The sequence below is a fragment of the Thamnophis elegans genome, chromosome 1, assembly GCF_009769535.1.
Source record: "Thamnophis elegans isolate rThaEle1 chromosome 1, rThaEle1.pri, whole genome shotgun sequence".
Taxonomy (NCBI): Eukaryota; Metazoa; Chordata; class Lepidosauria; order Squamata; family Colubridae; genus Thamnophis; species Thamnophis elegans.
Window position 1 is genome coordinate 146,775,260 of NC_045541.1, and position 72,089 is coordinate 146,847,348.

Here is a 72,089-nt window from a genome sequence, read left to right on the forward strand (position 1 = left end):
ATTATTTGATGTTAATAGTGGTAAAGTTGTAATATCTGAATTTTATTTTCATATTTTCAAGTGTTTCATTGTTAAATGGTAACAGGTCATGTGACTACCTTTTGCAACCTACTGATAAGCAAAGTCAATGGGGAAGCTAAGGTCACTCAACAACCATGATACTAACTTACAACTGCAGTAATTCATTTAACAACTGTGCCAAGACATTTTGGCTCAACTATAGTGATAAGTCAAGAACTGTACGTATTTCCATTTTAATTGTGATTTGAGATTGTGCTGTAAATCAGAATAAACCTTGATTAATTGAATATAGAGAATGATCTTTAATCTCGTCTAACTTAATTCTGAGCTGATCTATTTGATGGGTACATGATGTGGTTTGGGACCATTGCCCATTTGGTTCCATTGCAACCACTCATTTTTGTGCCAGGAGGATCAACAGGATACCAACTCACCCAGGACCTCCCTTGCCATCTTTCCCCATTCCTCCACCATCAGTTTCTGGTTTTGTGTCATTTATAGCTGCATGGCATAGATAATTTTAAAGCAAAGTCATTTTTAGACAGGTTTTCTAACGTTCTTGTTTTATGGGTTTTGGAGAGGGGTTCTGGCAAGAGCGAGGGAGTATTTACAGGCTTTGGTGGTTAGTAATTCTTGGAATAAAGCTTTTGGCAAATTCACAGAATTTTCACACAAAATATTTGTTGGAATGTTACCACTTCAAATGAAGTTCTTGTGTAAGTGTTTTTACCTAGTGCAAGTTCAAGTTGTGAATTGGTTTTACACACAACATCCAAGACTGCAGCCAAGACATACAGAGCTCAACTCCCTGAAATATTTTATGTATTTATTCTGGAACTGTAAGAGAGCTTGGAGCCAAGTCTTTTGACCAGCAATATTTACAATGGTATTCACTATTCTATCCTCTGATTTCTAGACAGGGGGTTTACATTGTGTTCCTAGAATTTTGTAATGAAATGGTATCAGCAATAACTTTGAACTGGTATTATCTAGATGCTGTTTTTCAATATCCTAAGCATGGTAGCTATTGACATAATTCATCACAGGAAAATACAATGTCTTGTATGTGAGAGTGCATTTAGAAATGATATACTGTCTTTTTCAGACTATAAGACGCACCGGTGTATAAGATGCACTAAGATCTCGAAGAGGTAAGTAAGAAAAAAAAGGTTTTTGTCCTCCAGGCCCTCAGGAGCACTCTGCTGGCTTCAGCAGGGCTGGGGGAAGGAAAAAACACCCAATTTTTGCGAACAATGGGTGGAAAACGGACCGTTTTTCACAAAAACGGGCATTTTTTCCTTACCCCAGCCCTGCTGAAGCCAGAAGAGTGCTCCTTGAGGCCTGGAGGACAAAAACTTTTTTTCTTACTTACCTCTTCGAAATCTTAGTGTATCTTATACACCGGTGCGTCTTATAGTCCGAAAAATATGGTATGCAGAGACTGCAGAGTGTTTCTGGGGGCTGGGGGAAGGCAAAAAGGTCTCTATTTTTTTTTACAAAAAATGGCCCATTTTTCACAAAAATTGGATGCGGGGATGGGGCTTTGGGAGGCCAAAAATGGCTGTATTCAGTGTATAAAATGCATTAATATTGCCACGCTCTTTTGGGAGGGAGGAAGGTGTGTCTTATACTCCAAAAAATACAGTACCCAATTCTCTAGCAGATAACTTGTAAAGCATATGGCTACCAGTTAAAATTGTGGCTTGAAATTGGGAAATTCTCAATAGCTTGAAAACATCTTATTCCATATTTAGAGCTGCACAAAATCCCACTCCCTTTTCCATTAGTTTGCCCAGGCAATTGTCTATTGAGTAAAAATTGCTGGTTTTCCTTTTGCCATAAATAGCATCTCGAGTCTAATCTCTGCCAAGCAACAGGTCACTTAATTAACTTGCTAATGAGGACCAGTTGCAGGTCTCCCACTGCTAATTGCACAAGAAATCAGCAATATGTATTAAGTCATAAAAGGAAGAATATGCATTCATTTGTTTTCTTACCTACAGATTCAGTTAGCTAGTGGAACAAGGCAGAAGGAGTGATATAACCAATTTCGTTGTATTTAAGTACAATGACAATAAAGATTATACTTATAAAGTGATGTGTGTGAGAGAGAGAGTGAATGAGTAAACATGTTCATGTAGATATGAAACTTGAAATGCACATCTAAATAAGGTTGTAATGGTCAGCAACTTGTGGAATCCACAGAATCAAATATGTTTGCAAACACGAAGTAAATCACACTTTGAAGTACTACTGGACTTCTGGGAGAGGTATGGTGAGCTGAATCTCTGTGAAAGCAGAGCTGAAAATCATGGCAAAGACCAAAGAACCGATGAATACACTGGTCCTTTAGATCATCTCTGGACAAAGATAAAATGGGATATCCTCAGGGGTGAAATTCAGCAAGCTCTGACAGGATCTGGAGAACCAGTAGCAGAAATTTTGAGTAGTTTGACAATTACCACCTCCGGCTGGCCCCAGATTGGTGTGGGGATGGAGATTTTGCAGTATCCTTCCCCTGCCAAACCCATGAAGCCACACCCACAGAACCAGTAGTAAAGGAATTTGAATTTCACCACTGGATATCCTCCACATGTGCTCCTCTGGAAGGCTGCTTCTTGCAAGACCATAAGACAGTGATCTTCTGTCTATTTGAGCACCAAGAGACAAAAGAATCAGCTATCAGTTCACAACTGCAGCAGAGCCTATTAAAAGACACTGAGTTTCCAAGCTCCCTTTCTAGTCACATTTGGAAATTGCCAATAATCATCTTAGACTTTGAAAAGTCACTGTATATGTTTAGTTTCAACTCAGAACAAAAGAAAAAATATTTATAAGCTAAAAAAAATAAAATATTTGTAATAAATAGCAAAAAATTAGGTAAGATTTTAATGTAAGAAACCTATACATAAACTAAAGGTCTAGTTGAATTTGGAATATTAGCTTTTATTATATGATTTTGGAATTAAAAATAAATACCTTCTTTTGGGAAACTGGCTTATTTTGGCCATCTCAAGTTCATAACACAGATAAATGACTTTATGATTTTAGAAACTGAATACTGCAAGGGACTAAGGATTCTAAGTAGAAGAGGAAAAATTCAAACATGTACACAAAGGCACAAAATCTCATAGCACTGGAAATATTAAAGAAGATCTTTGAAGAATGGAGCTAAAAATTAGAACTATAATATCAACTCTGTTAGTAATGCCCAAATTATATTAATGAGAAACTGGCAGATGCAGAGCAAATTTTGTCTGACAAGACAGAGAAAGTATAAAAAGTATAATTACAAATGACACAACAAGAAAATGATGAAGAAACTGGCTGATTTTTTAAAAATTAAAATGGGAATACAAATGACAAATTAAGTGAATGACCTGGAAAATGTTTTCTTATTGGATCCACATAAGAATTTTAGTAACCCCTTGAAGAATTCTGTGCAATGTGATAAAGAAGAATGGAAGAGAAATAAAATCCTATGACAACATTCAAATGAAATAAAGATTGAGAATGTTAGAAGCAAAAAGAAGGAATATAAAGTTGGCTTATTTGATCAAGGGTTAAAATAAGACTTTCTTTCTTTCCTTTTTTTGCAATGTTCTGGCAATCCTTTGCTGACACCAGTTTATATGGGAAGGAAAAAGGGATGAATTTGCAACTTTTTAGGGGACAAAGAGTTACGAATTTGTCTATACTTGTTGCAATGAAGGTTAGAAGAAACTTCTTTACATATTTCTTTTTCTTTATTAAATTATTTTATTTTTTCTTGCACTTTTTATTCTTTCTTTCCATTCTCTTTTCTTTCTTTCTTTTTCTTTATTTTTAATTTGTATTAGTTTTTACTATTGTGATAAAAATCCTTAATTAAACAAGTATATATTCAAACCGCAAAATATTATTCTGTGCATCCCTGTGAAATAAAGTATGATGGAAATGTCCAAAAGAAATCTTTGTACTAATCATACTCTGGTTGTACAATGCTTAAAACAAAGTATATTTGGCAATTTATTAATATCCTTTTGATTTATTTATTTTTTTGCTGGAGAAGAGTTTTATGTTTGTACATGTCTTTTACAATTTATGATTTGTTGCATTGATTATTCTGTCATATGGTTTTATAACACTATTATAAAAGCTGGAAGGCAAGGCGAAGATGCTATAATTTATTTTCAAATTTATTGCATTTTAGCATTAATCTGCCCAGGGAATATTATTGAGTGACCAACAATGCATAAAATTACAAAAGAAATGGAGACAATTGTATCTCTGTGGATCATATATTTCTTGGAAAATTCATTGTGATTTCATTCATACAGCCAGTTTCTACTTCTCTCACAATTAGTTGAAAACCTGCACCTAAACAATTATTGGTAAAACAAATCTGAGAAAGGAATTTTCAAATAAAACAACAAATATTGTCAATGATATAAAACTACTTGAAAGTATAGTATATTGTAGTTTAGAATGTAGAAAATATAATATAGTATTTTTTTCTTTTTTAAAAAAGCTTACAGTATGGGAAATTATATTTAAAAGCTAGGATAATAGAGATTTTTTTAAAAAACAACCACAATACTGACAAAATTTACACTTTAAGCCTAAGGTGGATGGAGTCCCTTGTTATGTGTTTTTGCATTGAGAGACTGACTCCATCTCCTTTTTTATTATGTTTTTAATCCTTGTTATAGAATGAGCCACCCAGAGTCAGTTTTGAACTGGCAATATCTTAACTGAATAAACTAGTGAAATCAATATTGGAAAAAAAATGGTGTTCAAAACTCTGCTTGTTAGGAAAAGTTGTGAATAAGAAATGGATGCATTTCCCTTGTGTAGACTTTTTCTTTCTTTTCTCCTGGAAAAAAAAAGCATTGTGGTCAATAAAATGGATTGGATTCTTACAACTGGTGGATTTGTATCTCCCTGCATACCCCTAGGAAGCAAAGGTATGGTTTTCTTTCATAATCATTTCCATTTTCAGAACACCTTGATCTGATTAATTACTAACAAGTAGATAAAATGGTATTTCTTTTTTAACAGCTATGGTGATTTTTGTATTGGAGCGGGACAACCATCTACAACTCTTTTAATTTTGTTCTGTCCATGCTCCTTATTGAGACTACTCAGTTGGTGACTGGGAAAAAGTTTTCATGAGCTTCTGACTCAGAGAACTACAAAGGCAGTAGGGGATTCTCAAAACTGCAGTGATGGCAAACCTTTTCGGCATTGAGTGCCCAAACCGGCACATGCATGCATGTGCCGAGCCCTGGAAACTCGAAGACCAGCTGGCCAGTGTGATGCGCAAATTGGCCATCTTGTCTTCGGGTTTCCAGTGAGCACGTGTGTGCCGACCAGTTGGTCTTTGGATTTCTGGGGCTCCAGCACACGACTAGATCATCTGGGTGGCGCGCATGCACACATCAGAAACCAGAAGAGCAACTGGTGATAGTGCATGTGCCCACAGAGAGGGCTCTGCGTGCCACCTCTAGCATACATGCCATAGGTTCGTCATCATGGACCTAATGGCTGTCTCCCATTTAGAAATGAACAACAGTACTTTTAATACCTCTGCATCCCAGGGGATCATCTTTTGGACTGAGGAGAAGGAAGATTATATAAAGCTCAGGAATAAGGACAGTAACATTTCAGAGATTATTGTAAGAACAGAGAGTTAAACATTAAAAGGCTGATGGTCTTTAAGGAGAGTAAAGTATTCTATAGTTGGGAGGGCTGTAACTGCAAAGTTCTTCTTTGCCTAATCCTATTAGCCATAGGATTGCACTGATAATACAACATTTTTTGTCTCACAATTCTCCTGAGCAGATCTATATTGAGGGCATGCCATGGCCTGCAGAAGACTGGGGAATTCTCCTACCGCCTGTTCTGCTGGGATACCATCCAGGGTCTTATTAATTAAATATATACCAGAAAGAATATTTTCCTAGCCTTATTGGAGCTGTTATTTGGAAATAAATCCCCTCTTTAGCATCTGCATTTGCTATTAAAAGACATTTTTATTGTAGATTTCACAATTTTTTGTGCTTTGCATACTCATGCAAAAATTAAAAGGAAGAAAAAGTCTGTTCCCGGATGTTTGCCTCACGCTAGAATAAAAACTAAGAAAAGTACAAAGTAATAAATTGTGCTATTTCAAAAACAAGCCCAAGAAAATACTACCTCGCTCCAGCAGCTTATATAAACCAATCAGCAGTGTGGCTGAGATGAGAGGACAAAGAACTGGATACCTTTTGGACTGGCCAGTAATAAAACATCAGCAAAACAATACCAAAACATTACATTGAGTCTGTACCTCAACCCACAACATGACAAAATAAACCGAGAACAAAATCAACAAACTAAAAATCATATCTATAATCTTGCTTTTTCTTGGAAAGATGGGACTAAAGCCCATATTGTAGGAATTAAATTAAAATTGTTCTGAGAAAGCAATTCAGAAAGAGTTCAGAAAGAAAAAGATGCTTGTCACAAGGACATATAAAATGCCAATAATCTTTCAGTATGGACTTTTAAATATTCATCCAAGGCTTCTAGATCACTTTAGATCAGCTTTCTCTAGTTTGAGGTTGTCCAGCTGCTTTGAGAACACAACTTCCAGAATTTCCAAATTGGGGAAGGCTATCTTAGAGAAGAAGAAATATATGTAATACCTCTCAAACAAACAAACAAAAAAAGATTCCATGTACAAAACCTGACTAAAACCTAGAAAGTTCTCAATCCAGCACCTAAATCTTAAAATGTAGGAACAATTATTGGACTTCTCTTATCAGAGGAATTGGAAGCACCAGAATGCACTTAAAGCTTGTAAGATCTAAATGGAAAGAAATATATTAATGCAGGTTATTAGGTTGCATTTGGGTAAACAGGACATTTAAAATAAATTATCTTCATTGTGACCATATATACATTGGGCATTGAATGTAAAGTAAGGCACTACTGTACTTCCTCTGCTTGTAGGGTTATTTTTTATGTCTTCCTTGAGATGCATTGTTAAGCATGATTAAAATATTTTATAAGATAACATGTACATCATCAGTGAATTATATCTCCTTTTGGCCCTGAAACATCAAATCAGGGGTGGGTTCTGGCAAAGACTACTGCAGGTTCACTCAGGGATGCGCCGCGCGCACACATACACAATAACACCTAAAATCACTCTGTGCATGTGCAGAAGCAAAAAACAAGGTGGCGGCATCTATGGCACCGCCAGGAGAAATGGTTTGAGAGTGTGGCAGGCCTGGGTCGGTGCCAGTTCCAATGACCCAGGCCACCAAGCTACTACCGGTTCGGCCGAACCGGTAGGAACCCACCATTGGATCAAATGCCTCTTCAGTTCTTACCTGGCTTCGTCTAGAGCTAAGAAATTGATGACCCTTCTGGAAAAAATATAGTCAAACTTTGGCTGCGCATTTTCATTATGGGATAGTGCATGCTTATATTTTTCGGCTTTGCTTTTAGGAGTAAACCAAACATCTATATCATACTGTTTGCTGGAATGCTGTACTTCATAAGTTGGCACAGTCATGACAAACCCTTTGTCAGCCTCTACTCTGCATGCTTGCTATCGACTGCCATAGAAATGGGGAGGGTGGGGGCTCATGGTATTTGGGGGGAAAATAGGTGCTGAAGAAGATATTGCTGAAGGAGTTTTGTTCTCACCATCTTCTGCGCATGCTGATGGCCCATGTTTGGGTTTGGTCAAGGTCAACTGTCTCTGCATACCAGCTGAATGAGGCCACTTGAAGATGTACCCCACATGACACCTTTGGGATCTGGAGATTGGACATTGGGTTGGGGTAACTGGGAGGAGGGCTTTGGGTAAATGTTTGATATGTACAGGTTCACACTTTTTTCCTTCAGATCTTGCTTCACTTTCGTTGTATTTATTTCATGTCCAGTAAAAGTACCTTTTCTCTAATTATTTGGAGTTGGGGTTGTTTTGTCTTGGATTTTGAAGGAGGCACGCCTCACACTCTTGCTGTAAAATAGGCCTAATATTGAGTCATGTTAGGATCACGTTTTTTCCCTCATTAGATGGAAGACTGAGCAATCAATGTTTTTTCTCTATTACCGAAATGAAATGATGAGGAGAATGATTCATTCATTGTCCATTTGCCTGTTGTGGAAATGTACATGGGCGTGTGCTACTAGAAAAAAGGAACGTTGTAAATTATCTTCTTGAACTTCACACGCGTCAAGTATCTTAGTGTTTTTCTTGCCATGTTCAGGAAGGCTTTCAGAGAAACTGACTACAAGTTATCAGAAACACATAGCAATTAGGTCCTAAAAGGCATTTAGCCTGAACACACCATAGTTAAAATTATTTTAATGATTTGGCACAGACTCAGCAGATAGCTATTTGGCTGTAAGCGCAAAAAGGCCTCACATTTTTAAATTTTAATCAATTAAAATTCTTTCTTATTTATGGGAAGTTATTATTTTCATTGGTTGTTATGACAAAATACATGTTTTACCAGGAACCTAAAATGTCTTTCTAGATCTCAGGGAGGTCATAAATGAGAATTGTAATGGAATTTGCACACACAAGCTAAGTACTATGGTTTCACACTGGTTTGTATCCTCTATCAACTCCAGAGCACAGCCTGCTTGATAGACCCTTTCAGCATCTACTTGCTTCCAGTGTTTCTCACCATCACTTTCTTCAGCAGGAGAAAAATGACAACCATCCTTCCTCTGTTTTCTTTCCTTTCATGTAACGTAACCAAGCAGGGAAATGCACACTATAATCAAAATTATTTCAGAATGAGAGAGCTGATTTCAGTAAGAATGTTATGCTGTATTATAAATATCAAGGCTCAAGTACTAAGCCAGAAATGAAGGCCAGGAAGCCAAAAAAAAAAAAAGAGGAAAATTGACATCTGCAGGTTTTATTTTAATGGTTGTTCCCCTAGCCAGGAGCATACAGAGAGCAATCGTGTAGAAAAAAAAATTAACACACATAGTTAAAAAATTAACTATGACAATACAATTCATTTTTTTAATAAAATAAAACTCAATACTCTAATTCATACCTAATTTCCATTAGTTGCAAATTTTATTTTTATTTATTTATTTATTGATTGATTGATAGCCAATGGGTAACAGACACCTTGCTTATCTCTCTGCATAAAAAGACAACATAAGGAAGACAAAATAAAGTTGGTTCTTCCTCCTTTCAAAGGTCACTTGAAAGAGGAAAGCCTTCTCACTCCTGATTGGTCACTCAAGATTTTATTTTTTAAAATTCTTTGATGGTCTTTATCCGCTATTTAGGGATGCGGTAGTTCCGTGGCTAAGGCACTGAACTTGTTGATCAGAAAGGTGGGCAGTGTGGCAGTTTGAATCCCTAGCACCACGTAACGGAGTGAGCTCCATCCTTCCGAGGTGGGTAAAATGAGGACCCAGATTGTTGGGGGCAATATGCTGACTCTCTGTAAACCGCTTAGAGAGGCCTGAAAGGCCTATGAAGCGGTATATAAGTCTACTGCTATTGCTATTGCTATTGCTATTACTTCTCCCAGCTTCTGCCAACCTAGCAGTTCAAAAGCACATAAAAATGCAAGTAGAAAAATAGGAACAAACTTTGCTGAGAATGTAACAGCGTGTGCCTTCGACATCTAGTCATGCCAGCCACATGACCACGGAGACGTCTTGGACAGCTCTGGCTCTTCGGCTTTGAAACAGAGATGAGCACCACCCCCTAGAGTCAGGAACGACTAGAACATATGTGTGAGGGGAATCCCTACCTTTACCTTATCCACTACCTAGTTTGACAGGTTTGAGAGACAAATTAAGTTTAGATTGTTCTGTTTTGTTTGAAGCTCCTGAAAGTAGATATTTTCTCTTTCATCATAAGAGTACATGTGGGTTTTTTGTTGTTGTTGTTGTTGTTTGAAGGACAAGATTACAAAACTTCCCAGTTCGAGGCTCTTGGAACAGATAAGGAGTCCTCTTGCTCCCTATCTAAAAATAATTTTTGTCCTTGGGTAATAGAGTTGCCCTCTTGAAATTACTTAGAGTGAACCCATTTGTTCATAAATGAACATTGGGAAAGAGTTTGCAGACTCACAGAGGAAGAATTTATGTTTGTTGTTTTTGTTTTATTAAGTGTCGTTTGACATGGTGGGATGTGTTACAGAAATGGTAGGAGAATGGGGAACAACATTTGGCCTAGGACCAAATGCTAAAAATACAGGCAGTCCCCAGGTTATACAAGGGTTTTCTTCCAGGGACCATTACATAAGCCAATTTATATGTAAATTGGATTATACACCACACTCACATTGAAAATAGCAACAATCATGTTTTGCTCCTTTGCATAACCGCAGAATTCTGTAACTTGGGCTTTCTACCCAACTTCTGCAGCCCTGTTCCTTCTGCCTATAAGAAGGGACAAGAGCAGATAATGTGGGAATATTTCAAGGAAGAAGGGTAGGTTTGTGATTCCACTCCTTTTGTTTCAGGGAGCTGCAATGTAGCCAAGAAAATCTAAGTGACTGGGAGTGGGATCTCTAAATTGGGGCACATTGATGCTTCCTATAATGTAGTATTTTTGGCCTGTTTAAGGAAGAAATTGAATTGAAATCTGTTTAAGGTCTTTACAGGGAAAGAAAGAAATGCAGTGATCTGGCTAGCCTAGTGGTTATAGACTTAATATAGCAATAGTTGTGGCAAGAATAAACATTCATATGAGCGCATAAGTATGGTTCTAATTTCGCTGAATATGAATTTAGTAATTCAGGAAAGGAAGTTTCTTTCCAGCCTTGAATCTTCATATCAATCTCCATATCTTACATGTTATGGCTAATAGATAATGATGGAACCCAAAATGCTCAGGATGTAGAAGTAAAGGAGAACACTGAAATCCAATTTATATGATAAACCATCAACTGATTTGTTCAGCATGAGGAAACAAAGCAAGGGTCTATTTGACTATTTTCTGGTGAAATGCAGTAGTCCAAGTAACCCAAAATGGGTAAAACAATTGCAAACAAGTGCAGATTAGTATACAAGCTATTGTATATACAAGTGATTGCTGTGTAGCACAATGGAACCAGCATAGAGAATCTTTAGAACGTAACAAGTTATCTAGGTAAACCTGTCCAAAATGTTGGACAAAATATGGTTGGTAAATCATATAAAGAGTGACAGGGTATTAACTACTTCCAAATGTGTCACTATATATTCAAACTTTAGTGTCAAATATATGTGCCCCTCTTTCATAGAAGTGTTATATATGTATGTATGTATGTATGTATGTATGTATGTATGTATGTATGCATGCATGCATGCATGCATGCATATATTTATATATTTATTTAAAGTAATGTATAAGGCCACACAATCTGATTAGTAAACATAAAAAATAACTAAAAACAAACAAATAGAACTAAAATTCAAAAGCATTAATATATAAGCAGGGAATCACATTCCTTCTCCATAGAACAAATTTCACTCCTGTCCCCAAAGCCAAAGGAAACTCCTAATTTGTATTTGTTTCTGAAGGCTTCCAGAATCAAAGATAATTGTATTTTAGATTAAGATAAATCCAGAGAACAGGCACTGCAATGGAAAGCTTTCCTCTAAATTCCCTTCAGAAGGCATTGTTGCAAGGAAACAACCCACATTCTGCTCACCTTATTAGAGTGTGAGGGGCAGATGAGTTCCGAGCTGGTAAAATATGGGCTTTCTGCAGCTATCGTAATTGCTCAGAAATGAAGAAAAGAGGATTATTATAGTTTGCAGGAGTTCAGGCCTCTCTATGACAGTCTGAGTAGCACTCAGGCACCCAAATGGATATGTTGCTCTTATTACCTGATAAATAGAATCTGAACATAGGAGAGAAGGCAGCAGTTACTTATGAGAACATATTGCCTCTGAGGAAATTATAAGATAAATTAAAAAAAAACCTGCTGCTGAGTTGGAAAAAGTTTTCAAAAAAGGACTTGATGAAATAATAAAGAACTTTGGGGGAAATGGAGGTGTCCTAGCTGCAAATTGGATTTATATAATGTTGGCTATTAAAAATTTGGGGTAAGTTTTAAGAAAGAGGGATGATGGTTGGTACATCTTAAGCAGTACTGCACTGCTGAAAAATTGTTATTTCTGGCACAGTTTGGGCAAGACTCTTGAAGCAATCTTGAGGGTGAGGATCCAAAAATGGGGGCCACTGTACAATAGATATCTACCAGGTATATGTAGATTCCTTGGAAAACTGAAGACAAAAGAATAAACTGACTGGCTGATAAGAAGACGGATAGCTTACATAGACAATGTCAGTCAACATGATTACCTCATTTTTACCTCAAACAAGGAAATAAGAACACAGAAGTCAATTAGTATTTAGCTGACACTAATCTATGCCAATGACAAGGTGACCTTTGTCAGGAGCAGGACAATGTACATGTCAATTTAAAAATGGCTTTTTTACTCTGGGTCATTTCCTACATTTATAATCCATGAGACAAGAGGCGAGAACAGAGACTGGAGCATGGCTATCTAATTGTAAATGATTATTGCAAAGAAATAGCCATTCAGAATCACCTCAAACTGAGAAATGGGAAGCATATAAATTTGGTAAATTAATAAATAAAATTAAAATTGCTACTTAGAACCAGGGGTGGGATCCTACTGGTTTAACAACCGGTTCCCCTTTTTTAGATTCTCAAAAGACTCTAAAGTTTTCCCATGCGTACCATTTGCCTAGCCCTTTTAAGCTATGGCTTCCCTAACATCAAAACATTCTTCATTCCCTATGGTTAGTATTATAGCAGCTGTAATCACTCACTGTTTTCTGCGACTCAGGCAGGTAACTCTGGTCAGCTGTATTCTTTTGATCTATTCATTTGTTTTTTTGAAATTAAAACTAAGGGCAACAAAGCAAAATTAAATAAAGCTTATTGTTTAACGACATTCTTTCTCTGGCAACTCATCTAAAAGAAAAATCTGAAAGTACCAAATAAATCAAGTGATAATTTCCACAAATACTCCAGTGTTTAATTCATGGTCTATGGATTTGGCTGAGATAATTATCCCTGCCTGGGTTGCTATTTTTCTACTTTTATTGTTGTTTACTTGGGATGTATTTACAAAAAGACACTAGTTCTTGGTAAAAGGCTCCATCTGTTTTAAGCAGCTTCCAGAAATCTTATATCATCTGTCCTGTTTTCGCTTTATTTCAGGAGCTCTATCTGTATTCCCTTTAGAATAAGTGGATTTTAATGGTTGCCATGGATTTGAGGATAGGTGACCCAGACAACAGCCTCATGTTCCAGATCTTAGGGTCATGGCTGGGCTTTCTATTCAGATGTTTATTCAAAAGTTGATTAAACAATGTAAACAGTTATATATGGTACTAGCTGAATACCCGTGCTCCACTACGAAACTATGTGATTGGGCTTGATAAATTGACACAACTTGAAAATTAATGAGTAGTTATGATCAACCTTTCCTCTCCCCTTCTCTCCCTCAGGCTTGCCCCACAGAATCCTCCCCTGTCCTAGCCCCTTCTCTCCCTCACGCTTGCCCCATAGAGGCCTCTCCTATCTTATCTCCTTCTCTCCCTCAGGCGCCTCTTCAAACTCCCAGCCCGCAGGCTGGATGAGTCACGCACTAACCATGCCCAAGTGGCAGTTGGAACAGAGTTGTTTTCAGGTTGGGAGGGGAAGTAGAATGTATAATTCCTTAGCATCAGAGTGTGTTAATAATACTATAAGAAATAGTAATGATCTGATGGTCATTTTGAAAAATCCTTTCTTAGTGAGCACCTAGAAGCTAAGCGGAACATACGTGCCACATTTCAAGTTTGTAGCTTTACGGTTCTGGAGATTTTGTGATCGTGGCATGAGCGGTTTTCACACAAATATATATGTGTGTGTATGTATGTATGAATGTGCATTTATAGATCATAGCAAGCAAATTCATTGTTCTTCATACAGAGAGAGTCATGTGTGTGCATTGGATGAAAGTTGTGCAATGTGCTATAAAAGGGAGGCATTTCCACACAATTAATGGTTCTCTTTCCTTCTGTTGTACTTTTCTGTCCTTGTTCTCCAGACTTTTTCCTGAAACTTCAGTGAATGAGGAGGAAGAAGTCATCTAAATGGGTAAAGGAAAAGCAAGCAAGCTGATCTTTAACCAACACTCCACCCAAGTTTCTTTGTAATTTCTTTCATACTGATAGTGTAAGGGCAACAAAGACACCTCCTCTCAGCATTTTTGAAGACAGGGAGGGGGTTACAGCCCCAAGGGTTCAGGTAACCCAGAAAACATTTCAGAAATCAGTAGTTTCCTTCTACTAGTAAGCCCCCGGTTGTTTAGCATCAGAATATGTGCTACAATGCTGCTTACGTTGCCCTGAAGCAGGTGGTGTTCCAAACATTAATTGGTTCAGTTTCTTTATCCTCAGGAAATTCCCACATATTGTTCAGGAATTAAACAAATGAGTGAAAGGATATGTATTTTAATACAATTCTGTTAGTTGCCTTGTTGTCCAGAAGCAATAAGGACTTCTTCCAGTCACACAAAAGTCTCTACTCATGCAGTAAAGTTTACATCCAGTTTCCTTATGTTATACCCATATCTATATATATATTGTTGTTCTTATCCCTCTTTTATTTGACTATATATCATAACATTTTCCCTCTAATAATCAAAACTTTAATTGTATCTAACTTAGTTCTTTTTATCATTATTAATAACCTTTATGTATAATCCAAAGGGATTGCTAATCTTCCTTACATGGGTACCATTCAATATTCATATCCAATTATACTATATTAGAAGAGCCAAGGTGGCGCAGTGGTTAAATGCAGCACTGCAGGCTACTGCTAGATCAGCAGTTCAGCGGTTCAAATCTCACCGGCTCAGGGTTGACTCAGCCTTCCATCCTTCCGAGGTGGGTAAAATGAGGACCCAGATTGTTGGGGGCAATATGCTGACTCTCTGTAAACCGCTTAGAGAGGCCTGAAAGGCCTATGAAGCGGTATATAAGTCTACTGCTATTGCTATTGCTATTGCTATACTCATCATAACACTACACATTGTATACATTAGTAACATTATCAGTTATTTATTTAAGCTATATCTATTGTCAATAAATTTCACTAAGTTTAACTAGTTTTAAATTATATTCTTCCATCTATCAACCTATATCATTCCAATAGCAAAACAGTCTCATGTCTTCTGCCATTTGTGGTGCCAGTCCTCCAATCATCTTCTTGGTCAGCTTTGTATAGACTCCTCTTAGCAACTCCTTGCTTATAAGATCTTTTATATAATCTTGATGCCCTCTTTCTGTTTCCTTAATCAGCTTATCTTTGATTGTCAGCACTGTTATCAATGCTTTTGCCAATATAATTTCTCTCTTTAAATCCATAAATTGTTTGGTTTTTTCTTCTTCTGTATCTTGCCCTCTGGAATAAATTTCCTCTCTATTTAATTCCTCTTTCAGTATTCCATTCTTTCCATTTTCAGAGACAAACCAATCACCATAAATATCAGCAGGTATAATCTCTTTTATTCATTTTCCACTTCAATTTTTTGAGTTTTAACCACCCTGTTTTGCATTTGATAGACATCCTCAATTTCTTTATCATATTTTGTTGTTATATGCTCTAAATTTTCCAGTTTTTTCTCTATTCTTTCATATGTGTTTGATAATTTCTGTATTTCTGAAAGTATCTTTTGCAAATTTGAGACTTCTGTTTTCTTTTGAAATTGTGCAATTCTAACAAACACAGCTGCTCAGCTTGGAAGGTTAATAAAATTAAAGCATAGATTCACAAAGAACGTTTGTTTTCACTTTTCTCTGATTTAAAATATACTTCAAAGGGACAACTGTGTGCCTCCCTTCTTATCACTCTCTGTAGCCAAGCAGTGAAACCTTGTAGTGCCAAATCAAAACAATCAGTAGAGAAAAAAAAGTGTTCCATTTTCAATACACAAACTCCAATCAACAAACCCTCCCAGCCTCCGAGCGGCAGTAATACTGTTGAAAATCTAATTTCCCTTTGTATCTTTTTTGTATTTCAAGTTAGAAAAAAGAGTCCAATCTTTAAATGAATTAGAAAAATACCCATTGCAATGAAAGAAGGAAACTTTAGTCCATAGGTTACAGAGAACAATAAAAGAAAAAATAGAAGAAGAAAACTTAATCCATCTGTTTCAAAAGGCTTGAATAAATTCCATCCATGAAGATAGCATTTAAAAAGTAAGATAACCACTGTCCAAAACTGTTCCAAGTTTAATTCCGCTGCTTGATTCTTCTGTTCTCCAATTTAGATTAATTTTAAATTTTTATAGGCAGTCTCTTTTTAAAACAGTAAAAGTTCCTCACCAGCTGGAAACACTTTCTCTTTCTGTATCCTTCCATTTTGGAGCCTCCCCAACTTTGTCAGACTTGGCTGGATTTTTTGTCACCTGCTTGAAGAACTTCTCTTGCTTCTTTCAGGGATTTTGCAATATCCCTGAGGTCAGCAAGACGTATTCTTCCTGTTCACCATCTCTTCGGGACGGTTTACATCCGATTGGACCACCCAGCGGCAAAAGTATTGGCTGCGGTCTCAGAGCATCGAGACCACACGTCCATATCGTTGCTACGTTGGCTCCTCCTCCTCCCAGTTCTTTACTTTTGTGGTTGTCAGGCATGCCTCCTTCAAAATCCAAGAAAGGAAACTCCCAACTCCATTGATTTAGAGAAAAGGTACTTTTACTGGATATGAAGTAAAAACAGCGAAAGTGAAGTAAGATCTGAGACAAAAAGGCGAGAACTTGTACATATCCAATTTTTACCCAAATCCCTCTCACCAGTTACCCCAGCCTAAATGTCCAATATTTAACCCCCAAAGGTTTCATATGGGGTGCATCTTCAGGTGGCCTCATCTGGCTGGAATGTAGATGGTTGGCCTTGACCAAATCCAAACATGAGTCTTCAGCAAGCGCAGAAGATGGTGAGAACAAAACTCCCTCTTTTGAGATGTCTCCACCAGCACAATTCCCCTCCCAAATACCATAACCCCCTCCCTCGCCGTTACTATGGCAGCTGATAGCAAGCCTGTGATATAGAGGCTGACTGTGGCCTTTTATGATATTCAGTTCCTTTGCATTATAGGAGAGAGTATTTGTTCCTCCAGACTCATGAAGATGTGTGAACTAAATCAAGTAACTTGTTAACATATCTGGCGTCTTAAACATCTCACATTTAAAACTCTCATGGAGGCAGATTTTTTAAAATGTAGACTGCTAACTTTTCATTTGAACAATCTTCACACTGAAAGTATTTCCCCAAAGATAACTTAAGCACTATAAGCAAAGGATGTTTGCAAAAGGCCACACAATGTGAAAGCTGGGTTTAGAAAGAAACTAGATGTTCCTGGATTCCAATGCTGTATTAGACTGCAAGAAATTATTGTTTCTGTAGTGGTTAAGTCTCCAAACAGCAAAGCCAAAACAATCAAGAGTATATTGGCATTGGTGCCTCTAGATAGATTTAGTGTATTTATTTTACATCATAATCAGTGATGGACAGACATCACAACTTAGAAGCCACATACATGGGGCTTTATCCCACAAAACATTGACTAAGTCTACGGAAGTGAAGCAAAGAAAATGCACACAGCAATCTGAAATTTTTTAAAAACCACAGTTTTACAAACATGGTATATCAGATTTATTCCTAAAATAAGTATCACTGAGGTTGTTTTGTTAAGGCCTGGAAGACGATGTGAGGAAAATTACTGGAAGATTTTACTCAGTACATCATCACTGCATATCTCAGTGTTATTTATTTTATCCTCAACTTTATCATATTCTACTTTCAATGGTAAAGTTCCACAGTTGATTTAGGACTAATATAAGACTAAAAATAGAACATTTCCAGTCATCAATGAGGGGAAATCCAGCTAAAAGCAGTGTCTGCTTAAGTCAAAGATTTATTTTAATAGCGAAAAAATCATTATCTGAGTGTCAAATGAATAATGATTTCATCTCCAGCCAAAACAATATTCTTTCTCTTTCCCCAATTCAAATGCATGAAGGGTATTCCAAAAGCAACTTACCTCAACTTACCTCAAGCAAAAAAGCCTTTTTTCCCACACACAATTCACCTGAATTTGCGGTATCAGTCAAGAGAGTATACCTGGAGATGACCTCATTGCACAGGCAGATTGACACAGATCTTCTATAATAGAATCCCAAAGCACAGCAAGTCTTTGATGTTTTCCATACTCTCTTTTTGTATTTTTGTATCATATTTCTTATTAAGTGATGAGAATGTATGTATTGACTATACTGCCAACTCTCCCAGTTATCTGAGATACTCAATTTTTCAATAGACTATACTTGTGCTGGTGCCTCAGCAGTTAGCTGCTTGATTGGCAGTGACGGTAAAACAGCAGGACACATGTCACCTGTGATTCCAGACATAGTGAACAAAAATTTGTTTACTTATTTGTTGGATTAATATCCCTCTTTTTCTACAGGCGCTCAAAGCAGCGTTCATAATGCTCCTTCCTATTTTTCCCAACAATGGCAAACGTGTAAAATTGTTTGGGCCAAGAAACAATGACCAGTCTAAAGTCACTTATTGAGCTTCCATGACCAAGCATGGAGTAGAACCTCAGTCTCCCTCAGTCTCCAAGTGAAGTGTTAATACCACTTTATAATGCCTTGGAAAGACCACACTTAGAATACTGCATCCAGTTTTGATCGCCACAATGTAAGAAAGATGTTGAGACTATAGAAAGAATTCAGAGAAGAGCAACAAAGATGATTAGGGGACGGGGGGGCTAAACATATAAAGAATGGTTGCTGGAATTGGGTATGGCTAGTTTAATGAAAAGAATGACTAGATTGCAGTGTTCCAATATCTCAGGAGCTGCCACAAGGAAGAGGGAGTCAAGCTATTCTCCAAAGCACCTGAGGGCAGGACAAGAAGTAACAGATAGAAACTAATCAAGGAGAGAAGCAACCTAGAACTAAAGAGAAATTTCCTGACAGTTAGAACAATTAATCAGTGGAACCACTTGCCTCCTGAAGCTGTAAATGCTCCAACACTAGAAGTTTTTAAGAAGAGATTGGATAACTATTTCTCTGAAATGATATAGGGTTTCCTGCCTAAGCGGGGGTTGGACTAGAAGATCTCCAAGGTCCCTTCCAACTCTATTATTCTATTCTATTCTATTCCATTCCATTTCATCCAAGAGAATTCCCAGCTCTTGGTCTAACATCTCAACGACTAAATTGTATTGGTAATCAGTCAATCAATTTATCTATCTATCCATCTCCCTCCCTACCCCATCCAATCATATCCAATTCTTGGAGACTGTCTGGGCAAGTACCTTCAGTTTTCTTGCAAGGGATTTTCAGGAGTAGCTTGCCGTTGCCTCCTTCGTAGGTCTGAGAGAAAGTGACTGGACCAAGGTTATCTAACTGTCTCTGTTCTTAAAGTAACACAAATTAACCATTAATTAGTGGCTGCTAATTGTCTGATCTTCTAGGACTTTGCCAAAATAATCTAGTTGAAAATCTATAGTTTAACAATAAATTGTCCAAAGGAGCATTTTTTTTATCAGTTCGAATCTTGCCATAATTAGCTTATGGGATAACTCTAAATATTAATACATTAAGGAGAAAGAAATTCTGTCACTGACATTTTCCTCATCGCCTACTTAAAATCATGTAGATTTTCGTTATCTGGGAGTCAATGTAGCCTGCTATTCATATGGATTTCTTTCTTTTTCACATCAACTTCTTCTCTACAGTGTCTTCAGGAAAGAACCAGCCCTGTAATTCTGTAATCCTAAATCATTTAGGCAATTTATTCAGCGGATTTCCTTCTGGGCACTTTCTCAGCCACATACATGGAGAACCATAGGGATGTAAAGGGTGAATTGGGGTCAGCAAGCAATCCCATGATTGTAAGAATGTGAAGAAAAAATAAGTTAATAGGTCATAACTGTAACCAAATATGTAAAAAGAACATCTGTGGTAAAATGAGGCAGGAACTTAAAAGCATACTCACTGTAAATCTATGCAAGGAAGTTGCACTTGCTCTAGCTGGGATTGTTCATATCACTTGGATCCAATTACAGTTCTTTGAATAAATCACTTGAAGTGCAGAAAGAAGGTTCTGGACATATACTGGGCAGGCACAGAAGTTTCTTCTAGGACTGGATATGTTGATGTGGAGTTGGTCTCCAAAGCAAAACAGAACATCTACTTCTTTAGAATAGGGAAACCCTGTTGAATAGGTCCCCTGGAATTCAGTTTGATCTCTGATTTCATTTATATAGGAATTTTGAAACATGATTTCAGTCATATATCAGATAATCCCAGTAATGTAGATGAAATATATGCCAGTTTTGTTGTATTTGTGGCAAATCCTACAAACAAGGCAAAAAAATCAGTTCTTAGCCTTCATTGTCTAGCCCAGTGGTAGTCAACCTGGTCCCTACTGCCCAGTAGCGGGTGTTCTGTCTCTCATGGTGGGCGGTAGGGGTTTTGTCCAATACTGAAGCACTTTCCTTTTTTAAAATTTAATTGACTTTTTTTTAAAAAGGTCATAGCATTATTTAAAAACATTTTCATTAGGTTTTCATAAAATCACCATTACTGTGGAACTGGTGGGTGGTTAGAAAATTTTACTACTAACAGAGATACAAAAGTGGGCGATAGGTATAAAAAGGTTGACTACCCCTGGTCTAGCCCATGCTTTTAAGTTAAAAGTACATGCTGTTTTGATTCATTAATTTGTTATAAAGAATTATGGTTTATGTTGACAAAAATACTGGAAAATGGAAGAAAAAAAGGTAAGCATTTTGAGAAACCATGAACTTTCTCAGGTGGTCGAGACATTTGCTTGCTGTTTATTTAATACCACAAAGTACCTGCAGATTTTACTTTTAAGGGGCAAAACTCAGAATTAAATTGCCCATGATAAATATCCACCCACACAAACCATTGGACCACATTGGATTTCTTAGGCAACCTCCTATAAATCCTTACTTTCCAGTGCATTAGTTCCAATTAATTTTAAGCCACCCAGAGTTATCCTGAGGTAAAATGGGCAGCCAATAAATTTTACAAATAAATAAATAAAATCATGGATGTCTTTAACTATCCCATAACACATTGATAGCTCAAAGCTTGGCAGGAGTAAATAGTAAGAGATATCAGTTATTCACTGTGAAACCAGTTAAATCACAATAGAGATAAGGCATTCAACTGCAGCGAATTAGAAATAATCTGGAACCAAATAGTCTAGCTATAAATTCTCCCATTTCTATAATTCCAAATCAAATCTTGGGGCACTGAAATGTACTCATCTCCAAATATACTATGGTCTGCTGTACTAATTGGAGTGTGGTAGTAGAGTTGTATCATCCTTTACTACTAAGAATGATGAGAAGGATTGGACGTATAAAGAGCTTTTTCCTCATACAGCATATTAGGAATATAGAGTTTACTGGACCTTTTTATTGGGATTATTAGGGTTTAATTTAATTATTTAATTTAAAGCCATTTCTTCGGCATTTTGAGTAAAGTTCCTTTATTCAAGATGTCTCACTGTTGGTGTCTAATAGGAGAAGTTTAATCATAAATATAATCTGGTTGTTTAATCTGATCTAGAGAAAGCTGATGCTAAAGATGCCCAGATCAGTTGGTAATCCTCATTTTATAAACATTCATTTAGTGGCCATTCAAAATTACAATAGCACTAAAAAAAGGTGACTTAAAGCCCTCCTCTTCCATGGCCTTAATTTATTGGCCATTCACCTTCCTTTGTTTTCCTTTTTGTTAGTGTTAAATTCCCCCCATTTATTTGGCAGACATAAACACTGTGTCTCAGCAGATGTCTTTAGTTTCAGTATATGAAATACACACACATGTATGCATACATTGCACTGTTGGTTTTTTATTCACTCTTTCCAAGTCCTTTCTTTTCACTCTAAAATTATGACTAGTTTGAGCAATATCCCCTTTTCCTTCATCTCGTTTCAATGTCTCTTTAGCAGTCTTGTTAAGCAGAAACTGTCCTGACTTTACCTTAGAGTTTCTCTCCCTAAACATTCAGTTCCAACATACTGTTTACATGAAATGCATTCCCAGCATTGGGCCAGTCTTTACTAACTCTTTCCATCTGCCTCAATATCATTCCTTCTCTCCAATGTATTGCTATGTGGGTACATGTATCAAAATAGCTAGGACCTCAGTGAGTAATAGCCACAAGTTCTACTGTTTTTCTATTTATTCAGCTGGTCATCTTCTTGTAGGACAGCTTTTTTCAACACTGGAGAAATAGGGTTATATAAGTGTGAAATAAAAATGTTTTATTTTTATTTTATTTGCAAAAATTCAAGCGTGATCCAGAAGGACCTTCTTCTACAGATATGCTCCATTTAACTCAAGCTAAGGCCATGCTTTATGTTGTGGTTCTTCAGAGGGTGGAAGAAGTTTAATCATAGACAAGAAACCTGTTTTGTCATGGTGTTAAAGGTAGAAGAATTCTGTAACCATTCCTGAGCATCTGAATCTAACCTAACCATTGATTAATGAAAGAGCTTTTATAACTGTAACATAAATATATTAGAGAGACAGGCAAAGTCTAACACTTAATGAACTATATCCTACTAGGAGAAAAATGAAAGAGGATGTACTTTGGGCTTGCATACTGTGGAAAGACATGACCTGAGATCCACAACCTCTTAGAGGAAAAGCAGAGTGACAAAGAAGAGACCCAGACCTAATCTTTAAGTATCTATAGTCACTGACCCTCATGATCACTATGGCCTAAGGTGCTGAAGTACTGAATTTGCCCTGTCAACATTGTGGATGGGAAACAGCACTTGTGGATAAAGAGCAGGCAAAGTAGAAGGTGATTGCCATGTCTCTGTCATTGGTATTTTAATCATCCTTAATGAGGCCTTATGTTGTATAACGGGTGTCTAACATGATTTCATTGAGGGTCGCATCAGAATTGTTTTTGACCTCGGGGGGGGGGGGGGCATGGCCAGAAGGGCCTTGGCCAGCATGACATCACTTTTGTTGGGGAGAGCCTGTGGTGGCCCGAGCACTCTGCCAGTGAAAACAGGCTCCCGAGCTCCATTTTCAGGTACGACGGCCTCCTACTCTGCCAGTGAAACAGAGTTCAGGAGAGCCACTTGCGGCCCTACTCAGCTCTGTTTACACTGGCAGAAGCACCACAGACCATTCCTTCACTGTTTCTAGGGCAGCCGGGTGGGCCAGTTCTAAGCACCCTTGTGTGCCAGTCTGGCCCTGGGTCTTGAGTTTGACACCCCTATTGTATAAGAAGACAAGACAGCAAAAGAGTGGGGGCTGCTGATCAGCCATATAATAGCTCTCAAGAAGTTTCAGATGTTAGTTATTGTCAGAACTCTGGATGGCCACTCTTGCCGCCTTCTGTTCAGCAGCAAAACAAGGTCCAGTAAGTCAAACTATGATTTGAGTCCCATTAAATAAACAGGCAAGAGAGAACATTTGATATTTATTGTGAAGGTCATAAATGAGCAACAGAAAATATTTTGATGGAAGTGGAGCATTTGCCAAGACAAAGATTGAGGCAAATAAATAAGATTTAGAGTATTTTCTAAGTTTATACATCTAACAAAAATGCAACAACAAAATAAGTAGAACAATTAGAGAAAACTTTAGCATGAAAAAAAAATGTTTGCTAGTCTCTCTTCTTTCACAGTATAAATAACAAAGGATGGCCAAATCTCCAATACCTCTGTGAAGCATCTTCTAAGCTAGTCAGATTTTCCACAGTAAAATATTTCCAAATTTTGGGTAAGACATCTGCCTAATGTAACTATCATCCGTAGCTGTTATTGGGATATTCTCTGCCTAACACTTTACAAAATAAAAGCATAATACATACAGTTTGATAATACATTCATAGCTTCCAAATGGGAATTAATTTTAAGTGGTAACACGGTGGCTCAGTGGCTAAGACGCTGAGCTTGTCAATCAGAAAGATTGGCAGTTTGGTGATTCGAATCGCTAGCACTGCATAATGGAGTGAGCTCCCATTTCTTGTCCCAGCTTCTGCCAACCTAGCAGTGCAAAAGCATGTAAAAATGCAAGTAGAAAAATAGGAACCACCTTTGGTGGGGAGATAACAGCATTCTGTGTGCCTTCAACATTTAGTCATGCTGGCCACATGACCATGGAGACATCTTCGGACACTGCTGGCTCTTTGGCTTTGAAACACAGATGAACACCACCCCCTAGAGTCAGGAATGACTAGCACATATGTACGAGGGCAACCTTTACCTTTACCTTTAATAAAAGGCATTACTCATGCAAAGCAACAAATATATATTTTATACCCCAGCAAAAAGTAGTAATATCAGAAGAAAAAAGAACTGTATTAATAAGGACTCCAATTTGAAAAATTCACATCATTATATATTGGGAGCAGGTCAGGATCACTAATGCATGTTCAATAGAGCTGAGGGATGAATAGCAACCTTTCAACCATCTAAGGAATCATCTATGTCAGTGTTTCTCAACTTCAACAGCTTTAAAATCTGTGGACTTCATCCTCCAGAATTCTCCATTTTCTGGGTATAAAATTCTGGTAATTGAAATCCACAGATTTTGAGGTAATATTACCTTCCAAACTAATGAGTCCATTCTTCATTGGAGCTGCCTCATGGTAGACTAAAATATTATTTTCTAACTAGTGACTTAACTAAGTCACTAGTTTATGTGGCCTCACAAATAATCCCTTAACTACAGAATGTCCATTTATCGAAAGCCAAAACCCTCAGGGCATAAACTCAAGAAGAAATCTGGGAAGAATCCTGAAGTTTACAGACCATTTTTTGCACATTATTTGTTCTAATGCAATCATTACTATGCATTTTTATTTGTTGCATTTTTTATTTTTTTTTAAAGGTTGGTTTATAGGCCAGAAATCAAATCACAGGCTTTCAATTACTGTAAAAATGATGTATATTGGTTCTTCCTAACTTGGCATCTTTAAAAAATGTTGGACTGCCAGTCCCAGAATTCTAAATCACTATGGCTAAAATACAAATACAGACAATCTAGAGATTTTGGGAAATGTTACCTAATCTCCTAAGGAAGGCTGTTTTATACAGCAGTCCAAGAAAATGAGCACATTCAGCACTTTCCTCCCACAAATGTTTAAGTTCTTACATCTATAGCAAAGAGATTATGAATGATATGTTCTCTCTCCCCCCCCTCTCTCTTTTAGATAGGAATGAAATGTCTTAATCTTGAAAATGTACAACATTGGAAATGAAATCCAAAGATGTGAAAAATGAGCTCAGTTATTACCATAATAACAGAGCTGGAAATCAATGTTAATTACATATTTCCACAACTGAGCTCTCTATTTACTTCTCTGATTTGTGTATGCTTTAGATTTTTTGAAAAAAATAAAACACTGATCAGATTATCTCTGAATATACAGCATAACCCAAGAGGTTAGACTACATGAAAGACTTACAGCAAATGCCAAGCCAAATACCCTTGACTTGGAAAACAGTTGACTGCAAAATATGGGGGCCAATATTAAGGCATCACTATCAATATTTATAGTGTGGCCCCTCATTGTTAATGTAGCTATAAATCCCAATCATTTCAAAGGTTCTAAGTCTGTTGAAATAGCTACCCTTAGTTACTCCCACCTGCTTCCCTTAAAAGTGATTCTACAGGCCCCTTAATGCACACAATGTATGCCAAATCTCTTTTGGCTTGGCTGTGACAAAACATGATTGGAATGGAGGATTTGTGTTTGGAGGTTTGCTTTATTTTGCCTTCTGCCTAAACTCAAAACTCTTTAGTAGATTTATCAAACAACTTTATCAACCAGCCCAACTTTATGTTTCTAATCTGTTTTTAGTCAACAATACCCCTGGGTGTTTTGTTTTTAAAAAAAACTGACTTCATTCCCCCCCCCCCTTCATAAGAAGTGATGGCTCAGCTCAGCATGATGGCTCAGAGGTTAAGACACTGGGCTTGTTGCCTGGAAAGTGTTGCCTGATGGGGTGAGCCCTATCTTCACCTAACTCCTGCCTACCTAGCAGTTTGAAAGCATGCAAATGAAAATAGATAAATAAGTACCATTTTGGTGGGGATTAAACAATGCTCCATGACATCATGTTGGCCACATGACCACAGAAATGTCTTCAGACAGCTCTGGCTCAATGGCCTTGAAATGTAGATGATCCCCACTTTATGTAGTTGGCAACGACTAGCAGACTAAAATCTGCAGCCTTTCCTTTCCTTTCCTCTCCCCTCCCCTCTCCTTTTTTCCCTTTCCTTCTTTTCTTCCCTCTCCGCTCCCCTCTCCTCTCCCTCCCCTTTTCTCTTTTCCTTTCCTCTCCCCTCCCCTGACCTTTACTTTTTTCTTTTTCTTTTCCTTTCTTTTCCTTTCTTTTCCTTTCTTTTCCTTTCTTTTCCTTTCTTTTCCTTTCTTTTCCTTTCTTTTCCTTTCTTTTCCTTTCTTTTCCTTTCTTTTCCTTTCCTTTCCTTTCCTTGAAGTGGACACTTCCTCATCCAGGCACCCAGCTTTTGATTCCTTTCCTGAACCTCTCCACACAGATGAATCACAACATAACCTACAGCCACAGGTCTGGCTTTTGACCGTAGACCTGGCAGTTTCCCCCTCTTTTCAGTCATTTCATAGAACAACCAGACAAATGTGCACCGTATGTGCTTTAAATGGGGTATGGGGCTACCAGTTTATTCTGTGAATTATGGGCTTTTTTTTATTAGTCCAGGCATTGGTTAGGGACAGGACATTTGAGTGAGTGATAGGTTTTGCATTCACTACTGTGATTGATTCATAGTATTCCATAATTGCCATTGGTGAAGATGATTATTCCTGAAGCGCAACAGTGAAATCAGTTATATGGACAACTTCAAAACAATTTACTTGGCTTGTGAGATGCAAACAGAGCAGTATGGATCTATTTTCTATTGAACACCTCTGGTAAAAGAAAATCTAATTTGTTTTACTATCAGGAATGTTTTCCTGCTGTCCAGCCAAAAACTTTTCTGTTAAAACAATGAATTTTAGGAGATCCGGGGGGAGGAGCCTGTCGCCGAGGAGGGCTCAACCGAGCTCCTCTCAGAGATCTGGTCTGTATATCTAAATAAGATCATAGATATCACCCCTTTTTGGCATAAAGGGGCAGGGAGTAGCTCTGTGTGCTAGGGTCTATTCGTAATTCACAGCCTTTCTCTTTTTTTTTGGCTGTGGACAGAGATTAGATCCAGCGTGAGCGGAGCTTTTATCTCCAGCCAGTTCTTCTCAGCTGCCCTTTTTTGGCAGCCCTAGACAGGCGACCCCCCCCCCCCAGGACAAAGCAAAGTTGTTTGAAGCTAAGATTAATACGGGCGGGTCCCACCCCTGTGAGATTTATGCTTTTATTACTATCGTAAATACCAGCACCATTTGTCTTAGAGGCTTCTTTGTTTAAACGGACTTCAAAATGGCGATTTCTCTCCGTTGGTGACTGATAGGGGATGTACGTAGCCGGTTTTACCTTCCTGCAGACCGCTCCTTAACAAAATAATTTTTTTTTGTTTTTTTGGAAACAGAGGGGAGCGAAAGCGCTGTTTATTTGTTTATTTATAATGGCACCCAGGTCAAAATCGAAGCGTCTCTCTACAAATGTGCCTAAAGAATCTGTGAATGAACTTAAAGAATTTACACTGGCATCGCAGCCCTTGTCTCCTACGCCCTCTACTGGAGAATTCTTAACACAGGATTTTTTTTTTCAAATGTTTAATGATTTTAAACAAGAAATTAAGGAATTTGTATTGGAGCTATATGGTGATTTAAAGTCTAAAATTGACCAAATGAAGGCGAATACGTTTGCAGCCGTGTCTGCCCTGTCAGATTATACCGCTGAAATAGAGAATAAATTAGAAAGTTTGGAAGAGGCTAATTCTAATTTGACTACTAATATTCAAATATTACAACAAAAAATTAGAGACACTCAAGAACAGCTCGTTATGATAAACTTTAATAAGAAGGCATTCGCAATAAGAGTCAGAGGATTCCGCGAAAAGGAGCGAGAGAATCTGAAACAGACCTTTGTTGAAGCCCTCAGCCATGCGGTGGGAAGCCCGGGACTTAACTTTGATTGGCAGATTCGGAAAATTTATCGCCAGAATTCGTTGGTAGCGGAACAGCGACAGCTCCCGAGGGACATAATTATATATTTCTCCACAAAAGAATCCAGAAACGCGATCATGCAAAAATTTTACAATAATAGTTTGAGAGTTGATGGCCAGAACTTGATTGTCTTCAAAGAAATACCTTTCCAGATGTTAAAGGCAAGAAGGGACTATACCTTTTTAACTAAAGAGCTTAGAAATCATCAGATTCAATATAAATGGGAGGCCCCAGCCGGCATTACGGTCACATTTGAGAATCAAAGACTTCGTCTCAATTCTGTTTCGGAGGCTCGAGATTTCTATTACAAGACTTTGAAGGCGGGACTTCCTGATTCACTTGGAAAAGAGGAGAGACAAGCCGAAGGAGAAGGCAAGCAACAGACCACATGGCTGCAAGATGGAGGGGGTAGCTCCCCCTCCTTCGGAGAAGCAGAAAAGCGGAGTTTGAGGATTTAGACATTCTAAAATATTCACTAAAGTTGTGGATTGAGTGGGGGTTTGCGACCTCTCTCCGGCAGAAAAAGCGGAATTTATTGGTGGGGTGATATTGAATGTATATATGTAAAATGCATGCAGAATGATTTACGCTGTTTAAATCTTGTTAGAAGGGAAAGTTTGAAGAGATTATTTTAAAATAGAAGGTAAACTGATTCTTGCTGAAACTATTATTTGAATATGTGGAATGATCTATGCTATTTAATTTTTATTAGAAGGGAAAGCCTGGTGAAATTATTTTGAGTTAGATTTTAAACTAATGTTTGCATAAATTTGATAGTGGCAAATATTTGAGAAGCAAGGGATGAGGGTAAAATGCATGCGGAATGATTTACGTATATTGGTGGGGTGATACTGAATGTATATACTGAATGATTTACGTTGTTTAAATCCTATTAGAAGGGAAAGTTGGTCGGGATCATTTCAAGATAGAATGCAAACTGATTTTTGTGTAAAGTAATACTTGATCCACGCTGCTTAAATTTTACTAAGAAGGGAAAGTTTGGTCAGATTATTTTGAATTATTGTTTGAAATTAAGGTTAAGAAAGGGAAAGTTTGATTATTCTTCTGTAAAGTAATATTTGAATATGTGGAATGATCCACGCTGCTTAAATTTTAATAGAAGGGATTATGTTTGAGTTAGATTGTATACTGATGTCTATACAAATTTGGATAAATGTTTATCTGAATACAAGGTTAAGGAAGAGGAATGGGAGAGTCTACAGGAGGTCGGGGTAAATAACAAAGAAGCAAGAGACGAGAATAAAATATAGATAGAATGACTTATACTATTTAAGCATAGATAAAGATGGGGGGCTGAGCTTAACACAAAGAGCTTCTTTTTTTCTTTTTCTTTTTTCTTTTTTCTTTGTTCTTTTCTTTTTTTTCTTTTTTTTTTTTTTGGTTTTTTTTTCCTTTAATATATTACTTTTATTTTTAATCCATACGAACATAAGATACTTTAGATAGAAGGCAGTGCCAGGTGTGGGCCCTGGGAAGTCGGGAGGAGTAGGGATGGGGATTTATGGGGGGTGGGTGGGTGGGTGTTAACATAGTCGCAATAAGAACAAGAATGCACTTATATACGGTTGTTCTTTTTTTCCCCCTTTTTTTCTCTTTTCTTTCTTTATATTTTTTTTTCCTTGGTTTATTTTACTTTTTATCAAATTATAATAAACAACACTTGAATAAAGGAATACACCAAGGAGGGAGGTAGAGGGAAAGAGGAGGGAGGAGTAAGGAAGGAGTAAGGGGAATGCAAGGAGGGCGTGTTGGGAGTAAGGGGAGAAGGAAGGTTTGAGGGGAAAGGAAAGTAGGAGGGGAGCGTTAGAGGGAGGAAAGGAAATTTGGAGGGGGTAGATGGGGTGTATGGAGGATGGAAGTGTCAGGTGGGGTTGTGAATGATGAGTTGTGTTTTCTTTTTTATTTTATTTTTTTTTTATTTTTTTATTTTTTTTTCTTTTATAGCAAATACACTGTATATAAGTGATTGTAAAATGGAATGTGAAAATGAATAAAATAGATTTAAAAAAAAAACAATGAATTTTAGAATCCTTGACTAGGGAGAGGGCAAAGAGAAAATGCATTTGCAATTTAAGAAAGAAGCTAAGAAATACAGGAAAAGAATATGGGCCTCTTGCAACTTTTTCCCCTTCTGCTATTTTGCCAGCTTTTCAACTGGGCATCAGCCTAGGGTGGTGGCTCTCAAAAAACATTGACAAATTTGACAGACCCTTTTCTTTTAGCACAATACCAGATGGCCAGGCAGACATACTTGAACCTGATGACACATTGCCAGGCAGCAGCTCCATTATACAATTAAGTATACAGTCCTTAACCTAGTTCCTTAGGCATGAATCCCATTTGCAGTGATTCATTACCTTAAGGAGATGGACTCAGGGGACAGGCAGGGAGGCAATAACACTTTAAAGTCTGATAATTCTAAGCCTGCATGCTTGCTTTTTTGATTAAGCAGACTTTACCTCTCAATAAATGATCAAACAGGAAGCAAATAAAAGGGCAGGGCATTTTATTAAAGGAAAGAGATAAATGGAGAAGTTTATTTTTACTGCAAAATTCATTTTATTACCTGTTTATTTCATTTACAGTTTATTTTTAAAAACACAATTCAAAAATTCTATATATTTTTGCACATTCTACCAATATATGAAATGCAGTATATTACATAATACTCTTATAAACATAAGTTTTCACTATGAGATAGATTTTTGGCATAGTTTACTCTACTACATTTTTCATTGGAAAGCTGAAGTATGAAATTCAGGGTGTGACCTAATATATAAATCTGCTTAGTTAGTGTTTGGGAAATGTAAACAATCCTGCCAAATCATCTTTCAAGTGTTATAAATAATCACCCATAAAATAGAATAAATAAGATTTAAAAACAAAAAAACTGATTGCAGTGACCCAATAAGGAATGGATAGAGAGTTCAAGAAGGGCAGATCTCTGAAATGCCTTCAACCTTTTCTTTTTCTTTCTCTCAAGCACCTTTCACAGGTTACTTGATATAAAACATTAGGAAAGGAGACAGGTTCCAACTGGATCACACATTAGTCCGGATCAATATTTCTCAAGATCAATATTTAACTATGCCTAGAACAGTGGTGGGATGCAAAAAAAAATATTACTGGTTTTGTGGGTGTGGCTTGGTGAGCGTGGCAGAGGAAGGATATTGTAAAATCTCCATTTCCCACTTCCAGGGGAAGGTTACTGCAAAATCCCCATTCCCTCTCGATCAGCAGGGTCTCGGGAGGCAGTGAATAGATGGGGGTTGGGCTACTCAGTGATGGTATTTACCGGTTCTCTGAACTGCTCAAAATTTCTGCTACCAGTTCCCCAGAACTGGCCAGAACCTGCTGAATACCACCTCTGTCTAGCAGCGTTTGATTCTAACATGTATAGGAATCCCCAATGTATATACAGAGCTTTGAGGCAAGGGCATCTCTCCCGTTGCTCTAAGTAGTAGAATATGTAAATCTGTGACTTTTGCTCAAAAATTCAAACCCATAAAGGCATGAAGACCAAGCAGGAAAAAAAGTATCTTTAGATATTATTTAAGAATGTGATTCAACTGAAGTTTAAAAGTGACAAACTTGAATTTTAAAATAAGGTATGTCATAGTACAAAGGCACTGGTAAATCAGGTGTTTGCTGCATTTTCAGGTTGGATGGGCACTGCCACACAATTGTCACTTCTGATCAGCTCATCGGCTGATCTAATTTCTGGTTTAACTAAAGAACAGGCGAGACCATTAACAAGGGCATTTTTGGACAATAAGCCTGGAGCCTGGTGGTTTCCCATTGTCTAAAGCTCTTGTCTTTTCCTGATTGGATTTTATTATTTTTGATGAATGTATCTCTGTTTTATTAATTCTTGTTCACCATCCAGAGTATTGATGTCAAAATGCTCTAATTGACATACAGTTAAATTTTCCTTGCTGTTTCTTGTGCTAATTTCATAAATTGTAGGATGCATGCTAGAATTTGTGTGTATGGGATATATGATTATATGACTATAAATATATATTTTTAAAAGGTTGGGAGATTAAGAGATCTGAATTAATTATTGAAATTAGCTTGTCACATGGGGCAAGTATATTAAAGTAATACCTGGCTTTCATCTTGACTCAAACAATAATTTTTATGGGAAAAGTGTAAGGTAGAAAACCTGATGTTTATTCAAAATAAGGGCATCCATAAAATAAAACAATTTTGAGGTTTGCTCATTTCGTAACTATAAAACAACTAAACATGTAACAAATTCAACAGGAACTGGAGATGGACAACACAAAACAATTATTTAATCAATAATTGTTTAACACCATATAATTTAATCAAATAGAACTTAATTGATGAATGTATAAAATAAATCAATAATGTATTTTTATATATTGTCTAGGCAATGTGTAGCCATAATCTCACACTACCACTATACTGAGAATATAAAGCTCTTTCAGAAAATAAATGTGCATGAATTAACCAGCCATGTATGAATCATTTGAAGGTGGTGAAAGATTTTTTTCCTCTGTTACATTGATAGCTAACACATTTTCATGTTGAACTGGTGGAAGAGTGTTGTTTACTTCTTGTTTGTTTTAGAAAAGGTCTGTTTGTTTATTGTTTTCAATTTAGCTGTGAAGGAATGTCTGTGCTTCCTGCAAGTTAAATGGTGGTGGTAACACTCAGAGTTTGACTCAGTTAGCATCACACTGGCCTATTTCCAAAGTATTTTTCGGCTGCTTAAAAGCAGTTTAAAAAAGAAAGACCAGACTATATGTATCCAGTGGTGACATGACGCTAGCAGAAAATGCTTCTACATATACATGATGGATCACCCATGATGTCCACTCTACCACAGATATTCATGCCAAGTCTGTCCTGTCCCAAAGTTTACCAGCCTCAGGAGTAGTTCTCTTCAATGATAGGATAGATTGCCAAACTTCAGCACCCCATTTTGCAATAGCAGAGCTGTTTTCTAGTGTTTTCATTCCAAGGTGGGTAAAATGAGGACCCAGATTGTTGGGGGCAATATGTTGATTCTGTAAACTGCTTAGGGAAGGCTGTAAAGCACTGTGAAGTGGTAAACTATTGCTAAGTTCTTCTATTCCTTCATGCCCTGGAGGACAAGGAAGCAATTAATAAAATATTTGTGACAAATGAATACATAACCTTGTCAATCTCATATAATTCCCCTCTTTTTAAGACCCTCCCAGAACCAGAGGAATCTGATGTTCCTATGTTCACTAGCCCATCTATGGTCTCTCTGCCATCTGCTCCATCATCACAAGACGATTAAAGCAGCAGCTGACTCATTTGGAATTCTGAGCAGGGTTCTGAGGAGAATTGTGCCGGGTTATGCTTCATGCATGGTTCCATGCAATAAACTTTAGATGAAGTTATATTTGCTTATATTGTACAGGGATGTCTTCTTAAAATAAATTCCTATTTGTTAAGAAATATCTTCCTAGAATGCTATTGCGGTTATACAAAAATAAAGAGAGAGCCTGGCAAAGTCTTAATACATGTAACTGGAAAGACTGCCAGGGAAAAGTGATTTCTACAGCCATGGATATCATGGATTTATATTTCCTTTTTGCCATTATTTTCCAGTGCCTTGACAAGCATGTATTCAATGAAAAGATCATGCAGTTTCCAAAATAAGAACTAGGATTGAAATGAAACAATATGTGCCCTTTAGACTAATTTTTTGGCACAGCAGTATCCATGTATTTCTCCCACCCAGGCAGAATGCCATTTATTTATTTTTTTAAAAAAATGAAAACAGGTTATTGGGGAAAAGCCATTTTGTTATTTTTTTTAGAATGTGTTACTCTATCCCTAGATGAAATTGCCTCCTTCTCTTCATTTCACTTTCCAAGATCATCTAGCAATTGTCAAATGCGCAGAGCGGCATTTGTTAAACACAGCCAACTTGATTTACATTCTGCGACTCCTGGGGTCTCTATTTCTCCTGCATTAAATTCCACAGTACTGTTTCCTGCAACAACCTTCCAGTAATTGGACCACTCTTAAAATTTTGGGATTTATAGCCCCAACAATATATCTTCTGTATAGTTGGAAGCGTAAAACAAAAAGCTAAAACCAGACTACATGGTTAAAAGTTGTAACACTGCTTTTGCCATAACCACTCCCTCACTACCAACCATGTTATTCCATGTTAAACACACTCCATGTATGGATCTCAGCTAAGCAAATGCACTGCAGATGAAACAGGCTAAAGGTCAGCCAACTACAGCATTATTATTTACACATCTAGCATTTTCACTTACATGTTTTCTTTTCCTTGAAGAACAGGATATCCTACCATTTCCACATTAATCGTTTAGTTTCCACAAATGCTTTTCTGAAGAATAGCTGCATTCTGAACTCATTAGACCAAGGGACACAAACCGGCATTTGCAAAGAATGCATTTCTCAAGCATCCTTAGAAAGATGGAACTTGTCCATCATTCTAGCTACTAGGAAGTACATAATGAAACCTCTGCTGACATATGAGAACATGGCAGGTCAAAGTAATTATGTGCTGAAAGCTATTGTATCGTTTCTCAGATGTTTTCTTTATTTTCTAAAAAGGCTCTGGTTTATGACCTTATTTTCAATAACCTAATTATTTTACATTTCTTTCAAATTTCCATTGCTGGTTTCCCCCCCTCCGTTTCCAGTATTGTTGGAGACAACAACAAAAGATGTTCCTCCTGACACTCCTTTCTGTTATAAATTCTTCCACTGCTCCCGTTATCCATATCGGCCCATCAGAAAACTAATGGCAAGGAGAAGGAGGATCCAGATCACGATGTCACAATGTGTGGTCTCGATACTCCGAGACCATCGTTGACACTTTTGTTGCTGGACAGTCCATTGAGACCTAAACCATCCCATAGAGATGGTGATCAGGAAGACTAATCCATGCTGGTCTCGGAGACATGGTAAAGTCCCTGATCGACCCAAGGGAAGTGTTTCAAGCTGGCGGTAAACAGGCAGCCCCCAGGCTAATGAAATCGGGACACTCTGGAAGGAAGGAAGTGAAAAGAGAAAGTGAATCCATCTGGTGAGGTATTTTTTTTCTATTTTGCGAAAGACTGCCCAAAGAAATTTTTCTTTAAAGCCATATTATATCTTTAAGCAAAAGAACTGAGCAGCGAAATTAACCCTAATTGCATTACTGTGGAAAGCTTTTTTTCTTTGTAACTATTTTTTGTGGATTGAAGTGCTCACAACATTTCTCATTTCTCCTCTTAATTTCATTTTCATTTTCATTCTTTCATTTAATAAATGAATGAAATGAAATGAATGATTTCCTCTTAAAGTGGATGGATTGATTTTTTTTCTGCTTTTTGTTGCTTTATTTTTTGACTTCTGGATTAAAACCTTCCTTCTTATTTTAACAATTCTTCTTATTACTTGTTATTAAATTTCACTAAAAGAAATCTAAAGAACTTTTTTTCTATAAGCCAGAGATAAATATTAGAAAGTGAAAAGTAGCACACTGCCACTCGGAGGTCAGGGGTTGGGGTTTTGAAACAATGTATCTCTTTTCTTTCCTTTTTTTGACTTCACTGACTTTGTAGCTGAAGGGTTTGCAACTTGTTTACAGAAACTGATAAAGAGCCAAGGGCATGAACTGTTTTGAGAACTATTTTGGCAGGGGAAAGAAAAGTGGGGAACAGAACCCTTCTCCTTTGAAGAGCATAAAAGAACTTGTGTTCAAATCAATCTAAAATAAAAAATAAAAGAGGCCTGGAAGGCTAGAGTGGCAGTGGCTATAAGTTTTTTTTTATTTCTTTCTTCTGTTTTGGAAACATGGATCAATATTCAGATGAAGAAACCTTAAAATTCCAAAATATCTTGGTTGAAATTCAAAATCTATTGGAAGGATATGGAAGACTAGTCTTCCTCACAGCAAGAGATGATGGGGTTGGAGCCCCCAAAATTAAAGGGGTGAATAAAGATATAGAGATAAAGATAAGACAATAGGTGAATTTATTAATGGAGCAAATGTGGATGAAAGTGTAAAGAAGGGAATATGGAAAATGGAATTTGATGAATTGGAGCTCTATCCCAGATTCCAGGACACAGAAGAAAAAAAAATAGTAATGATGATGGACTTAAGAAAAGAATTTTTTTCAGAAGCAAGATTGACAACCAAAGACAAGCTAATTTTAGTAGCAGCTGGTGGGCAATGAGATTACCTGAGAGATCCTTCAAGCAACAAAGTGCAGAGAGAAGTCTATAAAAACCTTATAAAGGAGATAAAAAGAAGACTGACACAACAATTGGCAAGAGAGATAAGACTATTTTGTTACTGGAAAGATACAAGTTGACAATGAAAGTTGATAATAAAAAATAGTTGTTTTTTGGTGATTAATAAGTAGGAATTTTGTAACTCTTAGATTGTTTTAGATTGTTATCAAATGTTCATTTGCTAACAATTAATTAACTATAATAACAATAATGAAATGATAATGGATACAGCTTAATGATATATACATGTATTGGCAATCTAGTAAAAGAAATTTGGATATAAATTGCAAATTGTGACTTGGGAAAAAGACCTATAAATTTTATTAACAAATTTTTATTTAGATCTTGTTATAAAGGTGTAAGGTTTTTTGGGGGGAGCTCTGACGAGAGGAGATGGGACATAAATAATAAATGATTTTTAGCCAATTATAATAACAACAAGGAAATGTCAATGGACATTGTTTAACAATATATATATATGCTATGGTATTGGCAAAAGTCACGTGGATATAAACTCTAAACAGTGAGTTGGGGGGAAAGGGGGGGAAAGGTTTAGAAACTTTATTAATTGACTTTTACTTAAAAGATGCTATAAAGATGTAATGTTATTGGAGGATTTTTTGAACTAGCTAATGAATGCCATTATGTGGTTGTGTCTTTAAGTATGAATGATTTGAGGTAAAAGCATGTTCAAATAATTGTAGTCAAATGAGAATTGTGGTACATTGATAGTAAGATATACAAAGATTTTTTATTTAAAGTGTATAATCTAATATGAAGTACAAGTAATGACTGTGGAAGAAATGCACAAAAGTTATCTGTAACCAATCGATACGCTTTCTACAAGATGTAATGAAGGATGATTCTTTTTTTGTGTTTTTGTTCAATTAAAATTAAAAAAATTCAAAAGAAAAAAAAGAAAACTAATGCGAGGAGTTTCTTTATGATGTTGTCCTTTGGAATGTAATTGAAGTATGGAAAACCAGGGAGGCTACTGCTCTGTAGAAAGATGATCAAACAATGAAACAGAACAATGACACTGATCATCTCATAACTATTGCAACCTGGTTTATAGGCAATTGTTTCTTTAAATTAGAACATAGTAAATAACATCAAGCCACATTGTGTATATTCATAAAGTGTTGTGCAGCTGCTTAGTGCTATTATGATTTAATTACAAGTTTCTCTTTGTTTTTTCTGTCTTTTATTACTTCATGATATCAGTTTCTCAGTTTCCCTCTTGCAATTAATTGCTTTTTCATCTAGGGTCAAAAGTAAATCTGACAGGATTACAGTCAAGTGTATATATTCATTATTTATTATTGTTCATGTTCATTTTTTTCCTGTAAGCAAATGTGGACCTTTATAGCCACAAATGAAAGTAGATAGAGTTAGAAAAATATTAATGCAATGTGATATAACTTAAATTAAAATGTTTCTTTTAATAGTCGTCATGTTCTCTAAAACTCAGTATTAACAAAAGACTTTGGGAAACAAAATTCAGGCCTAAAATCTTGAGTTGTGCACTCCTGTTTTTAAAAATCTTTTTACAGAACTACAGCCTAATAACATTTAAGACTTCTTAACAAAGTTGATTTAAAATTAGGTTAAATAAAAATATTATTCAGAAAATAATAGATGAAAACTAGAAGTAATTAATAAGGTTTTACCATAATTTCTCTTTTCATTTGTATTTAAAAATGGCGGATTTTGCTATAAACTAAGCAAGCAAAATAACAATACAATAATGAGGAAAAAACTATAATTTGAAAATTTTACCCAAATTTAGGGGTTGGGTTGCTTTACAGTAATGATTTTTTCATATCTGAAGAAAAGAATCAATGATAAACCAATATTATACCTTATTGATTGGCATCCAGCTACCAATTTGTTTTTCCAAAATTGGCAAGCTACTCAAAGTTATTTATGAAGTGGTCAACCACATAAGATGAATGAAAGAATGAAAGAATGAAAGAATGAAAGAATGAAAGAATGAAAGAATGAAAGAATGAAAGAATGAAAGAATGAAAGAATGAAAGAAAGAAAGAAAGAAAAAAAGAAAAAAGAAAGAAAGAAAGAAAGAATGAATGAATGAATGAATGAGCTACAATAAAGTAGCTACAAATTAACTTTATAGGAAACTTATTAAAATTGAATTGTCTTCTGAGAAAATATTATGTAATAATTTTAGTTGTAGGGAGGATACTCCATTGCTCTATAAAAATATATTGAATGCTTCAGTGAAACCACTTTTTAAGTTCTAATTCCAGCTGGATTCCAAAAAGAAAAGAAAAAATTTAAAACTAGCTCTGTCATAGTATTTTGTATTTGTGTCAAAAGAGGAAACATGTCATCTCTGATCTACAGTTCAACTTTTGCCCATCATTTGTATCTTATACTAGTTCCCATTGAAGCATAATTTTACTGAAATGGAACAAATAATATAGTAGGTAGTTAACTTCTGAAGATGCAGGTGGCAGCCAGAGATTTTAAGCTTATGAGATAGGATAAATATGGCAAATACATGTTTCAAATAGGCATAAATGAGATCAGAGTTTTTCTGGCCATGTTAATTAAGGATGTTTACTTTTATAATTCTATCTCATGCTATTTTCTTCATTTTTTAATTAAACATAGAAATTGTGTTCAAACAGCATCATCTTGTGAGATCCAGACAAGTGTCACAGCACCTGTCTTCTGGAATGTCATTCCCCACCCTGTTCTTGAGATTCATGCAGTTCCCACTCTTCTGACATTTAGGAAATTTTGCCGTTTTTCTTTTTTGTACAGCAACCACCAAAATAGTTCAGAATTCAGGCAGCCTCTAGATTTGGAAATAAATAACAAATGCATGAATAATATAAATAATGAGTAGATCAATTCTCATTGATGGGCACCAGCTGGGGAAAAACACATGGACAACCATTACACACACATTGTATAGAGAGAAAGTTTTTTTTTATTTTAATCATAGCCTGCAGTTATCAATACTTTTCTCCAAACCTGTTCTCAGAAACTTCAATTTAAAAAAAGAAACTAGAAGAAATAACATCTACTTTAGGACTTCCATAACTATGCTGCAAAGTTCTGGATAATCATTAGAAAAATGCCAATTATTTAGTTCCATCTGCTGGTCCTCAAGATTTTTGCAGCTCTGAACTATTTATTATTCCTCTCAAGATTTGCTTAAAGGAACAAACTCATGTGGAATACTTATTGCCTCCATGGAGATGTTTTCTCAACTATTTCTCTAACAGACAGTGCTTCATGCAAGTTGTCAAGCTATCAGATGTGCTGAAAGTAGTCAGTGTTTTCCTTGGACTTTTTCAGCAAGTCTGAAGAAGCATTTTACCAGAAATATTAAGGAATGCTGAACTGATCGTTCACATTAATCATGTAGCTATACCCAGAGACATTAATCACATCATTGCGGGGTGTTCTGTGTTTTTTGTCTGAATGACAGAATTAAGTAAATCATAGAAAGCTGCCTTACACTGAATTAGATTATTGATCCATTTTATACAATATAATCAACATTGAATGCTAGAGGCATCCCATCAGTTTATTCATATCAGGGATTAAACAAAGTTTGGTACACTATAACTGAGCTACAGCCTTTTCCCCCCTTCTCAGTAAAACCAGGACACTGAAGATTTAAAGCTTATAATTGGACCACCTAGACCTATAATGTCTTCTTTAAGCATCAAGAGGCTGAGCTTTCTTGTTTGGAGAAGCCACAGAAATGGTAGCATTTAAAAAAAAATGTCAGTTCAATTCTTTAATCCTGAGAAAAGAAATTACAAAGACCAACTTGATCATAAATGACTAATGTGGCATCAACCAACAATAGTGTTAGGTAGATTTTAGAGTGTACTCTTGTTAGCAGGGACACTCCAGCTCAACCTATCAACAGTGCCTCAATTAATGAACAGAATGAAAGCATTTTCCCCATTCCTTGTTCTCACATATGCTCTGAAAATGTTTCAGTGAAGCTTTCTTTAGGATTGGGAAAAGATTTGGGAAAATGGAAAACTGGCAAAACTGGTATTCGTTAACAGTCTGCTATCTCAAAAACCTTCTGCCTATAGATCAAGATCCTTTGGAGACCAAAAGGTCCAGTTCCAACAAAAAGTATAAGGAAAAACCAGAAACATGTAATGAGAGGATTAAAGAACTTCCAAGTTGCCGGATGTGCCCTGGAAAGGAATTTTCTCTTCTAAACCATATCAGCCTATAATAAATTTAGACAGTTCTGAGAGCTGTTAACCTAAAGTCACTTGTAAAATCACAAACAAGAAGTGTTATAGCTTACCCTTGTGAGTGGTTAGGACGCTGAGCTGACAATCGGCAAGCCTGCATTTGTAACCCAACTGCTGTGGCATGAGTGGCTCCTGTCATTTGCTCCAACCTAGCAGTTCGAAAGCAGGTAATCATGAGTAGATAGATAGGTACCACTTTGGTGGGCGCATTAATGGGGACATGAAAGGAACCCCCAACCAGGCATCCTCTGAGCAACAGTGATGTCACCGGCTAATCCTTTCAACCCAGAAGCGCCTTGGTGCTTTCAACATGAATGCATGCATGTGCTTTTTAGAAATAATAGTATTTTTAAGGTTTGACACAGCTAGTTTTAGAGAAACAGCAGTCCTCACATTTACGGGCAGTTCTAGAAACAATTTTCAGCACAATAAGCTGCCAGCAAACAAATGTAGTGCCAAAAAAAAAAAAAAAGGATGCTGACATCCAACTACCATCTCTAGATACATTCTTCTTCTTGACTTCACTTTTCAAACTTGTGATTCTAGAGGAAGAATTATTCAGAAAGCCAGCATGTTATGTTGAGTGGTTTGTACTGTATATGTAAAAAGGGCAAGATTTTATTCAGGAGAATAATCACAAATATTATCAGTAACTGGGTTAAGAACCTGAAAACTAATGGTTCTCCTTGATTGTGTACATGTGGCTTGCATATAATGTATGACTCATAGAAGAGGAAATGTAGTGAAATTCATTTTAATTAGTGAATAGAGAAGGAAGTGCTAATACCAGGCAGAACATAAGCAAAAGCTAGATGGGCAGTGAGGCTTGCAACTAGAATAAACAAACTAAAGACTGTAAGTGGTTTATATACTTGTTTATTGTAAACAAATAAGCCTCCGCCAGAAAATTATGAGGCACAGGTCTGAAGTTTAATATTAAAGAAGAATCTTTATGCCAGGGAATAATTGGAAATTAAATCTCCAGTGTTGCATCCTAAAGTTCTGAATTGAGTAGCAGATTATCTGGCAAAGTCCTTGTGTATTATTTTTGATAAATCATATAGAATTGGTAAAGAGCCAAATATTTGGAGAAGAGTAAGTTTTGTTCCTATTAAAAGGGATGAAGGGAATGGAAGATCCGGGAAATTACAGACTAGTCTGACATCATATCTGGGGAAAACACTGTAAGCACCTTGAAAACAATGCAGTAATTACCAGAATGCAGTTTGAGTTTGTCAAGAACACATTTTACCAAGTATATTGAATATTATTTCATTTTTTGACTTTGCAGATTGCAGAGATGTAGAAGACATAGCCCTGACTTCAGCAGAGTAGCTAATAAAATGCTCCACGAGACTACTGAATAGCAAACTCGTTTAGTGTGAGCTGGATGGCAAGATAATTCAGCTGATACAGTATATAATGCACTGTCCCAACTATTCTCACCAATGGTTCCTTATCAAATTGAAGAGATACAGTATATTGAGGGGTGCCACAATGACTCCCTCCTGGGTCCTCTAATCCTCTACATATTCTAATGATTTATAAAAGCGGTATATGATTATGAAGATTTTCAGTCAACCAGGTCACCCAAAGGTATTTTTTCAAAAGACACTGGACTTTGTTGTTGTTTTTTGAAGTTGTTTTGCTTCGAATTCAAGAAGTGCATCATTAGATCAAAAGGGGTAGATAGGATGCTTGTCAAATAGGAGAATAATACAAAATGAGTGAAATATCTGATATTCTAGGAGACAGACAGCAAATCCAATATAACCTTTACTTTTAATTCAAGAACAGTGGGAAGGGCATAACCTCAAATCAACATGAAGGAAGTTCAAAAGTAATGATAGAAAATATTCCTTTGCAGAAAGAGTAGAAGCTTGGGACCAATTTCCAGCAGAGGTAGTAACTGTGTTTAAGCATACCTGGGATAAACATACACCCATCTTCTGACAAAAATAAAATAATTAAATCATTTATTATTTCTTATTAATTGTTTCTATGTTTCCAACTCAAATTTTCCTGTTAAAAAGCCAGGAGGAAATTGTTCTGTGTTTTGTTTTTAACTACTTTCCAAACTTCATTTTTTTCTATTGGCTTTATCTTTTTTTTCTTATGATGCATTCCACCATTTCACCAATTTTCAGCCACCTGAAGCAGAATGCCTTCAACATAGCCCAAATAACATAACTAAAAATATACATGTCCAGAAAAATGCATCTTTAGAAAGGAAAGCTATTGGACATTGTTTTTCTGGGACAAAAAAAATAAGAAAGCAATAGGCGAATTGTTTAGTGGGAACATATCATAGCCTGAAGTCCAGACTGGATAACTTGAAAATCGTTACTAACGATTTGCTAATGTTGCATCTGGACAGGATTGTTGTTTTTTTAAACCAGCATACAGTCAAGCCAGCATGAGCCAGCATGTTCCTAGGACAGGAACATGTTAAAATCTTAATGTAGATATGCCCAGAAATAGAATTCAAAATGCTCTTGTTAGGTTCAAGAAATGAACTACAAGTAATTGAATGAAATGCAATAAACAAATTTATTTTGGAAACATAGTAAAATAGAATGGTATAGTACTTAATAGTAGTAAACTGCAAACTGAATATGACAGTGTGATGATTGCAAAGAAGACAAATGAAATTAGGCTGCAATATCTATTGTAGATCCCAAGTACAATTTCAAAATATTGGAAATAATTGTTTAATTCATTCTTGCATTGGTCAGACCTCACCTCTATACTGTGTCTAGTTCTGGATACTAAAAAGGATTCAGAGAAACAAGTTTAGAGAAAGGCAACAAAGAGGGATTAGGAACTAAAAGTAATGAAGAAAGACTGAGGGAACTGGGTATGTTTTGAGAAATGATTATTATGGGAGATGGTAGTTTTTTTCAGACCCCAAAAGAACTTTGTTCTTTCTTCTTACCCAGAACAGAATGTGGAGAATAGTTATAGGTAGCAATAGCAATAGCACTTAGACTTATATGGTCTGAGAGGACTTTACAGCCTTTACAGAGTCAGTCAATTGCCCACAACAATCTGGGTCCTAATTTTACCCATCTAGGAAGGATGGAAGGCTGAGTCAACCTTGAGCCTGGTGAGATTCTATCTGCCAAACTGCTGGCAGCCAGTGATCAGCAGAAGTAGCTTGGAGTACTGCATTCTATCCACGGCTCTTACAGGTAGTGACTGTTAGGGGACAAAATCTTAACAGTTTGGACAGTAAGAACCAATTACCCTGTGAGATGGTGATTCCCTTTGATTGGGTATGTTCAAGCTTCAATATCTGTCTGTGATGCCATAATTTGAATCTCTGCAATGAACAGGGCATGGACTCAATGACCTACACAACCCCTGCCAACTTTGTGCTTGTAATTCTTGGGCCAGTGTATGTAGAACTTACAATAAATGAGGTCAGAATTTAAACATAGTTTCATTTATATATGCTTGTAAATTAATAACATCTAAATAATGCTAGTCCTTTCCAGTTTTGAATGTTATAATTTCCCAATTCAGTCACATTAAACTGATATTTTGGCAGAACATTTTTAGACTTCCTTGAGCAGCCAAGTGGATCTCTGACTCAATAACCGATAATTATTTGAGGCACTGGTTGAATCATGTCCAAATTTCAAGTCTAACAGAGATATAGCCTAATTATTGATACATGATCTTCAAATGTGGAAGGGGGTGGATTTTTCTATTAGTTTTTATTCATTTCTGGCTCATGTTTCTCACTCTCTACAAGGAAAATCAACTCTGATTGCATGAAAGATCCTATACAGCTATTTAAAAACATTTGACTAAAAAGCTGGAAAGAGACTAGTTAAAGAAGTCAAGAATCTTAGAAAAGCTACAAAGCTATGAGGTTTAGAAAACATATGATGAAAAGCAGAAATCTGGTTGAAAGCTCAGGTCAGAAGCCAAACAGGCAGAGCTGAATCAGGAATGAGAAATAGAAACATGAAGTTGAAAGCCAACATTAGGAATGCAGTTGTCACGCCAAAGAGCAGGATGAAGGAGAAATGTTGGGCCAACATTTCTCTCTCAGCCCAAACCATCTCACACGGCTGTTGTGGGGAAAATAAGAGAAGGAAGATGGGTTCGATATGTTCACTGCTTTCCATTATTTATAAAAATAATAAAGATGGGAAATAAATAAATAAACAAGCAAGCAATCAAGCAAGCATCTATGGAGACTCTCAGCCATCCAGGTTATGGTTGTCCCAAAGGTGCTTTTTCAAGAGGCAACTGGAGGCCTCTTGAAAAAGCACCTTTGGGACAAACAAACAAACAAACAATGGCAAGGGAAAGTAAAGGACTTAAATAGGTGTAAAGAAAATTAATTTCATAATTTGTCACTTCAGAGCAATTAACATGCCATATCTTAGTCTATTTGTAGTGCAGTTTGCTGGGTAAATGGGAATTAAGCCAGACGCAGAGCTGCTGATCCGCAATATAGTTGGCTCTCCTTTTCAGCCGCTTTTGAGTTAGATTTATTTATTGAACTTGTCCCTACCACCATCAAAAAAGCTTTCAGCAGTTTACAATATCCATTAGTACAAATAATAAAATGACCATATATACAACCAGTAAAATAGCATGCTAAAGAAAAATGGTACATGTTACAGCACTGTACTGATATATATCATATATGCAAAGCTTTTTTAAAATGCTTTTAAAAAGCATTGTAAATAGCTTGCAGAAATCTGATAGGGTATAGGCAGATTGAATTCCTCCAGGAGGTAACTCCAGCATGCACCAAATAATAGCACCTGCAAGTCTCCGCCCCCTTACTTTAGAGAGGCGGGGCACCATTCACAGTTTCTCCAGGGCCAAGTTGGATGGGTCAAGGGAAGGCAATTCTGTAATTACCTCATTGCCAAGCAATGCAGGGATTTAAAGAATTTGGAATTTGAAATGTACTTGGAAGCAAATAAAGAACCAATGCTGAGGCTAGAGTAAAAGTGTTGTGTGGTCATGTCAGCATATGCTGCCCACAGCCTTCTGGATTGATTAAATAAAATGTGAAAACAAAAAGGGGAAAGATGAAGCAATTAAAGGTGTTGCCTCCCAAACTGAACCCTGGCTCTGCCCACTTTTGGAGTGAGGCCCACAAAGCACTATGTAAGTAGCTGACGTCAAGGAAATAGCTCGTGGGGCCAATGGGCTAATGGCACCAAAGCTTAGGTCTTAATTGGTTGAAAATTCATAGAAATCCTTGCCCTTCCTGATACTTGAACAAGTTTGTAAAGAGCACCAGTACTGCTCATTGGTTGGGGGGAAAAGTCCTACAGTAAGCATTTGGGGAATGGACAAGGAGTTTCTTGGCTTCAATAATCTCCAGAAAACAAAGGCAAAATACTAGTAAGGTTTCATTTGTGATCATTACAACCCAATGAACCATCTGTTTGCTGCAAATACAACATAAAAAATCATGTGGATAGGAAGAGAAGATGACTTTAGAACTCATTAAAACCTGGTACAGAATTTTAGGGGGACCATTGAGTTATCTCCTGCCTTTTCTCATAATGTGTTTGTTTTAACCTATAAATTTCATTCCTGATTATGATCTAGCATGTTTCCACTGAACATTGTGACTCAATATTGGTTTTATTTGGTTCTTTTTGTTTCTCTCCCATGATGAGAGCATTTTTCATTGACTTAGGGTGGACACAATGAAGAATAAACCTGTAAACTTTGTTATTTGATTTTAATTAGAAAAATGGTGCTTTACTTTTGCTGAGGTTTGATTCACTAGAGAAAAGGATTTTTTTTTCTTTTTGTGATTTGCATCCCAAGCTGATGGGCTTCTTTAGGTGCGGACTTCTTAAGAATCTAAGTACAGGTATTATCTTTCTGGGCTGTGGTGGTTTTTGAAAAAGAGATGTCCCAAAGGTGCTTTTTCAAGAGACAAGTGGACTTTCTAGTTTTTCTTCGAAGACATTTTGTTTCTCATCCAAGAAGCTTCTTCAAAAAGCCCACTTGCCTCTTGAAAAAGCACCTTTAGGACAACCATGACCTGGATGACTGAGAATCTTCATAGACATTTGCAAAAGGGATGCAATTCTATGATGTACACTGAGATATATTCTTCCTAAGGGAATTTTAGATTGATGGTGGTGTGCTGATCCTGAGTTTCATTAGATCACAGATAATCTCAGTCATTGTTGTGACAATATTGACAAGGTTGAGAATAGCATTTCCAAAGACAATTATCCTGCTTGGGAAACTATTCATATCAAATTGAGAATTGAAATAAAGTTATATTGCCAATGATGTCATGATCATGAGCAGTTTTCTCCATTGTGAAGCTTTTATGATATGCTGGGAATACAGTCCTAGAATTCCCATCCATTTTCTCACACTGAAATTCTGAGATTTACAGTCCCGATGCATCTGAAGGCCATTCAGTTAAGAAAGGCTGTGCTGTGATCCATGTATGCTATTTCTCTTGCCTCCCATGCATTATCCAACATCTAGCCATTTCACCACTATAATTTCACCTCCATAAAATTTACCAACAGAGATATTAGGGCTGTTTATTCATTTGTTCAGAAATAAAGTTTCAGAAATAAAGTGCTAGTATATGGAAAGTAATCTGCTGATTCAAATATGCATAAAATCATACCATTAGGGGAATATTGTTTGCATTTTTATTATGAAAACAATCCCTGGAAAAAAATCTTATTAGTTTAAATGATATAACCTGCACCAAAGCCAAACCGAGTGAGGTTGACCAGCATCAATCAGAACTTCAGCATTCATAGGGTAAAAAGTTAAAGACATGTTGCAATCCCATTTTAACAAAACTTCACGAAGCAGCTTCAGTGCCTTCAAATTATATTAATTGTTCCCATTCTTTTTTCCCCCCTAATGATTTAGTATGCACATGGAAGATCATACCAATGTGTAAGGAATAAGAGTAGAGGAAGAATTAGGTAATGGAATCCAGTTTAAATGGAGAATGTTTTGTAAAACTACATGAGAGGTAGTTTTACAAGCTCCTCCAAGCACAAATGTTATTTGTTTTTTTAAAAAGCCATCTTGAAAGTTCTTCCTACTTTAGTATTGTCACAAAAAGGTTAGGGCTCTCTGTACCATTAGCAGAAGAAACTGATTCAAGCAACAGATTTCTTGACTGGAGAGGCAGCAGAAGCAGCCTGCTAGTTATTTCTTTTGAGCAGAAATGTCATTGAATTAATGAATGTAGTGGTGCCTGGACTTAGCCTGCACTGAGCAATTAAGGGAGACTACTCTCTTATAGTTAACTGCCCTAGCTCCACTACTGAAGTAAGATTCAGTTGCAACTCCAGGCTGTTTCTCCATATGAAAGTGGAGGGTGTCACTTTTCCTTTCACCCCAGACAGCAAAATAAATTGGCAGAAATCCCATCCAATTTCCTCCCAATGTTGCAATTGAGGAAAATATCCCCAACCTGATACAAAAAGAAGTCTTCATAATTTTTATTTAGATGTATTGTCTGTTAAGTGGGTGGTTGAGGACCATGCCTATGATAGAATAGGCCCCAAACAAGTTGCTGGAACACATCATGAAGAATTGTGCTTATGTCTTTCTGGGTATTTGACGCTGTAATTTGTTAACTATTGTAAAACAAAATAACAAGTATTTTAGTCACAGATGATATTTTATTTTCTCCACTACCAGTTTGGTAGCGGGAGTGCGCGCACGTGCAAAAGGTTCTTGATGATGTCAGGGTGAGTGGGTGGAGCTTCGCACTGCCACAACTACCAGTTCACCCGAACCAGTGCAAACCGGCAGCATACCACCTCTGATTCTAGTCCAACTCCCTGTTCAAACAGGAGATCATATACCATTCCAGACAAATGTCTGTCCAATCTTTTCTTTAAAACTTACAGTGATGGAGCATCCACAACTTCTGGAGGAAACCAGTTCTATTGGTTAATTGTTCTCGCTGACGAGAAATTCCTCCTTACTTCTAGATTGAATATCTCTTTAACAAGCTCCCCCACAGAAGTGCTTGTTCTGCTGTCATGTGCTTTGAAGAATAGATTGACTCCCTTGTCTTTGTGACTGTCTCTTGGAAGACTGGTATTATGTCTCTCCTAATACTTTGGTTTTTTTAGATTATACCTCCCCAGGCCCTGCTATCATTCTTTATATGTTTCAGCCTCCAGTCCCCTCATCATGTTTTTTGCTCTTCTTTGAACTTTTTGTAGAGTCTCAAGATCTTTTTTGTGTACTGGGTTCATTATTCCAAGTGTGATCTTATCAAAGCAGTATAAAGAAGTATTAATACTTCAGGAGATCTTGATATTATCCCTCTGTTGATGCAGTCTGGGACTGCTTTTTTGGCAGCTGCAGCACACTGCTCACTCATATTTAAGAATTAAAGTAGCTGAACCTTTAATTGGATCTAACATCAGTCTTCGTGGATTTTTACAAGTTAGTTCTGTCTTCTTATTTTCACTATGACAATAAATAAGAGAAATTGACTCACACAGACAAACCCACTACAATACAGGCATGAGGTTCTTTTCAGAAGAATGGGTAAGTGTATGGTTCTTGTTGTGGCCCACCAGCAGCCAGCAGAGCTGGAAGCAGATTCAGACAGTGAGGAAATTGGGGAGGAACATGGGCCAGTCCTGGAGTCTGGGGAAGGCTCTGACGAGAGCTCTGTGTCGGAGGCAGAGATGGGGCAGTGTTGTCTGACAGTTATCATCTGCTTTGGGAGTCAGACATCAGTGAGACAAATGAACAGCTGGAGCCTGTTCCCAGTGTGTGCAGAGTTGCCAGACAAAGGGAACAGCTAAAGAACAAGGGTTGACTTGAGAGTAATGCCACAGGTGAATGGCCCCTCCCATAGTGAATAAAAGAGGAGCGAAATGGGAGGGGTGTTTGTAGGAGACAATTAGTTCATTCCTGCATTCTTGCTAAGTATTGCGACATGTGAAAGATATCAGCCTGGTCACTCTCCAAGCCTGATAAAGGTCGGTAATTGTGAACTATTTTGAAAGACTGTGGGAGAGGAAAGACTTTGCTGGAGAGTAAATTAAATAAAAGGGGTTTATCGAGATGAGGACTCGGCTTCGTGCTGCTGGGAAAGTCTAGGTCAGAACAATTCTTTACAAGAAGCTGCTTTAGAAATTTGCATTTGCAATTGCTTCATTTGTTCTTTTAACCTATCTCCCAGTTTGGATCATGCACATATTCAGTGGGACCTAACCCTTGCAATTATTGCCAAATAATTGCCAAATGAATTCTGATTTTAGATCTAGGCTTGAATAGTTTTAATCCAGTTATTATTACTACCATAGAAAAAGCTCTGCTCAACCTTTTCCAATCAACATTAAGGCTTTAAGTGATTTGCCAGGGCTACATTCCAAAAAGTGGATAAGTACAACAAAAAGAAATAGATGGGGATTAATAAATACTAGATTTGATTTAATGTACATTTAATTAATTTAAATTGCTTAAATGTGGAGAATAGGAGTATTCTTCACATACTTAATATTTTTCCCTTGATGTCATTTAAATAAAACTGCAGTTTAGAGGCAATTATGGAATGAGTCCCAAGAGCTTTTATCCAGAGATTTCAGGGTAAGGATGTCAGCTAGCTTGCAGGCTTCTTCCCAAAAAAGAGAGCATTTTTGTTTATATGTCTACACTCATTATGAAATAAACCATATGGGACATTAGTCAGGTTTAGAATATCTTGATCCTCAAGGTGATGTATGCAGTAGTAATGTGTGTGAAAATTAGGGAAGTGTCCAGAAATTATGGTGTGAGTGCCAGAAATCTCTGCAAGATTCACACTGTATTCAAAGTAGTAAGCATTAGGTTGCTAACTTGCATCACAGACACAGCTGGAAAACTGATGGGATGGTTTCAATAAAATATCATCTTCTTATGGAAAATTGGCTTCAGGAAAACAGCAGATGTGAGATTAACCCTGAAAAAATAAAAATAAAGCTTGATGTGAACAATGACTATCACTGATCCTATTCCCTAGCAAATGAAATTTGGCATATGCCACAACATTCCAAAGAAATTTTAATGTATATTGCACATAATGTACATTGTGTATATTGTGTAGACAATACAGTTTCTACATAATGTAAATATAATTGAAGAGTAGAACACATGGTTTGCACACAATTCTTCCCCGGCTGAGGCCATGGCATTGCTGGTTGAATATTTAGAAAGCAGATGATGAGAGAGATCTGGAAAATCCCTCCCAATCTAATCTAAATAGGCAGAACTGGGCTACACAGTCCTTGAGTTACAACCACAATTGAGCCCAACATTTCTGTTGCTAGGTGAGACAGTTGCTAAGTGAATTTTGCCCCATTTTATTATTTTTCTTGCCACCATTGATAAGTGAATCACTGCATTTGCTATGTTAGTAACATGGATATTAAATGAATCTGGATTTCCTATTGACTTTGTTTATCAAAAGGTCGCAAAAGGTGATCCCACAATCTTGGGACACTGAAACCATCAAAAATATGAATCTAGTTGCCAAGCATCCGAATTTTGACCATGGGGATGCCACAACAGTCATAAGTTACTTGTTTCAGTGCCTTTGTAATTTTGAACAGTCACTAAATGAACTGTTGTAAGCTGAGGACTACTTGTACTGGTCTATGTTAATTGGAGACAGCTCAGTACAAATCTTGCCCATCTGCCATTTGGCCTCTGGAATGCCATTTCAGGAATCATCAAATTGCATCCTTGATACTTTTTAAAAATCTTTGGTGCTTTCCAAGCTTGGTTGGTTTTTTGAGGACATTTTAGGACCCAGCTAGGTAACATCTTCACTGCTAGAAGGGAGTGGGATTTGCTCTCTGTTTAGTATCTAGTGACTCGACCACTATATTGATGGGAGTGTTGTTTTCTTCTTGGTAGTTCCTTGATTAGGCTGTCATCTACTATTTGATTATTTGTCCAAGTTGGTAGTTCCATGATTGGAGTATAAGTATGTATTCTGGTGTTATGTTATCTGTATCTTAGTTCTTCCATGCCATCACCATAATACATCTCATTCATCTTTTCCATCCCTTAACCAGAATCAAAAGATTTGGGAAGAAGGGATGAACATTCTCAACACAGAGATTACACCACACTCTGAATCTTTGACAGTTTGAGGTTTATAGTCAGACAGAAAAGTAACTTTCATTAATAATAAAAAAAAAAACCTCAAGGCATTCTGATCAGGCAGGTCAGTAAGCATCTTCTGTGGTATTTATTATTGCATAGCATCTGCTCTCAGACTTTGGTTGGTATTGAAAAAGCTAAATGGAATTGACTGTGGTTGACAGTTGCTTAGAGCAGTGTTTTTCAACCTTGGCAATTTGAAGATGTCCGGACTTCAACTCCCAGAATTCCCCAGCCAGCATTCGCTGACTGGGGTATTCTGGGAGTTGAAGTCCGGACATCTTCAAGTTGCCAAGGTTGAGAAACACTGGCTTAGAGGCTCACCAAGAAATCACAATGCTATAGATCAGAAATAGAAAAGTGTCCTGAGAAAAGGTAATGGCAAACAATTTGCATAATATTCCCAAGAAAACTCCATGGATATTGAGCTAAACATAAGGAAGTGTTTACTTCTGTATTAAATATATGTCTAGAATATGTTTTTACAAATGAACAAGTAAACAAGTTGAGTCGCCATGGGTGAATAGGCAGCAATATAAATTTAATGATATTTTTTTTAAATAAAACAAGAATTGAACCATCCTTCAAATAAACAGAAATGGAAGGAGGCCACAATAGTTCATTTTATTCCTAGACAGGCTGACAGTACTGAAAAGCCCTTGTGAACCAACTAGTCATTTTCATTCATCCAGTTTATATAGTTGCCTATCTCACTTTTATGTGATTCTAGGCAGCTTGCAATCAAATATATAAAATACACACTGAAAAGTAGCAGTTAAAAACATATAACAAGCATGTATTATCCAACCAATCATCCAGAAAAACAGGAGAGGGGCTCTATCCCAGCTTCTTTGGTTCTGAGACAAATGAAGCTCTGGTTTCGTCAAAAGCCAACAGGACAGGGCCCATCTTGGGGGAAGAGTGTTGTTCCAGAAGATGGGTTGGTTACGATGGCAGAAAAGGGTTTCCTGCCTTTATTTAGAGCTGGCACCAGAGGTGAAATCCAGCAGGTTCTGACAGGTTCTGGAGAACCGGTAGCGGAAATTTTGAGTAGTTCAGAGAACCAACAAATGCCACCTCTGGCTGGCCCCAGAGTGGGGTGGGAATGGGGATTTTGCAGTATCCTTCCCCTGCCCACGCCCTCCAAGCCACACCAGGCCCACCAAGCCATGCCCACAGAACCAGTAGTTTAAAAAACTGCATTTCACCACTGGCTGGCACTCCTCAACTGACAGTAGCTGGAGCATATCCCTCCTGCTCCTACAGTTACTGTAGGATGACTAGAGATAATTGGACATTACCTTCATGTTTGCTTTTGTAAACCTTCTTAGGGTAGGAATGGCAGGAAACAATCATTTAATTGGTACAGTTCCTAATACAAAGATGATATTTTTTTTCCATAATAAAACCAACATTTTAATGCACAAATGGCATCAAAATTTAAGAATACAAACCTGCAGAAACTGTTCTGTCCAAAAGGTATGTGCTCTTTGAAATATAACCTTTATCATGATTTTTTTGGGTCTGCAAAGCAAGGCTTCCAGATACATTGTCATGAAAATAAATGAAAGCTTGTCATATAGTCAAGGAATTAAAGCCACACTACCTAAAAAGAGGTTTCAATCATCCGCGCCAAAGACCTGGATGAAAAACCAGGTCTTCAAGGCCCCCTTGCCACACCAGCAGGATCAGAGACAGAATGTTTGCCAAATCTAATCTAATTGTTTTGACCAGAAGCTTAAGTCCATCAGATGATGATGGGCACAAAATGGAAAGTGAGACAATCTTCCTTTGGCAATGCTCAGTTTAAAATTGTGTTTTCTGTGTTTGAACCAAATCCACAATACTTTCCTATAAAATCAGTCTTTTGTTTTTTCTTCAAGAAATCACAGATCACCTCAGTCTTAGTAACTGGGAACCAGAAGCTCTTTTTTATCTTTTACAAATCATCCAGGAGTTCCTTAGTAAAGCTCAAACTATCTTTCATCAATGAAAGGTATGTCTACCATTAAATGTATATTTCTCTCAAGAATCACAAACGAAAAGCACACTCTTCTTTTCAAGGCATTGCAATAACTCTGCAAAAAATTTCAATCAGCAATACTCCCATCCTTTTACAATTATATCCCTCACAGATGCATTTAGTCTGAACTGAAAAAAACCACAGACAAATTGCTAGTGGCAATACAAAGCATGAAAGCGATTTCTTGCAAAAGATGGGGAATGAGTGTTGCCACATTACTCAACAAATGTTTAATGTAAAATATTAGTTGCTTGTGCAACATGTACTCCTCATGCACTCATTTGCACTGAATGTAGTTTCCCTGGGAATACCAAAATAAAATGCATGAAGGTGAAATAAGACTAGTTAGTCTATGAATGAAATCTTCAGCACCCACAAATGATGAACTAGGCATTGTTATGGTTGGCTGCCCAATCAGCCAGACTGGCTTTGGCATTTCTGTTTACCTATTGAGATCTTCTCAAGGACCTGGGATAGTCAAATGTTGTTGCTCAATATTATGAAAGATATCTTCACAGGATGCAAGAAATGTTCAAGAAAAGCTGCATTTTTGCTTGAAATAATAATAGATGATATTGTTCATTTGAGGGGATCCAAAGCACACCCACTCTGGATGAGCGACACTATCAGAGACAGATAGTCCCTCAAATAATCAGCCATGCATTCATTTAAAAGATGTATATGGCTGCCTATCTAACATATGAACTCTGGACAATTAATAGCTGTCAACAAAAACACTATAAAAAGATGTCCATAAATCCAGCGAAACATAAAATTAAAATAATCTTAGTATAATAACCAAAGCATCCTCAATCAAATAAACCATACTTGTGTTGGGTTCATCCAACATCTTGGAACAGGGCTTGGAGGGAAATTCAAGTCTTCACGCCTTTCTAGGAGGCCAAGAGAGTCAGGTTCATCTGAATCTCAATGTAATAGTAATAACTAGTATCTTGAATCGCATCCAGAAATCAAATTGCCCATTAATGTCCTACCTGTCAATGACTACTTCAGCTTTAACCACAACAACACACAAGCACACAATAGATACAAACTCAAGGCAAACCGCTCCAAACTTGATTGCAGAAAATATGATTTCTGTGGTTTCTTCCACAAACCCCCAAAACTTTAACCTTAGACTGTCTACTATCAGCCTCACCTCATTCCTAAGAGGTCTGTAAGGGGCGTGCCTAAGCGCACCAACATGCCTACTGTCTCATTCCTAATGTTTCTTTTTATTTGTATCCATTTCATGTATCCAAAATCATGTTTACACTTATAAATGTTATCTCATACATGCTGAATGAAATAAAATTAATTAATTAATTAATTAATGCACATGCCACTATATTTTGCACAGCTCCTCCTCCTTCTCCCCTTTCTTCATTTTCATTTTCATTTTTGGGGTAAGTTTATCAGGCTCTAGCTTCTTATTGATATTCAAGGGCAGCCCCATGTTGAACACATTGGGATAGTTTATATGTGAGATGACTAGGTATGACTGTCTGAAGCATCTCCAGATCCAGGAACAGGTGCAAATGATACATTAGACAAATTTATGCAATGGTCCTCTTGGCTACAGCTGTCACCTGCTCATCAAGTAGAAAGTGAATCCAAGAAACCCCCAGATTGTGCACCAGTCTCATATATAGAAACACTACCCCATCTAAAAATAAAGACAAAAACTCCAGAAGGCCAGGAATCTCACCAAACTCCAAACCCTTGCTTTTGTCTGGTTTGAACCTTTACTGAGAGGTGCAATGGGATTCGCTAGGTAAAGGTAAAATTTCCTTCTTATCATAGTCAGGTCCATATAATTTCCTTGGCAAAAGCATGAAGGTGTTTGTAATTGACTTCTGGAGATTCTGAGTTGCAATTTGTTTTTTTAAATTCTACTATAGCCTACAGCCCAACAAATATCCCTTGACAGCCCTGACCGAACCCAACCCTACTACTATTAAAATCCCATGAAAGGTCTTCTGTCTTGTTTCCTCCCTCCCCTTGTCATTGCTGTTCATCGGCAAAATGAACATGAACTTATACAAACTTTTGGGCTCTGCAGTTCTGAATATGCAGCTGCTGCAGCTCTATCTCTCAGACTCAGTTATCTAACTTCAGAAATTATAGATGGTCTGGCAGGAACTTTTAGGTTGGATATGGATGAATGCAGAAGGGATCCCATGTGACTCATCTGGATCGTTTTACTGGCTACATTAGGGGAACATCTCTGCGTATTTTATGGACTTTTAAAGAAGATTTATAAGCAAAAGTCCAAGTCCAAATTGGTTCGCAGTTTTCTCTAATGTGCAGAGGGTTTTCTTTTGTTTGTTTAAGAATAACAAGAAATGTAACAATTTGAAGTCTGTGCTGGAGAAATTTATGTAACACAGAATTACATTAGGGAAAATGTCCCATCTTAATTCCTCAGGGAATTTTGTTAATAATTGTGCACATTAAGAAAAGTTGATTAGAACAAGAATATCCAAAGTCCAATCAGCCCTTGCAACTGACAGTCAATATACACATTCTGGATTAGTCAAACTTATTATAAATGCCTGACCTTAAATCCAAGAGTAGAGTTGTCTACTTGCAACACTCTTCGGCATTGAATTCCAGTTTCTGACAGTTTTGCTTATCTGCCTCCATATCTGAATTGAGCACAGCTGTCCCCGGCTTTAGCCAAGGATGAGCAATCTGGTCCATCTTTTTTCCCACTGAGCAGCAGAATCTGCTTAAAAGTAGTGTCTATATTAATACTTTTGAAATATTTCTTTTTAAAAAAAAATCCTTCATATGTGTTTCATAAGCATTTTTGTATACATGAGTATGCATAAACTTTGGTGTGTAATTTTTCTACACATATGCACCATTTTGGAGTCCTATGCATTATTCCAGACACTTGGAAAAAGTACTAATTTATATTAAATCATATATCATATATTATCATCAAAGCATAATTTAAGCATATATGTATGTTAATATTATTTTTAATTTCCATTCAGTCATGTCTGATTCTCAGAGACTGCTTGGACAATACCCAAGTTTTTTGTTCCTAGCAAGATATTTTTTACAAATAGTTTTCCATTGCCACTTTCCTAGGGCGGAACGACAGTCAGTGGCCCAAGGTCACCCAACTGACTTAGTGCTTAAGGTAGAACCAGCACTCATAGTCTCCCAATTTCTACCCCGATGCCTACAGCACCAAACTGACTCTTATGTATTAATATATCAGTCCTCATATATGGCTTTTTGAATTCTCTCCAATTTACACACAATGCAAAGTTTAAGGTTTTTATCACAATATTCAAAAATGTCCAGAATTTGAAGGATGATTATGTTCTATTTGACATCTTAACTTAGGAAGTGCAAATTAGGAGCATGTTCAGCAAGCAAATGTTTTAGGCATCCTTATGCCAGCATTGGCATGATATTGTGACTGTTATAAGTATGAAAAACAGCCAGAAGTCACATTTTTCATTGCCGTTGTAACTCCAAACAGATACTAAATGAACTGTTGTAAGTTGAGGACTACCCCTATATGTAGGGCACAAATAAGCATATACCAATTGCTACCAGTAAAAATCAAAGTCCATAAGTACCCTTGGAGTTGGAATACAAAACTGATTTGGGGGGAAGGGTCACCTTATAAACTGATTTTTGGGAGTCATCAAGGAGGAGTTTTTTTATTCCAGAACTACTGATCTTCCTTGACCAAACACATGAGATAAGGACACCAGAGTAGAATAAAGAAGGAGATCAAAAGAAGGATTCCTGCAGCTCCATTCATTATTTTTGTCCCGCTGAGACAAACTAACACTCTTTAGGACGACAGCCAGCAGAATCTATTCTCCTAGGCAATTATCACATCACCATGGCATGAAAACATCAGAAATGAAGCAGACATTTATCCAAGAACATTCCATTGAGGTTTTATTTTGCAGCCTCTTTGTTTCAAAATCAATGCACTACGAAGAGGCAAGTTGTATATCTGAGCCTTTCGGGCTTAGATTCATTCAAAGTCAGCAAAGCAATATTTAAAACACAACAAAACACCAAATTTTTCTTTCTGTCCCGCCATTATCCCCAATCAATTAAATACAAACTCATACAAAGGTCACCGTTCTCAGAGTACATACAGCATAGAACCTTTTGCAGATAACTGACACACCCTCTCGGTGGCCACATTCTGACACCTGATGCTTGGCAACAGTGACATCAAATGTTGCCCAAGACATTTGGCTCTTCTGTTCTGAAATACCAGTTTTGGAGATGCCAGGTGGAAAAGAACCTTTGGTTTGTAAAAACAAGCAGGAAGTGGCAGGTTGCTACCTACTTACTTTGCAAAACATCACATTTATCTTTGCAACAACATTTAAGCAAATTATCTCCCCACCCCCCAAAAAATAGGGGAAACAAACATAGGAGAACAAACTCATCAGATTCAGCAGTCCATCTGCATGCCCGGCCATTCTTCTGAAGACAGTGAAGTCCACATTTTGGACAGAGAGGACCGCTGGCTTGAAAGAGGGGTCAAAGAGGCCATCTATGTCAAAATTGAACAGCCCTCCCTCAACAGAGCGGGAGGGATGTGACATCATCTATCTCCAGTCTACAACACAAGTCCTTTCAACAGTTCCAAGAACAGTTCCACACCCATTTGCACTACTCAGGTAACCCTGATGATGCAGATAAAGCTCCAGATGGCCTCAACGACTCTCTTAAAGAATGCAAATGATCAGCTGTCTGCAAGGAGTATAAATCCTTCCATTCCTCACCATCCAGTGAGAGCTGAAGAAGCTTCTTGGATAAGAAATAAAATGTGTTTTAAAAAACCAGAAAGTCCAGTTGCCTCTTGAAAAAAAAACCTAACCCCCCAAAACTACTCATCCTTTGTACCAAATATATTTGATGGACATTTGGGGTTCATCATAAGAATCAGGGAGCCATAGATTCTGCAATGGTAGTTAAAATTGAACAGTTCTTTGATTTTAACAATTCAACAGGAGAATGTATCCTAACTGATACACTGATTGTGTACCAATCAGTTCCGATATATAGCATAAGATATTCAACTGCTATTAGCTTGCAAATCATATGTGATGGTTCAGACATGTAGTATCTATAAATTTTTGTCAGTACCTTATAGCAGAGGTCCCTAACCAGTGGTGAAATAAAAAAATACTACTGTGGCTTGGTGGGTATGGCAGGGGAAGGATTCTTCAAAATCTCCATTCCCACCCCACTCTGGTGCTGGGCCAGAGGTGGTATTTGCCAGTTCTCCGAACTACTCAAAATTTCCGCTACCGGTTCTCCAGAACCTGCTGAATTTCACCCCTGTCCGTAACTCTCAGACTGTGGCCCAATACTGAGTCGTGGCTTATTAGGAATTCAGCCATGCGAGCTGCTGGCTGGAGCACATGTATGTATGTGCAGCTCAACTTTCTGTAAGTAGTAGGCTGGTAGGCACTTTCGTGTGTGGGTTGGCCCACTACTCATACAAGTAGACCTGCATGTGTATTCACCGGCCCACAGGGAAATTAATAAGAAATCCAAATATAAAAACATTAAGATGGTTTTCATATTTTATCTATGCAATATTTTTCACTTTTAATCTGAAAAATTAAAATTACCTAGAGAATGAATCTGGTGATCAAACTCTCCCAATACTATAAACATATTGATAGGGTTCAGTTTTCCAACTTTTCAAAAAGAGTTCATTTGCAGCTGGAAAAGTTTTTTCCCATTTGAATGGGGAAAAAAGAACTTACAGTTGAGTTATTAGGCCTTATTGACAATCATTAGTGGTTTCTTTCCAACTTTGCCTGCAAAACTATAGCTAACAATAAATAACATTGCTAAACATCCAAGATTAGATTGTTGCCATGACCACTAACTTAAACCACTAATCAAGCATAATTATACGTCATTATACTTAATTCCCATTTATTAGATAATAAAATATACAGGGCTGGCTATTTATTTCTAAGCTAAAGTTTGAGGTCTTGCAATCAGACCATGTTTCCTGCATATTGGTACGCAGGATAATTCCTCATTGAAATCTATATGTCTTTAACTGAATCTGGAACTCTTTTTCCAGCTGAAGGTATGATCAGAGAAAGTAAACTGCAACACTCACTCTCTTTTTTGCTCTGTCCACAATATCCTACTTTTATAATGCTGTCTGACCAACAAACAGCAGAAGGCAGTACGGTAACTTTCTTCTCCTTCCTTAACAAGTACCCTTTTATTTTGGAGGGGAGGGGTATTCCCTCCAAAACAAAGTGGAAGCATAACTATGGGAATTTAAGGGAGTGTGGCAGTTAGAGGAGAGAAAGCAGCATCAAACTTGGTTTTCTTACAGAAGTATTATGGATCTCCAGATTCTGATGTGCCCCAGTTCCTGTGGTCATTTTTCATTGGCAAAACAGTGTTTTTTTTTTTTTTGCTTTGAAATTGGTCCAAGGAGTATTTCAATACAATCCTTTAATGAACTTCTTAGTGGAAAAGTTTCAAAATCTTCTTATGTCCCTCCAATAGTATATACAGATTCCAAATGTTTCTTGGTAAACATTGTTCCCAGTGTAGGGCGGTTAGAGACCCATTAATAGAAAGCTGAGGGTTGGCCAGGATTTTAACATTCTTTAAGAACCTGTGCATTAGCTGAAGACATGACCTCAGCTAACCTGAGAAAAGCCACAGGCTCATCTCTTTCCCTGAATGGCTGGTGCATTAATTGGCAGGTTCACAATGAGAGCTTTTGTTTGTGTCCTAAACTTGCAGGTCACAATTAAGATGTCTGATTACTTTCATCCTCAAAGCACAGCAATTAATCCTGTTTTATATAGGCCAAACCATTACATATTTCAACATCAGCAATCAAGCATTACAGGAAGGTGTTAAAGTAAGCTATCAGGTTTATTTTAAAGGAACAAAGAGGGGTGCTTTTTAAATGAAAGGAATTGAACCCAGGCATTATAGATTCTCTTAGGTGGTAAATTATCAACAGTGCTGAATATTTACTGAGTTTTATGCTGAATCACGAAAATAGAAAGAATAAGTCCTGAACAGATTTCATTATGATCTAATATCACACACACACATACACACACATACACACACACACACATACACACACACACACACACACACACAGAGTACACATTCCAAAGTATTACAATATGAACCTTAGATTATGAGCTGTTAAATTGCAGACATTTGGTTTATCTCATTTTAGAGCTAAATCATTGGTGGTCTCTGTTGCCACGTGGGGAGATATAAATATAGAAGACACATGAAACTTGCTTTATACATATAGCCGTGGCATCCCCTCCACAGCCTAAATAAGAAGTGAGCAACTTGAAATAGAATAGAAAAACAGAGTTGGAAAGGACCTTGGAGGTCTTCTAGTCAAACACACACACACACACACACACACACACACACACACACACACACACACACACACACACAGGCTTAGGCAGGAAACCCTACACCACTTCAGACAAATAGTTATCCAACATCTTCTTAAAAACTTCCAGTGTTGGAGCATTCACAAATTCTAGGGGCAAGTTGTTCCCCTTCTATCAGTTTAAAGCCACATTCCAAAACCATACGATATCCTATGGGCATTTTATGTATAAATTAACTCTTGATGAAAAAGTTAATTTGAACCCCTTCCATACGGTTAAATGATAGCTGACACAAGTTTTTAAAATTCAGTTATGTTCCAAGTTTCTCTCTGATCAGCAATAATATCATGGCATTAAGGAATTGGACCTAATTCTTCCTACTCTATCAACCACTTATACCACCTAGAGTCAACTAGGTGGCCACTTGTAAATTTTCATAAATAAATTACCCTCACCATAACCACATTTTGCAACAAATATCTTGAAACTAATAGCAAACTTTTGGTCCTCAGCTATCCACTGAAAACACCAAGGTATTAAGCCATTTATCAAAATACCTTAGAACATAAATTTATTTCAGGGTACTAATAGATATGACCTCAAATCCAATCAAGGAAGTAAACTGCCTTTCCATAGAGTGGTCTATGGACTTGCTGAATCTCTCCATTCTACCAGCTCCTGAGTTGGCACAGCTACTGTGCCAACAGTAAAACGTTTCTCCATTTACCAGATTGGGAGGGTGGGACCCCCATTTACTTCTGAGCAGATATGAGTCCATATTTGGCCATGCCCATTTTATCACTAGCAGCCAGTTCTATGCTTTCACAGATTGAGAAAAGGACAATTGCTTCCAACCGAATATCAATATATGTAATGTGTAGCATGTCAAATCCTAAAGTATAATATACTATATACACTGCTACAACTGCTTGGCATAGTTGTAGATAAAATTTCTGAGGCATTCATAATTGTTTTCCCTAGTTTGGTATATGGGCTCTATGCTATGTAGCTATCACTGCAATAACATTTCAAGCTCCTGGCTGAATACCAAGCAAAAAACTGTATATTCGTTGTCAGTCATAATTTTGTATTTTACGATAAACTTCTGGCTTCACTTTCTTCTGTAATTTAACATGTAGCAGTGCCAACAGAATACATAATATATAAATCCCAACGTATTTTGCAAGTGTGATTATCGTTTACAGTAATAAAGGCATAATATTCTTTCTGGCAGACTGATTGGAATATTTTTGTACTTTTTAAACAAAAGAATGTAAAACACCATTCCATCCATATTTCAAGAAAAAAAAGTATTTCATCCAAGTACAATGATCACATACATATAACCAAAAAGAAGAGAATGCATCATCAAAAAGAGGTTTGCATAGCTTTTTTTTTTAATTCACCCCCTTCAAAGAAGCTTGTTTATTATATTGAGAGAAACCGCTTTCATTTAAAGGGAGCTGCAATAAATTACAACAGGGGAGACCTATGGCTCTTTCTACTATCCAGTTGCTGGCTTTTTAAATATAATTTTCATTCAATATTTTAACTACATAGTTAAAGCAAATACAAATTAAACTCAAAGAGAGAAAGAGGAGAAAGAGAGAGGGAGAGAGGAAGGAAGGAAGGAAGGAAGGAAGGAAGGAAGGAGGGAGGGAGGGAGGGAGGGAGGGAGGGAGGGAGGGAGGGAGGGAGGATTTCCAAACTTTATCACAAGTATAAGAAACTTAATTCTTTATTCTCTTGGTTTATCCTTTTTACTTCCATTTTGATTTTTAAAGCTTTAACCAACTTCTTTGTAAATCCTGTAGTCCTTCTCTTGGGTGTCATTTGTTCCACTTTAGCTGCTTTGTCTGATCTTTTATTATCCAATATTTCTGGTTCTAATATTTCTACATTAGAGAAATATTTCATATCTGTCATTCCTTCATTAACATATTTTGGACACAAGTCTATCCATAGAAGCACACATCTCATGTTCTAACATTGTAGCTGGTAACCTCTGGCCCTATTTTTCAAAAATCACTTGGAGTATTTGAAATATTTTTTTTTGTTTTTGTAAATCTTCATACTAACCAAAAACCAAAAGCAAGTTTAAATCCCCCACTCCTTTTCTGCCTGGAATGCTTAGTCCCCACTAGTGTTCAATTTCTGAAATCATAAAGTCTCAAATGTCTTGTATAGCTTAAGATTTTAAAAAAAAAAAAACAATTTGGTTCCCACAAAAAACTGTTTTATATCATTATTTCCCAAATCTTATAGTAAAAGTCTCACATTTGTCTTGACCCTTAATTTATTTAACACTTTCTTAGATTAATGTCTGCTTTAGTTTTTTGCCATTTCTTTCTAATCCTATAAATTCTTAAATTGATGGTTAATCTTTTTTTGCTCAACAGTGAAGATGAACTCACAAGATGGCTTTTCAAATTTGTTGTTCCCAAAGATCTCTCATAGACTTAAAAGCCTACCACATTTTGGGGACCTTAATACAATACAATACAATACAATACAGTACAGTACAGTACATTACAGTACAGTACAGTACAGTACAGTACAATACAATACAATGCAATGCAATACAATACAATACAATACAATACAATACAATACAATACAATACCAGAGTTGGAAGGGACCTTGGAGGTCTTCTAGTCCAACCCCCTGCCTAGGCAGGAAACCCTATACCATTTCAGACAAATGGCTATCCAACATCTTCTTAAAGGCTTCCTTTAAATTAATCAGGAGGGACAGAGATCTAAAACTCAGGTGGTGTGAGGGAATGTGGAACCAAAAAAAGAGCGGAGGGGAAAATGTTGGCAATAAACGTGCTCCACTATGAAACTATGTGATCAGGCTCGATAAATTGACACAGCTTGAAAATTAATCAGTTCTTATGATCGGCCTCTCCTCAGGTTTGCCCCACAGAAGTCTCTCCTCTCCTATTCCCTTCTCTCCCTCAGGTTTGTCCCACGGAATCCTCTCCTGTCCTAGCCCCTTCTCTCCTTCAGGCTTGCCTCACAGAGGCCTCTCCTATCTTATCCCCTTCTCTCCCTCAGGCTCCTCTCCAATCTCCCAGTCTGCAGGCCGGATGAGTCACGCGCTAATCATGCCCAAGTGGCAGTTGGAACAGAGTTATTTTCAGGTTGGGAGAGGGAGTAAAACATCTAGCTCCTTAGCATCAGAGTACATTAATAATAATATAAGAAATACTAATGATCTGATGGTCATTTCAAAAAATATTTTCTTAGCAAGTACTTAGAAGCCAAAAGGGCCATCGTGCCAAATTTCAAGTTGGTAGGCTTTATGGTTCTAGAGATTTCATGATATCACATGAGTGGCATTTCATTTATATAGACATAAATAACTATATAGCTTTATTCTGGGTTACAGTGCACATACTCTCCATGCCATGCTCTTCAGTCTTTAAGAAGGAATACTATGGAAGTTCTTCCATGCTTATACGCAATGCAAGCCTCTAAGTCTGCTTTTTTATGGGGAAGCCTATACCATTCAACAACTTGACACTGGAACTGAGGTTTCAACTTCTATTCCCAGGAGGGTTCCATATTTTTCTTTATCCAAGCCTTTCATGTTAATTATTTGATAGTTGAATTTGAATGTTACAAAAGTGTGTCAGCAACTAACACAGTTACTGTGTCTTTAACTCAGTAATTGAGTTAATTTGTTGGGTTTTTTTTTTAGATTCAAACTATACTCAGGCTTCTCATGAAACTCAAATATTTTGGCCACCTAATGAGAAGGAAGGACCCACTGGAGAAGAGCCTAATGCTGAGAAGGATTGGGGGCAAAAGAAGAAGGGACAACAGAGAATGAGGTAGCTGGATGGAGTCACCAAAGCAGTAGCCATGAGCTTAAATGGACTCCAGAGGATGGTAGAAGACAGGAAGGCCTGGAGGAACATTATCCATGGGGTTGTGCTGGGCCAGACATGACTTCGCAACTAACAACAATTCTTCCTTAAATGAATAGGAACATGTTCACCATTTGCCAGATCATGCCTGTAGTGTCAGGCCTGCAGCCAGGTTCATTTGGGATCTTTGGCCTGCCACACTTCTATTTACTATGCTGTTTTTATAGTGGGGAAATGGGAGGGGGATAGTAAGGAGTAGGATGTGATGTAACCAAAATAAAATTCCTTTTAGATTGCCATGGTCATCCTTGGCTCGGTACCTCTGTACCTGACCGGAACTGGATGGGTGGAACTGCTAGCATGGCAGTGGAAGACTGAACCATGTGATGGACTTGTGGGTGTGAGGGCAAGATCTTGAACTTTCAACTGGGTGGGGAAAACCAGGAAGCTTTCAGATTCGGGTTTTCCCAGATGTGCCAACATGACTCTCTTAACAAATTGGAACTTTGAGCAATATTTTGCCTTGGACTTTCTGGTTTAATTTTGGATGTTATTTGGAACCCTGACATGTAGGTTGTGAGTGTAGTAGAAGATATGTGTGATTTCAATATTTCAACATACATTTTTTTGTGTCAAGTACTTAGATACATTTTTCAGGGCAAAGTCCACCTAAAATAGTTCAGGAAAGATACTTAATATAGGTAGGTCTTAAGTAGCAGCAGTTCATTCAATGACCATTCAGGTTACAATGTTTGAAAAAAGTGATTTCTCATAATTCTTCACACTTACAACCATTGCAGCCGAGGTGGCGCAGTGATTAAATGCAGCACTGCAGGCTACTTCAGCTGACTGCAGTTCTGCAGTTCAGCTGTTCAAATCTCACCAGCTCAGGGTTGACTCAGCCTTCCATCCTTCCAAGGTGGGTAAAATGAGGACCCGGATTGTTGTTGGGGGCAATATACTGACTCTATAAACCGCTTAGACTTAGAGAGTCTAACTGCTATTGCTATTGCTATCCCCACGGTCACGTGATCAAAATTTGGATGGTTGGTAACTGGTTCATATTTATGATGGTTTCGGTGTCCTGAGATTGTGGGATCACCTTTTGCAGCCTCCAGACAAGCAAAGTCAATGGTGAAGCCAGATTCACTTAACAACCGTGTTACTAATTTAACAACTTCAGGGATTCACTTAACAACTGTACCAAGAAAGCTAATAAAATGGAGCACAATTCACTTAACAATTGTCTCACCTTATCAACAGAAATTTTGGAGTCAGGTGTGGTCGCAAGTCAAGGACTACCTGTATCTAAGATTCCCCCCAGAAATGTGAAATCTTCACATGTTGTGGTGTAAGTGATACAATTACCTTTTAGTGCTTCCAGTCCAGATGCCCTGAGATCCTCTGACTCTAATTTATTCTGCTCTGCTCCTTTAGAATAAAAATGAGAACAATCAAATCTTGAAACAAATAAAAATTACTAGGTGTGAGATAGCTTAGAAGAGGGGGAAGGAATGTGTTGGAAGAGAGGGAGGGGGGAAGAGAGGGGGAGAGATAGTATTCTGCCGATTTTGTCCTGAACAAAACTAACAAGAATGTTAAACATGCTCAGAACATAAAAACACCATAGCAGCTTCAAATAATTATTATATGCCAGTCAGCGTGTCCTTAAAAGACTTTTGAGTTCTCATAAGTTTCTATGGTAACTGCTTTGTATAAAAGGGTTTTTTAAAATAGTTGCCAAAACAATCCTGTCTTTTAAACATTTATTTGTTTTCTAAGGTGTTTTAGTATCTTGCGGTGGTATTTGCTGCAAGATTTTGTTTTGCTGAAAAACAAGCCAGTGAAAAGAGGTCTGCATAGCTTTGAACTTGAGAAACATCCCGACCGCCGCTTTGCTCATAAAACATTGTCTGAAATACATAATTCTAAGGATACATTTTCATATTTTATGCTAATCCAGAAAAATATGGAAATGTATATCCTTGAATTTAGAGTGGCAGGCACATTCTTTTCCACAGAAATATAAATCTATTTAGAAATTTAGTCCCATTGACTTCAGTTGGATTTATTCTTGAGCCACAGTGATGCAATGGTTGGAGTACAATACTACAGGCTACTTCTGCAGATCGAATCTCACCAATTCAAGGTTGACTCAAGCTCCAATTCTTCCATGGTCGGTAAAATGAGGACCCAGATTTTGAGGAGCAGTATGCTGACTCTGTAAACTGCTTAGAGGGCTATAAAGCACTATTAAGTGGTACATAAGTCTAAGTGCTATTGCTATAACAATCTAAATTTACATCTTGATGGAGCATATTATTGGATTTTCCAAGGTTGGTATCGTTGGTACCAAAAACTGGATTTTTCATTATACTCTTCCAAATATTTGGTTTTTAAATTATCTATTGAGTTATTATTATCCAACATTTTACCTGTTGATTAACAACTTTACAACTGTTTTCCTGTCACTGGAAAACTGAAGGTCCCAGCATTTCTGAAGGGATGTTTATGATGGCCATGTGGGATATCTTACTTTAATGTCTAACTCGCGATAGCCATGGGGACGTGTGTCATTCGATTCTCAGGGCAGAAGAGTTAAGGAAACATCTTCACACTTGTGTATTGGTCAGAATCTGCATTCGGACAAAGGGGAGGGGTCATTATCAGTTTAATCTCATTTGTAATGCCTAAAGGGTTTCAGGTGCTGCTTTGCCTCTAATGGTTTTCCATCCTGCTTGATTAAAGGTTCCTTTTGAAATAATCTGTTTCAAGAGCCTTTACTTTCTTAGGTTAGGAGAGGAGCCATTACATATATTCTTAATAAAAAGATAAAGGTTCCCCTTGCACATATGTGCTAGTTGTTCCCAATTCTAGGGTGTGGTGCTCATCTCCATTTCAAAGCCAAAGAGCCAGCACTGTCCAAAGATGTCTCCGTGGTCATATAGCCAGGATGACTAAATGCCGAAGGCCCACAGAATGCTGTTACCTTCCCACCAAAGTGGTCCCTATTTTTATACTTGCATTTTTACTTATTTTATTTATCATTAATACTGACTATCTAATTTCCAACAATATGTACACTGCATATTGTACAGGAATTTGCAAATTGTTGATCAGTTCATATAATTTCTAATTAAAATTTCCTTTTTCAATTATTCATATTAAAATTATTAGCCTCTGATGCTAGAAAAATGAGTGAATCCCAGAAAGGAATGAAGTCTGAAAATGCACATGGATGGCGTACATACTTCCTTCTAACTCACAGCCATGATCTAGAGGGGCAATAGGGAAAAAATGATGAAATGTATGTTGCAACTTCATGGAGAAAACTCTTCCCCTTTTGTAGTTGTGCACAAAGTTGTTATGGATGGAGCTTCTATCTTAGTGCACATTTGGTCATTTTGACATATCTCAGCTTGCTGCAAATGTCCTGTTGATTGAAACCCTACAAAAAATTTCAGTTAAAGCACTCACCGCAAAGAGAGAGAGAAAAACCTTTTTCAAGGAAAATACTACATAAATGATGCTTGTACAAGAGCCCCAGGTAAGAGCCCTGGTGGCTCAGTGGTTAAAGTTCAGTGTTGCAGACAAACTCTGCCTACAGCCTGGAGTTCAATCTTGATAGGGCTCAAGTTTGACTCAGCCTTTCATCCTTCCAAGGTTGGGAGGACTCAGATTGTTGAGAGCAATTTGCAAATAATGCTTATATTATAAACCGCCCAGAGTGCAGTAAAGTGCTATAGGGCATTGCATAAGTCTAAATGCTATTGCTGTTGCTAAATGCTACTGCTAGAAGTTAAAACACAGATACAGCTTGGTTTCTGTTCTTTGCTCTGATCAACCAGAATGCTGGTCTAGCATTTCTTCTACCCAGCTTATTCTGGATAGTAATATGGATGGCATCTCAAATTAATAATAAATAAATTAATAATAAATAAATATAAATAAATATAAATAAATATAAATAAATATAAATAAATATAAATAAATATAAATAAATATAAATAAATATAAATAAATATAAATAAATAAATATAAATAAATATAAATAAATATGAATAAATATGAATAAATAAATATGAATACGTGAATAAATATGAATAAATAAATATGAATAAATAAATAAATATGAATAAATAAATAAATATGAATAAATAAATTAAAATAAAATAAATAATCCATTGTATTCTTTCAAAAGTGATACTACAGATAGCAACTGGATCATTCAGTAAATTGGCATGTGCCTCACAATTTCACTTTTCCTGCATTAGGCAGTAGTAGAATCGTAATAACTATGTTGTTATTACAACAGGGATGTGGTGGCTCAGTGGCTAAGATGCTGAGCTTGTCGATCAGAAAGGTCGGCAGTTCAGTGGGTTGAATCCCTAGCACCCCGTAACAGAGTGAGCGCTCGTTACTTGCCCTGGCTTCTGCCAACATAGCAGTTCAAAAGCACGTAAAAAATGCAAGTAGAAAAATATGAAACACCTTTGGTGGGAAGATGACAATGTTCTGTGCACCTTTGCCATTTAGTCATGCCAGCCACATGACTGGGAACAACTGGCACATATGTATGAGGGGAATCTTAACCTTTACCTATCTGTGGATCAATGTTATTTTGTGGAAATTGTTAATTTATATTTTTCCGGAGGAAAAAAAACATTGTGTAAATGTAGTTTTCTTTCTTGGAAAAATGTGTATGCTTCTTTGTGTCTTCCTTTCCCAGGATCCTGGACCTTTAGCAACTCATGTACTTTCTGAACCACAGACTTATATCAATCCGATTTTATTTATGACTTGACTGGGTACCAGCAAATAAAAACTATCCTGTGTTTCTCCTTCCAAGTTTTCCTTAAGCCAAGAAATCACATTAGGCCAACCCCTTGCAAAAGGCTGCTGCACAAGAAGCATGGAATCAGGTCAACTTGTGGTTGAAATGTCTGTATGGAGATTGTTTGCCCACTCAGGCTCCTCTGCCTAGGCATTCATTTGAAGACAATTAGCTTCTCTGACACTCACAGCTATGAACTCCAGATGGTGAACACAAGGACATGAGTTTTCCTCTTTGAAAGAAATGCAGAGATGTTGGGAAAGTAGCATAAGAGGGCTTCTCCGGAAGTTTCAAATATGTGCCCGATGAAAACTAGCACAACTGGACAAATGAAAGAAACAAAATGTTTAAAAGTTATGATATTTATGTAGTTACCCTACAGAGCACATTTAAATTATAGTAAAGCAACTAAAATAGCTTTACAATTCCCAAGGCACGTGACAACTTTTGAACACGCCTAATGATGAAATTGAAAGTTGAAAAAATTGACACACCCTACGAAAAAAAAGGTGCTTCTTTCAGGAGGCAACTGAACTTTTTTTTTCTTCTGAAGATGTTCTGCTTCTCATTCAAGAAGCTTCTTCAGCACTGACTGAATAATGGGGAATGGAAGGATTCATATTCCTTGCAAACAACTGGCAATTTGCATCCTTTTAGAGAGTCATTGAGGCTACTTGGAGGTTTATCTGTATCAAATGGGTGTGCAGCCTTTTTGACTGCAGAATGTTTTCTGCCCTGTATCCCTTCCCAGTTGAAGACAGATTCAGGCTGTTGGGGATTGAGTTTGTGTTGTCTGTATCTCAAACTGAAGTGCAAATGGCTCCTGTGGTCTGCAATTTTTTCTGGAAATCCATTCATACTCCCATACCATTTGAAGGATATTCATCCCAAAGTGCATAGCTACAACCATGACCTGGATGACTGAGAAACTCCATAAACCTTTAGCACAACTGGGCCATCAAAAGACTTGTGGCAAGCAAGCAAAAGCAGCCATAGAATGGTCACTTATAATCTGCCAATAAAGAAGATACTGTATATACTGTATCTCCAAAAAGGAGGTGAAAAGGGACACCAATATATATTAAATGTGCAATGTTAGATCGGGTAAAGGAAGGAGAGAGATTTGAGAGATTTGAGATGCTTTATTTGTATGCCGCCCTTTTCCCTGGGGGGACTCAGGGCGGCTCACAGCTCAAGGGGAGGGAGGACAAACGAGTCAGAGACATAAAAACGATACATCATTAAAAACACAACAGTCATACAATTCGAGTGGGGTTGAAATCTTTAGCCCCAGGCCTGTTGGGACAGCCAGGACTTAAGGGCTACGCGGAAGGTCTGGAGGGTGGTGAGGGTATGAATCTCCACGGGGAGTTCGTTCCAGAGGGTCGGAGCAGCCACCGAGAAGGCTCTCCTCCGGGTAGTTGCCAGCCGACATTGGCCGGCCGATGGAATTTGGAGGAGGTCTAATCTATGGGATCGTATCGGCCTAGTGGAGGTAATTGGCAGTAGGCGGTCTCTCAAGTACCCAGATCCAATACCATGCAGGGCTTTGTAGGTGACAAGTAGCACCTTGAAGCGCACTCAGAGATCAACAGGCAGCCAGTGCAGCTCGCGGAGGATAGGTGTTACATGGGTGAAACGAGGTGCACCCACAATCGCTCGCGCGGCCGCATTCTGGACCAGCTGAAGTCGCCGAATACTCTTCAAGGGCAGCCCCATGTAGAGCACATTGCAGTATTCCAGCCTAGAGGTCACAAGGGCACGAGTGACTGTTGTGAGAGCCTCCCGGTTCAGGTAGGGACGCAACTGGTGCACCAGGCGAACCTGGGCAAATGCCCCCCTGGTCACAGCTGACAAATGATGTTCAAAAGTCAGCTGTGGGTCCAGGAGGACTCCCAAGTTGCGGACCCTATCTGAGGGGCGTAGTATTTGACCCCCCAGCCTGAGAGATGGAACACTTGACCAATTAGTGGGGGGGGAAGCACAGCAGCCACTCGGTTTTATCTGGGTTGAGTACAAGCTTGTTAACCCCCATCCAGTCTCTAACGG